This window comes from Phascolarctos cinereus, unplaced genomic scaffold (assembly GCF_003287225.1).
Source record: "Phascolarctos cinereus isolate Bilbo 61053 unplaced genomic scaffold, phaCin_HiC Scaffold_1;HRSCAF=81, whole genome shotgun sequence".
Taxonomy (NCBI): domain Eukaryota; kingdom Metazoa; phylum Chordata; class Mammalia; order Diprotodontia; family Phascolarctidae; genus Phascolarctos; species Phascolarctos cinereus.
In genome coordinates this window covers 242,244,858-242,316,946 of record NW_027555514.1, presented here as the reverse complement: position 1 = coordinate 242,316,946, position 72,089 = coordinate 242,244,858, and positions in this window count along the sequence as shown.

Below are 72,089 nucleotides of genomic sequence, written 5' to 3'. Positions count from 1 at the left end.
GACTACATGTTGACGTTGATGACCTTTTGGGTTGTTGAAAAACACATAGCATTTGCTATGACCAGTGAGTTATCTTGACAGAACTCTATTAGTCTCTTCCCTGCTTCATTTGTACTCCAAGACCAAACTTGCCTGTTATTCTTATTACCTTTTGATTCCCTACTTTAGCATTCTAGTCCCATGTGATCAATGTAACATCTTTTTGGGTTGTTATTTCTAGAAGATGTTGTAGGTCTTCATAGAACTAATAACTTTGGCCTCTTCAGCATCAGTAGGTGGAGCATACCCTTGTATTACCGTGAGTTGGAACAGTTCACCTTGGATTCAAATGGAATGTCATTTGATCGCTTTTGAGATTCTGCTTCACTGACCTTTTATTCCCTTGCCTATAAAAAAAAGAGAGTTGGATTAGACAGTCTTTGAGAGCCCTTTCAGCTCTAGAGCTATTACCCTGTGACCCCTCAGGTCTACTTCAATTCTTAATCTCTCATCTCATCCTATGAAACTGCTTTGTGCCTGATGGAATTGACTCTCCATTTCCTCCAAAGACCTGAAAGCACTTTATAAATTGTTCAATAGAATTTTAACTCCATCCTTTGATTCTGAAACAACCTCAAAACTTCATCTCAAATTTTCAGGGGGTGGTGTACAGAAGGGTAAGAAGAAAAGAGAAGTGGGAAGTAGGACAGTTCTTTGAAAACAGATGCAGACTGGGGCAAAGGCTTTCAGAGGATGCCAGCTGTTTGATTCTAGAGCATTTCCATGAATGTGAACCTGAAGGCTTAGGGAGTCTGGCCCCATGCACACGCAGCAGAACTAACCTGATCTCAAATCAAGACTGATGCAGAGAACTCCTAGGAGGTTGGGTACATTCTTAGGATTCATTCTTACACTCCTGTGTAATTACTATACCAGACTAAATTTCTGGCTCATCTGTGGGGGAAAGGGATTCTTCTAACTGGGAGAATATATGAAAGTTGACTCTAAAAAGATTTTTCTAAATAATTACAAACCATATTTTTTTAAAATTAATGATGTGGATTCAGTGTTTAATGGAGCAAAATATTCTAGACTATATGTACTCATGGGAGTCTATATGTCTTTTTCTTAGTGCTGAAAAAAGGCATTAATCATTGGAAGAAAGAATATTGGATTAGGAACAGGAAGACTTTGAAAGTTCCATATAAAATCCATATAAAAAAGTTCCATATAAAAATATATCCATGCTTAATTGTAACTTTCTTGGAGGAGGGAGGCAGGAAGGAGGGAGAAAAAAGAACAAAGTAAAAAGTGTGCAGCAAAGAACAAAAGAAAACTTACAAGGAGGCAAAGAAAAGATGGATGGCTCTGAACATGATGTATAGTATTTATTATATATGATGTATGAAAATTTATTACTGTATATTTTGAACCTTCTCTTACGTTCTGCTGTGCACGTGGCAATGCTTTTTTTCTTTTCTTATTTTGTATTTAAGTTTTAATATTTAAGTTTATAATGTTTCTTTTCCTTTTCTTATTGTGTATTTCAGTTGAAAATAAATTAATTAAAAAAAAAAGAAAGTTCCATAAGGAGCACCACACCTATGGCTTGGTTTCAAATCTGAGCAAATCTGACAGAGGACTCCTTTCATATGAAAATTTCATAACGCTATTCCGGCAGAGCCCTGGTGTAGACACATTATCTGTTTTGTCAGGGTTAGCACTTTGACCATGGGATGATCTTTCAGGAGTGTGCTTTGCCCTGTAGTCCATGGAAGATCTAAAAGTGTTGCATGCTGCACATGTTTTCAGACATTTTTGCTGTATTGACTAGTTTTGATGTTTTCCTTTAAATCTTATTTTTCTTTCTGTACTTGTCTTTTTTTTTTTTAAATACTATTTGTTACTTAAGATAGCTCTCTGGGAGGTTGGTGGTGAATGTTGGGGAAAACTATGGTAATCTGAAAAAAAATTCCTCAAAAGACTAAAATAGAAACTTATTTTAAAAATCCCAAACTATTTCTGAAATAGGACGTGCCTGCAACAGTATGGTCTGAATTCTGTTCACCTAGAAGTAGCTAGTAAGGGAATGGATAGAATTCTGGACTTGTTAAAATCCTGCCTCAGGTACTTACTATATGACCCTGGACAAGTCACTTAACCTTTTTAATCTTGAGTTTCCTAATCTGTAAAATGAGGATAATAATAGGACATGAGAAGCAAATGAGATACTTTATGAAGAGCTCTTTGCAAACTTTAAAACGTTATCTAAGTACTAGTTTGTATTTTATTAGAAGTAGATAGGGTGCATGGGGATATATCCCATGAGAGAAGTTCTTAACTTGAAGTCTATGAACTTTTTTTTACAAGAATATTTTGATAATTGTATTTCAATGTCATTCAATCAATTAATGAACATTTAGTGAGCATCTACTAAATGCCGGGGACTATGGTAACTCCATTGGCTTCCTATTGGCTCCAGGAACAAATACAAAATGCTCTGGTTGGCATTCAAAGCCCTTTATAACCTAGCCTCCTCCTACTTTCCTGTCTTCTTCCACCTTATTCACTGACACATACTCTTCAATTCAGTGGCACTTTTCTCCTGGCTGTTCCACAGACAAGATGCTCCATCTCTCTGCCATGGACATTTTCTCTGCTATCCCCCATGCCTGGAATACTCTCCCTCCTCAACAACATCTTCTAACCTCTCTAAGCTTCCAGTAAGTCCCAACTAAAATCCCACCTTCTATCAGAAGCCTTCCACAATCTCTCTTAATTCTAGTGCCTTCCCTCTGTTAATTATTTCCTATTTGTCTTATATATAGTTCATTTTCTACATATTTTTTATATGTTGTGTCCCCCATTCAACTGTGAGCTCCCTGAGGGGCAGGGGCTGTCTTTTGCCTCTTCTTGTATCTTCAGCACTTAGTGCAGGGCCTGACATACAACAGTAGCTTAATAAATGTTCATGATTGATTGATTAAGTGCTGGGGGTACAAAAAGAGGCAAAAGCCAGTCCCTTCCCTCAAGGAGCTCACAATCTAATGGGGGACAGAACAAGCAAACAACTATGTGCCAATAATCTTTATACAGGATAAATGGTTAAAGAATAAATGGGGGGGCAGCTAGGTGGTGTAGTGGATAGAACTCTGGACGTAGAGTCAGGAGGACCTGAGTTCAAATCTGGCCTCAGACACTTGACTCTTACCAGCTGTGTGACCCTGGGCAAGTCACTTAACTCTGATTGACTCACCAAAAAGCCAAAAAAAAAAGCCAATATAATTGTTTTCCTTTGGAAGCACATTTATATTAAAAACATTATTCTGAAAAAGGGTCCATAAAGTTTCACTAAAATGCCAATGGGTTCCAAGACACAAAAATAGTTGAGAACCCCTGGTTTAGAGGGATACTATCATGGTTTTGCCTTAGGTGGCTCAGAACATCACTTTGTGATGTGTAGATATAAATCGTATTGTGCTAAATCTTGTCATCTAAGTGTTGGAGTTAGTCTGTCCTTGAAACTAGCTTTCCTGTGTGGAAAAGGAAGGAGAAAGGAATGGAAAAAGAGAGGCACAAATATACTATCTTATGGAAATGCTCGTTTTATTCCATAAGTTAAAAAATAAAATAAAATTTTTAAAAAACCTTTAGTTTTAGATTTAGAGTTGGAAGAGACCTCATAGAGCAAATCGAGCCCCATTTTACAGATGAGAAAACTGAGGCATACAGGTTGAATGACTTGCTCAGGGTCACACAGCCAGTAAGTGTCTGAGGCCAGATTTGAACTTGGGTCCTCCTGACGCTAGGTCTAGCATTCTTTTCACTGTGCCTTTGAGCTGCCTAGACATTTGCCAGCTGTGCAATCCTTGGTAAGTCATTTAATATTTTTGGGCCTCAGTTTCCTCCCATGCAAAATGAGAATACAAATAACATCCACCTCCCAAGGTTGTTGCGAGGATCAAACGAGAAAATACAGGCGTGCCTTGAAGGTATTGCAGGTTTGGTTGCAGACCACTGCAATAAAGCAAGTGTTGCAAAGCAAATTGCATGAATTTTTGGTTTTCCAGTGCATATAAACATTCTGCTTATGCTACTCGATACTCTATGCACTATGCTCTAGTGTAATAAGTGTGCAATAGTATTATGTCTAAAAAAGGTACACACCTTAGCTAAAGTAAATATTGCTAAGAAATGCTGACCATCATCTGAGTCTTCACAGTGTCATAATCTTTTTGCTGGTGGAGGGTCTTGCCTCGATGTTGATGGCTGCTGACTTATCAGGGTCATTATTACAGCTGAAGGTTGGGATCGCTGTGGCAATTTCTTAAAATAAGACAAGGATGAAGTCTGCTGCATGGATTGACTCTCTTCTTTTCACTTGAACAACTTAGAGGCCATTGTGGGGTTATTAATTAGTCTATTTTAATATTGTTGAGAGTCATTGGAATAGGGAGGCTGGAGGACAGGGGGATGGGAAACCACCCACTGGCGAAAAAGCCAGAACTCATGTAACATTTGTTGATTAAGTTTGCCATCTTATATAGGCACGGTTCATAGCACCCCAAAACAATTACAATAGTGACATCAAAGATCACTGATCACAGATCACCATGACAGACATAATAATAATGAAAAAGTTTGAAATATTGCAAGAATTACCAAAACGTGATGCAGAGACACAATGTAAGTATGTGTTGTTAGAAAAATGGCAGATAGACTTGTTCCATGCAGAATTGCCATAGACCTTCAATTTGTCAAAAATGTAATCTCTTCCAAGTGCAATAAAGCAAGGTGCCATAAAACAAGGTTTGCCTGTACACGTAAAGTGCTTTGTAAACCTTAATGTGTTATATAAAGGTGAGCTGTATTAATAATAATTACTATTATTATTCAAAGATTGTCTAGTTCAGCAGGACCAGCTAGAGTTTGTGCTTAGCTAGCATAACCCTCAAGAACCCAGGGTCAATTACATGCCAAGATGATAAGTTTGAATAGGACTTTAGTGGAAGAATTACATCAAAGAAAGATTAAGTTACATTAAGTATGATTTCAGTGCTAAGTACATTTATTGTATTCTATTTCTCTGAGATTGGCAAAACAGATAATTTACTAAGATATCTCTTGTGGAGAGTAAGAATGGTATAGTGAACTAGTGCATGATATAAGTGACCTAGGTTTCTAGTCCTGAGTGATGTGAACTGCCTCATTCTAAGCAAATAATATAATATCTCTGGGTCTTTAGTTTCCTCATTTGTAAAAATGAAGGAGTCGTACCAATGGAGCTCTGGGGTCCCTTCTAGGTTAGTGGTTGTAGTTTGCTTTAAATTGTAACATTAACATCGTGTAATATGAACTATGTCCTCTGCTGCTATAACTTATTGGTAGACAAGGTGAAAATCATTGATGATTCCTCCCTTTGGTATGACTGATTTGTGAGAATTTAATCTTTATTCTTCCAAACAAATATGTTTGTTAAATGGGAAATTTATTATTCTTATTCTTTGGGACCTTATAAGTAGAACCAATCTCTTAGAGTATTAATTAGGAGGTCAAGATTTTTAATTGATTTTGTTGATGTGATATTATTGGTAGAATTCATTAGTGTTCATTAAGAGTCTGATCTTTCCTGTTTATTGACAACCACAGACTGTCCCTGTAAGCAGTTGCTCAAATAGTTGGAGTGAAACAATTTTATTATCCTGTGTCATTTAATGATTTACTAATAGACAAATATCACATATATGGGTACATATATACATAGCACATAGTACAAAAGATAGCCTCAGAGGCAGCTAGGTGGCACAGTGGATAAAGTACCGGCCCTGAAGTCAGGAGGACCTGAGTTCAAATCCAGCCTCAGACCAAACACTTGACACTTACTAGCTGTGTGACCTTGGGCAAGTCACTTAGCCCCAATTGCCTTAGGGGGAAAAAAAAAGAAAGATAGCCTTATAATGTCTTTTACTTTATTTTATGTGAGACCCCATTAATTTTTTATTATTCTTCTGAGGAATATATGGCCTGAGAGGTATAAAAATAAGAAGAAAAAAGTGATCTGTATATCTGTAAGTATATATATGTGACTATATATGTGTGTATAGCTTTCCTCCTATATACATATGTATGTGTATATATATGTATACACACATATATTTCACAAATATCCTCCTATTTTTTAGGAAATAAAAATTAGGATATTTTGCTATGAAAATAAGGGAAAAACTGTACATACATACACATATGCATATATTTATACACACATACATGTATGTACATGTGTGTAGGTATGTGCATATATATGCATATATATGCACACACACATATACATATATTCCTTGGACTATATTTTGTATCACCAAAGAACCAGAATTGAAACAATTCATTAATTAGAAATGCCTAAACAGATTGTGATACATGAATACAATGGATTATTATTGTATCTTAAGAAATAATGGATATGAAGAATTCAGAATAGTAGTGAAAGCCTCTCTTGAACTGATATATTGTGAATCACAATTTAGAAAGAGAATATTCAATGACTACTACTGCATTGTAAACAGAAAGAAAAAACTAAAACAAAACAATGATATTCAATTATAATGAGCCAGCTTGCACCTAGAGAAAACTTAGCTCCTTCCCTTGATTATTGAGGTTGGTAGCTATAAGTGTGGAGTATTACATATGTTGTCAGACATGATGGATGTGTTGGTTTGATTTGTGAAACTTTTTTCCCCTTTCTTTTTAAATCTTTGTTATGAGGGATGGCTTGCTGGTTTGGGGAGGTGGAAGGGACAAATATAGAAATGAATTTTATGTAAAAATAAAAGGCACCAATAAAAATACAATTATTTTTAAAAGAAAGACTTCAGAACTCTGAACAATGCAGTGATGGGGTGTGTGTGTGTGTGTGTGTGTGTGTGTGTGTGTGTGTGTGTGTGTATGTTCACCCACATAATAGGAGGTATAAGGCTGATGAGGAGAGCTATGTCCTGGCTAACCCCCATCCTCAAGTGAATGGTGCTAGTCTTCTTCCAGCCTCTCTCTTCAGGGTGACTGTTTCTCTGGGCGATCAGCTGATTGTTGGGGGTGGGGGATGGTTTCCCTTTCAAACCTCCTGGGGAAGAACATTTGGAAGAAGAGGAGGTTGTGGTGACTTCAGAAAAGCAAACTCCACTTGCTCACAAACCTTTCCCCCCTTAGAACTGCTGAAATCTGCTTCTTTTTCTGCTTTTAGTAAGGGATAAAGATATGAATCAACAATTTTTTTCTTCATCTTGAGTCTCCAGCTTGGAAGTCCCTAGCAATTAAAAAGACAAATACACACACATACGCACTTACACATGCATACACACAAACATATATATATATATATATATATATACACACACACACATATACATATATATGCATATATTTGGCACATAAATATCTATATCTTTTAGACACAAATCTACATAAATACACATACGTATACCAATTTCGTAGTTTAAAACATCTTGCTTCCCTCTCCTATGTACTTTATCACCTATGGACTCTCAGTTTCATTTTGAGTCATAAAACACATCGATTAGTTTTGCAACGGCTAATCACAGTTTTATCTGGATACCAGCTTAAAAGACTATCTGAATAGCAATTTAAACATACTTTAGTGAAGTTTTGGAGCAAACACACACTCTCCCGGAGTAGGAGAAGTGAGAGGGCAAATGAAACGACCATTTTTTGTATCTGCCCCCATTCTCCCAGTCAATTCATCAAAACCAGGATCTGTCCAGACATGCCTCTTGGACTAGGAATCTGGTGCTGGTGACATCATCCCTGCACTTCTGTTCCCCATTCAGGAGCAAGGATCTTCTGCAGCTTTTGCTCTCCCAGGATCCTGCTCTGTTGCTCTAGCAACGGCTTTCCTGGGTACTTTACTTCCCACTCTAAAAATGGTCATCAGTCCTCGGTGCAGATGGTGGAGATGTCACTCCTGCTCATCTTCTACCTGCTCTCACTCTCCAGTCTCTGGCACCGGGTCCAATATTCTCTGCTTTTGGGACAGCCCTGGATTTTCTTGAGACCCCAGCATACTGTATTTGTTTTTGCTTCACTCTTTCAGGTCTTACTCCTATTCTGAGTTTTTTTTTTCTACTTCTCTTAGGAGGAGAGACAGGTTACCTTTCATTCATAATGTTCATGTTGTGAAAAATGATTTCTCTTGGTAATCTGTGTCTTGGAGACTCAGAGCTCCCTGCTGCCAGCTTTCTGACCAAAGTGCTTCAAAAGGACATCTCTGATAATGAGATTGCATTGCATTTTATCTTGGTCAAACTCCAACTCAGTCCTGAATTGATTTTATCCTGCTCAGGTTTGGGTGGAGACAGACTCCCAAGACTGGGAGTGGTATTTCCTTTGATGGCTGGTGATATTGGCCCCTGTGATCTAAGTGATCTGAAGCATGTACTCAAGACCTCATTTTAATATAACCCACACCTCCTAGTATGTTGAGCAATCATGGGTGATTGGCACCCCTTGGGAACACCAACTCTTCGAAGGGCATATAATGCTATACCCCAAAATCCTTTTTGAGCTAGTTTTGGACTGAACTCCTATGCAATGCATGTTAAGCCAGCTGGAGAGAAATTAAACCGTGGACATATGTATCCTGATTTTGTTTGTCTCTTTCTTAGAGCAGACTTGGGGTTTGTGGGGTTTAGGGTTCACAATCTTCATTCACTTCTCATTTCAAGCTCCACCTTCTCCATAAAGCTTTCATTTATAACCCCAGCTGGAGGAGTTCTCTCTCTCATTCTCCAATTTTTCTTTTGCTTTCTTTTTTTTTTTTTTGGGTGAGGCAATTGGGGTTAAGTTACTTGCCCAGGGACACACAGCTGAGTGTGTATTTGAACTCAGGTCCTTCTGACTCCAAGGCTAGAGCTCTGTCTGCTGCGCCACCTAGCTACCCTTCCAAAATTTTTTCTAGAGAATTTGTCTGAGTCTCTCCTTTGCCAGAAATGCTTTAACGTGTTTTTTTTTTTTGCATTACTGACATTTTGTCTGTGGCTCTCTTAAGTTTAGATAAGCAACAAAACAGGAAATCAAGTTCTCATTTGTAGCATTTCCTGATTTCTGAGATGGTAAATGCACACACTGAAAATTTAACGATCTACTGACCCAGCGAGTTCAAACCAGCTAATGGACAGCACTGCTTCTATCACATCTCATCAAGCAGTACTTCCTTGTCTTCATATCGAGTACAAGCACCTTGCTGGCAGGAAATGGCTTATTTTTTATAGTTGCTTTTTTTTTTGTGAGGCAATTGGGGTTAAGTGACTTGCCCAGAGTCACACAGTTAGGGAGTGTTATGTGTCTGAGGTTGGATTTGAACCCAGGTCCTCCTGACTCCAAAGCCAGTGTACTCTATCCACTGAGCCACTTAGCTGCCCCTATTTTTTATGTTTGCGAAAATATCTTTTTTGGAATAAACATTTGAATATACTATGTTTTTTTTTGGTTGGTATTATAGCATTTATTAAAATAATACTATAGGTTAATAGAAACAACAAAGAACCAAAGAATTAAAATTTGCAAGCTATGTAAAATCTCAGCTAAAACCCAAACATGTCTAATGCATGCATTCAGTAGCTAGCTAAAAGCCCAAGAAACACAACACTCTCAATATAACAAAGTACTGCAAAACAATTGGCAATTTTCAGTTACCAGAATTGTGGGTTTTGCATTTTGTATCCTTTTCTCAATCAGGAAAAAAATGTTTTTTGAATGTTATATAACATGCATATAAAACAAGATACAAAAATACACTATAAACTTGTAACAATGGCTGTAAATACATTATCTTACATATTTCTCCTGGGCAATAGGTTGTTGTTTTTTTTTAAATTAACATTATTCTAAATTCCAGCATTTCTAGTTTATTTATTTTTTAAATTAATTAATTAATTTTGATTTATCAGCAATCACTTCCGTAAGCTTTTGAGTTTTAAATTTTCTCCCCCTCTCTCCCCACCTCCCTCCCCAAGATGGCACGAAATCTGATATAAGCTCTACATATACCTTCCTATTAAACATATTTTCACATTAGTCTTGTTGTAAAGGAGAATTAGAATCAATAGGAGGAACCACAAGAAAGAAGAAATAAAACCAAACAATAGAAAAAAAATAGCAAATCGTATGCTTTGGTCTGCATTCAAACTCCATAGTTCTTTCTTTGGATGTGGATAGTATTTTCCAACATGAGACTTTTGGAGATGTCTTACATCTTTGCATTGCTGACTGAGAAGAGCTAAGTCTATCAAAGTTAGTCATTGCACAATGTGGCTGTTACTGTGTACCACGATCTCCTGGTTCCATGCACTTCACTTAGCATCAGTCCATACAAGTCTTTGTAGGTTTTTTCTGAAATCTGCTTGCTCATCATTTCTAATAGCACAATAGTATTCCCTTGCATCCATATACTGCAACTTGTTCAGCCATTCCCCAATTGATGGACATCACCTCAATGTCCAATTCTTTGCCATCATAGAAAGAGCTGCTATAAATATTTTTGTACATGTGGGTCCTTTTCCCATTTGTATGATCTTTTTGGGATATAGCCCTAGAAGTGCTATTGCTGGGTCAAAGGATATGCACATTTTTAAAGGCCTTTGGGCATAGCTCCAAATTGCTCTCCAAAATGGTTGGATCATTTCACGACTCCACCCATTAGTGTTCCAATTTTCCCACATCTTCTCCAACATTTATCATTTTCCTGTTTTGTCATATTAGCCAGTCTGATAGGTGTGATGTGGTACCTCAGAGTGGTTTTGATTTGCATTTCTCTAAACTATAGTGATCTAGAAGCATTTTTTCATGCGACTATAGATAGCTTTAATTTCTTCATCTGAAAACTGCCTGTTCATATCCTTTGACCACGTATCAGTTGGGGAATGACTGGTATTCTTATAAATTTGACAGTTCTCTATATATTTTAGAAATGAGACCCTTATCAGATAGACTGGTTGTAAAAATTCCCAGTTTTCTGCTTTCCTCTTTATCTTGGTTGCATTGGCTTTGTGCAAAACCTTTTTAATTTAATGTAATCAAAATTATCCATTTTGCATTTCATAATGTTCTCTGTCTCTTGTTTGGTCATAAATTCTTCCTTTCCCCATAAATCTGACAGGTAAACTATTCCTTGTTCTCCCATTTTGCTTATAGTATCAGCCTTTATATCTAAATCATGTACCTATTTTGACTTTATTTTGGTATATGGTGTAAGATGTTGGTCTTTTCCAGTTTTCCCAGCAGTTTTTGTCAAATAGTGAGTTCTTATCCCAGAAGCTGGATTCTTTGGGTTTATCAAACAGAAGATTGCTATAGTCATTGACTACTATGTCTTGTGTACCTAACCTGTTTCACTGATCCACCACTCTATTTCTTAGCCAGTACCAAGTAGTTTTGATGATGGCTGCTTTACAATATAATTTAAGATCTGGTATGGCTAGGCCACCTTCCCTAGCATTTGTTTTCATTAGTTTCCTTGATATTCTGGACCTTTTCTTCTACTAGATGAATCTTGTTATTATTTTTTCTAGCTCCATAAAATAATGTTTTGGTTAGTTTGATTGGTATAGCACTGAAGAAGTAAATTAATTTAGGTAGAATTGTCATTTTTATTATATTAGCTAGGCCCACCCCAACTAATTATTTAGAACTGACTTTATTTGTGTGAACATTTCTAGTTTAGAAAGACAAATGACCAAACTACCAGTCTCCTAATGCCCTTGGTCCCATTTCTCTAATAGAAGAAATTTTGAAGTAACGTTTATAGGAATGTTGAACGAGGCAAATCCCATCCGACAATATGATAAAACACAGTTTGAGGTTAATATCATATTCTAATAGAACTATAGTCCCTCACTTTTTCTGGAGTCACCCCAGGGGAGTCATCCCCTTTAATCCACTCAATCCCTCTTTGACCACTCCCATTTAAGGTCTCTTCCCTCAGCTGATTTTAGGTGCCCTGAAGTAATCGATGGCACCAACCAACTCAGAATCCCTTAAGGAAATGGGGGAAAGGGTATTGTCCTTAGGTGTGTCATTACTCCAATCACTTTTGGTGGATCAATCAAAGGCACCTAGTGCTTGTCTTTGTCTAATCAATGCCTTCTTGTAGCTGAAGGAGATGAGCAACAGGGCATTGTTTTAGAATTTGATGTTAGAGAAAGACTGATGAGGATTTCTCTTTCAGATTAGTCTAAAAGGCTTCACATTAGGGCAAATATTTAACAACTGGGCTTGGTGGAGAGGGAGGGAAGAGGAGGGGTGGGATCTGCATCATTCACGTTTTTTCTTCATCACTTTCTTAAGTCTAGACAATCAATAAAACAATAAATCCAGCTGAGCTTTGTAGTGGTTGTTGATTTCTAAGATGTAAATGATCACATGAAATAATTGAAAAATGAGCAAGAGCTGGTTCGTTTTGGCTCCAGTACGCCCCCGGACTAGGATAATTTTAAAATGCTTTCTTAATATTTCTAAAGGGGTAGGGGTGCAGGGAGATTTGTCTACAACTTGCCTAGGGTCATACAGCAAGTATCAGAACCAGGAACTGAATTCAATAATACTTTATGCAGAAATACAGAAGGGTATATGCATAGTGAAAAGCAACAGTGAGTCTGGTGGACAGAGCTGGGCTTGGAATGAGGAAGATTTGGTCTATGTCCCAACTTTGACACATGCTGGCTGTGTGACTCTGGCTAGAGGTGTCAAATACAGGACCCTGGCCTCATTGTCATCTTCTCCTCCTGAGTGGGAGTGCAGTGGAATCGCATTCAAATGAAATTGGGAAATATTTAATAAAATAAATAAAAATACAATAGAATATAGATGTCAATAAGGTCAGTGTGCAGTCAGTATGCAGCCAGAAAAGATCTTTATATACAATTTAATAATCCCTCCCATTTTATTTGAGTTTGACTCCACTTTTCTAGGCAACTCCTTGAAACTACAATTTGCACAGAAGATGCCAACCTGCATTGGTGGAGGGTGTTTGTCATCGGGGCCAGTTCCCATCACTTTTTGCAAGTAATAGTGCACTGGTCAATTCTCATTGGCTAGCTTTGGGATCAAGCATGTTTGGTGAGCCTTCTTTTGAAAGTGTCTTATGACAAGGAAGGGGCCTGGCTCTCCATTTCGGAGAAAGAACAGATATTGTATGACTGTTTTCCTCTCTACTTAGTGGGTAGCCATAAAAAGCTTTTCAGTTGGTTTTTGAACCAGAACTGAGGTCCCAATAGCTTGACCACGTTCTCTTTTCTTACCAACTGTGTTTAAGTGAGGAGGCAATAGCTGCCTCTAGGTGATGAGGAGAGTGCCAACGTTCTATTCCCTCATCCTAGGTTGACTTGAGCACATGCCCATTCTGTTGCATCTGTCCCATTTATATCTATTCTTTCCCACCTTAGGTAAAGGAGTATTAGAAACTGAATAGACTAGCTTCTGACCTTACAAACTTTGAAAAGTCAGGAGAATACCTAGGGTCTAGGAACTGGAGTCTATGCCAGAGTTTATCAACAGCCAAACCAATTGGAGAGCAAAGCCCTAAGTTATCTGCCTGATTCAGCTCAGCTGTTGATCAACACCAGGTGGTTTCTTTAAGCAAGGGATCAACTTTTTCTATTGGCTTTACCATTATTTTTTAAATTAATTAATTTATTTTTAGTTTTCAACAATCACTTTTATAAGATTTTGAGTTTTAAATTTTCTTCCCCTCTTTCCTCTCCCCAAAATGGTGTGCAATTTGATATAGGCCATACATGTACAATCATGTTAAACATCTTTCCAGATTAGTCATCTTGTAAAGAAGAATTAGAACCAAAGGGAAAGTTATGCTGTTATTTGGAAGTGAACTTGGAGTGAGTGCTTTGTAGTAATCATTTTAATACTGAGTACTCTCTCCACCCAAGGACTGAAGCATTATAGGGACAGTATGCCCCCAGTTCTGTCCTTCCTATATCTTCCTAGTAAATATCCCTTTGATAGAAGGTTACTGATGTTAATGAATTAAATGATATTGGGGGCACTAATTGATGGTAATTGATAATATTGAAGAAATATTAACTGCCACTGGCAGAGAATGGGGTCAAGCCTTGTAGAGATTTCCTCAAATCCTTCAGTGGAAGTGCCCCCAAACCCTGATGGCTATACAGACTCTGAGGACTAGACTCATTGGTGTCAGGGGTGAGTTAAGATAAGGATCCCCAGAGTCTGTATAGACTAAATTTACCATATTTAAAAGGGTAACAGCATCAGAGGTCATTAGAAAAGAAATTTTGCATCAGAATGCTACCTAGGTCACAAAGTAGAACCTTAGAGAAATAGGGAAAGCTCCTCAAGGGAAAAGAAGAATTTCCTATACCATCAATCTCTATTCTCACAGATTCCCAGAATCTCAGAGGTGGAAGGTCTCATGGTGGCCTTCTGGTCTCATCTCTGTTTAAACTTCCTGTCACCTCTGCGATCAAATAGAAACTCCTCTATTTGGAATTCAGAGCCCTTCTCACCTCCTGTCTTCTACCTTAGACCTCCTCCATTTACTCTTCAATACAGTGATCCTGGCCTCCGTGCTATTCTATGAAAAGAGAGTTACTCCATCTCCTGAGTCTGGGCATTTTCTTTGGCTGGTCCTGGTGCCTGCGATGCTCTCCCTCCTCATATCTGCTTCCTGGCTTCCCTGGCTTCCTTAAAGTCCCAACCAAAATCCCATATTCTGCAGGAAGCCTCTCCCAGTTCTTCTTGACTTCTAGTGCCTTCCCTCTGTACATAAACAAGCTATATACAGGACTGATAAGAAATAATTATCTCCTATTTGTTTGCATGCTGTCCACTCAATGAGATCATGGTGAGCTCCTCAAGTGCAGGAATTATCTTTTGCCTTTCTTTTTATCTCCAGCACTTAGCATGGTGCCTGGCACGTAGTAGGTACTTAATTTCTCATAATGTGCCAGCATAACTTTCCTGTAATTTGGTGAGGTCTGTCTTTAAAACTCCATCTATCTTTCTATCTACATACACAGTATACATACATACATACATATACATACATACATACATACATACATACACACACCTATACATATATCTTTATACATGCATACACACACACACACACAAATAATCGACAATTGCTGCAAATAAAATATTCAATCCAAAATTTGTCAGTAGAAAACTGTTAATGTTTCTAACAAATCCAAGATGAGAGAAAGTGATATAGATTCTAATTTGCTGACAAATCAATAGTTTTTGGTGAAATGAAACAAAAAATCATTATGTTCATGCCAGATGTGAAGGACAAATCCACTGGGTTTTCAGGAGGTGTGAGACAGGAAAAAAAAATAGCAGTCAAGCTATACAGGGATAAAACTGAAATCAGCTTTTCTTTTGAAAATGCATGGTAATTCCCCAGACCTTTCAGAGATCATTACATTTCCATCAAGGACCTGTTTGGATTCTAGGCCCCTTCATCTGTTCCCCTTAGGGTTGGGTTTATTAATGCATGCAACAAATTGATAAGGAAATGGGCACTCCATTTAACGTATAGTCTTTTCCCTTCCTTTCCCAATTATTCAAAGAAGAACAAAGGCTCTACTTTGCCAATCCTACCCCTGCTTTCTAGTGTCATATTTCACAGAGCATTTTCAAAGGGAAGATTAGAGACCATTATTTTATCTCTAGATTGTGAGTCTTTGCCTCCTATGATTAAAGGCTGATCCTTAAGGGATTGTTTTTGCAGGGACAGGCAGGGAAATATACAGCTCAACTTGTTATTAAGTTGGTGGAGGAGTGGAGATAAGGTGTGCGACTTTCCTTGCACTTCCTGCTACTTCTGGGGCTATCTATACCTTTCCCCTACTTCCTGCTTTCTCTTTCAACACTGCGGAACCTGTTGCTTCCTAGGACCACCCTCTTCCTCTAATTCAGGACCACCTGTAGGAAGAGAGTGAAAGAAAAGGAAAGAAGTAGAAGAGGAGTGTGGGAAGAGAAAGCTTGGAAGGTTTCCTAATGCCACCTGTTAAGACCCCATTTCTATTTCTCAGCACTCTTTGTGGTGTGAGGGCAAAATCAGTTGTGTGATTGTTGGAGCAGCTTCCTTTTCTTTCTGCCCATACATGGCACTTACCCATGCTAGACCAGTTGCCGGTATCTTTTATGAGGGGGGGAAGAGTGGGAGAGAAGGGTAAATTTCTCCACTTCCCCCTAAATCCCTTGTAATCACCAGGTTCCTCATCCCCATTCTGTAACTGGTTCCATATGGTTGGCAGATTGGAACCAGTTACAGAATGTTTGTACATGCATTAAAGTCTCTCCAAAGAACTTCCTTTATATGCCATCATGACTCTCCCAGAAACAGGTTTGACTCTGCTGGAAGCAGGCTCCCCAGCTTCTTCCACGTGCAGAGAACTCAGAAGCACTCTGAACATTTGCTGATTCCCTTTTATATGTAGCTATAACATATATCTATACTATCTCTATCTCTATCTCTATCTCTATCTCTATCTCTATCTCTATCTCTATCTCTATCTCTATCTCTATCTCTATCTCTATCTCTATCTCTATATCTAGTTTGGTCCTATGTGTATATATATAAACACACATATATGTATATATACATATATATGTATATATACATGCATCTTTATACTCACGTGCATGCGCACATCTATACACATACGGTATACATGTGCACGTTATATATATAGGTCACATATCTACACATATAACATATGTTACTAAATGGTAAATGTACAATTAAGATCATCAGATTGTAAGCTCCTTCAGGGCATAGAATATATTTTATTTGATCTTTATGTCTTCAATGTTTTGTTATAATAAGCATTTAATACATGTTTGATGAATTGAGTAGTTCCTTCAGGATATACTCTATACTATGATTAATACTAAAGTTTAGGGTCTTCTGTGTAGCATGGATATGTGAAGATTGGCCTCCAGGGGGTCCAGTCCTTGAAGCATGTGCAGATATTCCCAGCCTGGTTTCAGTCCATGTGACCATGTGGAAGTTTGAGATGAGCCTACTTCTGGCCATGATGACTCAGGAGTTTGCATTGTGGGATGTCAAAGATTCTCTATTTGGTTGCTGAAACTTGAAGAGCTAATTCCTCGGTGTTTGCTGAGCTGAAACTGTGGGGCTCCACTCCTATTTTGATCTTTTTCCTTTGCACCTTCAAGGGAGGCAAGATTACTTTGGCATCAGCTATTCTGAGTCCAGCTGGCCAGTGGTGGCCTTGAGCACATGACCACTTCTGTTTCCTTTCTGTTTACTTCCCCAAGTACGTTACCCAACAGCAACCTTGAGTTGGATATCATTGATCATTACGCTAATCTTTATGGTATAGTTCTTGCTATGTAAATTGACCTCTTTGTTTTGCTCAGTTCAGTCTGCACCAGTTCATCTGAATCTTCCCAGGTTTCTCTGAAACTATCCTTTTAATAATTTCTTATGGTACAATAATATTCCATTATATTCATACATCACATTTTTTAAGCCATTCCTCAATGGATAAATACTTTCCTCTCTCCCCGCTCAGTTCTTTTCTTCAACATAAAGAACTGCTATAAATATTTTAATACATATGGGTCCTTTTCCACTTTCTTTGATCTAGTTGAGGTATGGGCCTACTAATGATATTGCTGGCTCAAACGGTAAGTTTAGCAACTTTTGAGAAATACAGCTAGGTCTCAATGTGAACAATGACTCTTGTGTAGCACTTGCATTATTGGAATTAGCATTATCTGATGGCTTAATTATATGTAAAATATGGTTATTGATTCCAACCTAATGGAAATATGCAATGAAAATTAAAATAATTAACCATTTGGGGACTCATTATTCTCCCTAACTGGGACTTAGTTATAGTTCCAAATAGATTTCCAGAATGGTTGAATCAATTCACAGATCCACCAATAGTATATCAATAAGCCTCACTTCTAGTAACTTCACTAATTTTGATTTTTGTCCGTCTGATAGGTATGAAGTTGAATCTCATGGTGATGTGCTTGGCCCAACACATAGTAAGCACTTAAAAAAGGCTTGTTGACTGGCACTGTTTCAATTTGCATTTCTCTAATTATGAATGATTGTAACCTTTTTTTCATATTGCTTTTGATTACTTGGGTTGGATTTCTTCCTTTGAGAACTCTGTTCATATCCTTGGGCCTTCATCTATTGGCTTGAGTTTACATTGTTGAAACTGAGGGTATAGAGTTATTGTTGTTTGTCCTCTGCTCCTTTTTTTTTTTTTTGCTTTTTGATGAGGCAGTTAGGGTTAAGTGACTTGCCCAAGGTCACACAGCTAGTAAGTGTCAAGTGTCTGAGATCGGATTTCAACTCAGGTCCTCCTGACTCCAAAGCTGGAACTTTATCCACTGTGCCACCTAGATGCCCCTTTTGTCCTCTGTTCTCGAAGAGGACTATGACATCAGGAAGATGATGCCATGACTTGCTAGCGAACTGGATTTAAGTGAGGGAAGGCTGTGCAAAGTCACCAGCCTCACTTTCCCCTCCAGAGCCATGTGGGTCCAGTTGCAAGATATAGATCAGGACAACTGGGGAAGGCCCCCATAGAGATGAGGACTTGAGGAACATAGATTTAAATTTAGTAGGGACCTCATAGGTTATCTATTCCTCATTTTTATAGGTGAGGAAACTGAGGCCTTGTTAATTTAAGCGACTTGCCCAATATCATATAGGTAATAATCACTAGTGGTACAACCATTGATCTTTCCATGATATCATGCATGTACAATGCATCTGGTTGCCTACATGTAACTCCAGATCTTTCAGCAACCGTGACTAGTTGTAGGACATCTAGGGGTATCTGTCAACTTCAGGAACATGTCATGCTACCATCAATTTCCCAGAACATCTCTGGTTGGCCACTGTTGCTCTTTCAGACATGTCTGGCTCTTCCAAAATTATTGGTTGACTTGCCACTATCTAAAGGCCTCTGTGCTATCCATGGTCAAGAGTTACAAAGGCAGGAGAAAGCACAATACCTTTTTTCAGGGTGAAAGCAGCTGGAGGAACTAAATTTAAAGAGATTTTTTTTGTATGGCTGGGTTCACTAAAGCAAGAATATTAGACACATTGTACGTGGGAATATGTTGTAGGTGTGCTAACCAATAAAGGTAACTTTATTCTTATGCAAATAGGGAAAGATATTGTAAGAAAGATTTTTTAGAGATCTATGCTAATGACCTTCAATTTAATATTCAATTCCTCCATTATAAATGCAAATTTTATAAATCATTATAAAATATCCTCATGAGAAATTTCCTGGGCTGAGAGTCAGGGGAATCTTTTTTTACTTCAATAGGATTTAAGTGAATATTTTATATTGGTGATAGATACATGGAAATGTAATAGGAAGATCCTAATGGCTCACTGAGGAGGCATCCAGTCTTTTTTTTTTTATGAACATTTGGTTCTCCATAACAAAAATACTTTGAATTTGTACGATGCCTTTCCTCTGAAGACAAGAGAGTTTCCTAGAAATAACTTCATTTGGTTGCTCAGAGGTTGTCTGATGTAGTGGTAGCAGTCAGGTCTTGAAATCACTATGACCAAGGTTCGAATCCTCCCTCTGACAATATGCAGGCTATGGGACCCTGGGCAAATCACTTAACCTTTAAGTGTCCTAACAACTCTAGGACTATAAGTTGCAGAGAAGATTCTGACCTGCATAGGGAGTGGGAGCCTATACTGATGAAATCATTGGTCCTGTTAACAAAACAAAAACTTATTGAATGAGAGAAGCCATTATTTTCATTTTGTAGCTGGGAAAGCTAAGATGTTATATGTTTAAATTCACAGTGAATCAATGGCCAAACAAGTTAGAGATGGAATTTCTTTTTTTCAATCCAGTTATCTGTCATTTTAATCAAACTTTTACACATGTTCTTCATTAACTACAAAGGAGTTTATCTTTTTCTACTGTTAAGTTCTCTTCTTTGGTTATTATCAAAGAATAAACTGCAAAAATATTTCTCAAATAAAAAAAGATTTGAATCACAGATAAGGTTATATAAGGGAAAGTTCAGGACACTGGCTTCATGTTCTCATTGGAACCATATTTCCCAGGGTTTTCTAGTCTCCAAGAACCCCCTAGCAGTCAGTCAATTCATCAAAAAGAATTTATTAAATGATTGCTATATGCTAAGTACTGTATTAAGTACTTTTTAAAGTCTGAGAATGGACAAAATAATAAATCAAACCCTGATTATAGCATTTGAGAGTTTCCAATGTGTAAAGGCTGACATTGAAAATTTAACAATTGGCTTTCCTGAGCAGGTAAGAGTTAGCTCTAGTATACCCTTGTACATATCCCACTGCCACTTTTTGGGGAAGACTCATGTCCCCTGCTCCCTATACTTCCAGAACTCAGGTATTCCTGACTCCAGGCCCAGTGTTCTATCCACTGAGTCACCTAGCTTTCCAAAATAGGTAGGTGATGATGCATTCTTGTTGTTCAATCATGACTGACTCTTTGTGACTGCATGGATCATACTGTCCATGGGATTTTCTTGGCGAAATGCTGGAGTGGTTTGTCATTTCCTTCTCCAGATCATTTTTATATATGAGGAAATTGAGGCAAACAGGGTTAACTGACTTGCCCAGGGTCACTAAGATAGTAAGTATCTAAGGCTAGATTTGAACTCAGGAAGATGAGTCTTCCTGACTCCAGTCTAACACTTTATCCACTGTACCACCTGGTTGTTCTTTAAACATTTATTATGTACCTACTAAAGTTCTGGGGATACAATTAATAAAAATAAAGATAGTCTTTACCCTCAAGACATTTACAGTCTAATCCAGGAGTGGGGAACTTTTGGCCTCAAAGACCACATGTGGCTCTCTAGGTCCTCAAGTGTGGCCCTTTGACTGAACCCAAACTTCACAGAACAAATATCCTTCATAAAAAGATTGGATTAGATTCTAATCAAATATAAAGACTTCCAATACTCTTTCTACTCATCTTTGCCCCTTAGCTTCCCTCACTTCCTTTAAGACCACCCAAATCTCATCTTCTCCAGGAGGCCATTTCTAGTCCTGCCAGCTGCGCATGCCTTCCCTCTGAGATTATTTTCCATTCACATGTTATAGATATTGGGAATCTCAGTGACTGGGACAGGTTTGTTTTCTCTGTTTATCTACTCCTTGAATGAATGATCTAGCTTTTTGGCATTAATGTTCTACATCTGGTTCTGGTTTTTTGCTTCCATAGTTACTCCATTATTTTTCATCCATTATAGATAAAAAGGATGGTTTGTTTTGTTTTTAGCAATCAAATATATTCTATGATTTTGTATTCTAGTTTCTATACTCACTATTATTATTTGTTGTCCCAAGTAGTTTGGTTGATTGAAGAAACTAAAGAATATTATTCTGGAGAAGAGAAAATGTGAGAAGGTTATGGTAGCTGCCTTCCGATATTTGAAGGGCTCTCAAGAGGAAGAACAGGTTTATTCTGCATAGTCCCAGGGGACTGAACTAGGAGGAAATGATAGAAAAGGGGCAAATTTTGGCTTGATGTACAGACAAATCTAAAACAATTAGAGTTATCCCAAAGTGTAATGGCTTGCCTTGGGCAAGCCTCATCGTTGGGGAAATCCAAGCAAAGGCTGAATAATCAGACACTTGTTGAGCATGTAGTAGTGGTGCTTATTTTTATTTATTTTTTGTGTGTTTGTTTTTGATAGGCAATCGGGGTTAAGTGACTTGACCAGGGTCACACAGCTGGTAAGTGTCAAATGTCTGAGTCTGGATTTGAACTCAGGTCCTCCTTCCTCCAGGGCCAGTGCTCTATCCTTGCACCACCTAGCTGCCCCTGGGGTTATTTTTGTAAGTATGACCTAGATTAGGTAACTGTTCTAACTTGAACGTTAGGTGATTCTGCACATGTGTGTGAGGCATGTTACAGGCTATATTTGAGTCATTACACTTTAGGAGAGGGGGAAATAATGTGTGGGGGCAAAGTTCAAGGCATGAGTCTTTACATTCAGCTCTAAAGGGCGTAGGAAATCCCAGACCAGTTTGCTAACACTCTGACCTTTTTGTTTTCAATCAGGTTTAGGAGGTATTTCAAAGGAATTATTACTATGTCAGATATTTAAATATATTTTGGGGGGCTCAGGATACTATGGAGTCATGGATGTCTTAATTTTAGCACAAGTTATACCCATACATCACAGTGACATGTATCCCTCTCCCCAACTCTTATCCCTTCCAGCTATGGCTGGGAAAGTTAAGTAAACCTTAAGTAAAACAAATGAACACAGCCACTGAATATGGGAGTACAGTTATCCCTTCCACATTGCAACTTTCCCTGTTTTCCCACCATGGTTTTGATATATCACCAGTTGGCATAAGAAATTAAATTTTTTTTTTGGGGGGGAGTTTTATGGAAGTTACAGACAAGACATGGAGGCAGCTGATGACACAGAGCCTATGACCAAATACTTAACCCAAATTTTACAATAAGGTGCTGTAAATACCCAATAAAAGAAAATGAAAAAATTCATACCTCTTTGCTACAAAGGGAAAGCCAAAAAATTTCACAAAGATTTTCCAGATTACAGGGGTTCTATGTCCTTAACCCTGTGATGTGGAAGGGATAATTGTAGAGCATTAGACACGCTGTTAGACTCCTTTTCATTGGAAAGGTAAAAGGCCATTTTTTCCTCTCTTCTCTAGGATACAAGTTAGAAATCATAATTATATAGAATATGGCCTAATTCTATTCATTCATGAATTTGTTCATTACAATTCATTCATTCATTGACTTGTTAGAACAGACCTGTGATGTCATTGTTTCAGTGTTATAAGTAACACCCAGTGAAAAAATTCACCTCTCTACCATTACAGCTACTCTGCAATTTGTGATGTTAGATGGGGCATTGATAAATTAAATGACTTGCCCAGGGTCACACAGATGGTAGGTATCAGAGGCAGGGCTTAACCCAGGTCTTTCTGACTCAAATTCTAGCTCATTATCTACCCTATCCTGTCAGCTTTATTCCCTTCAAATTAGGACATTTAATTCTATAGGTACTAGCTCAGGGGTGGAGAACCTGCAGCCTGGAGGCCACATGTGGCCTTCCAGGTCCTCAAGTGCAGCTGTTTGACTGAATCCAAACTTCACAGAACAAATCCCCTTGAGGGGGAAGTTTGGATTCAATCAAAGGGTTACACTTGAGGACTTAGAGGGCCACATGTGGCTTCAAGGCTGTAGGTTCCCCACTTCTAGCTGTATGATTTTGGGTAAGTCATTTAACCATGTTTGCCTCAGTTTCCTCATCTGTAAAATGAGCTGGAGAAGGAAATGGCAAGCCACTCTAGTATCTTTGCCAAGAAAACCCCAAATAGAGCCATAAAGAGTGAGACATGACTGAAATGACTGAACAATAGAATTCTAAAGGTTCGAATTTAGGCTTTCTATATGGTATTTACAGGGATGGTTCTAAATTAAGCTCTGCCAATAGACTTAAATAAGGAGCAAACTTTTGTTGAAGGAGCTAGAAAGGATGGCGGGAAGGTGCAAAGTGAAAAAGTGGTCTAAACAATTGGAGGCTGAGGAGGATTAGAAGTGAGTAGTGGGGGCAACTAGGTGGCATAGTGGATAGAGCACCAGCCCTGGAGTCAGGAGAACCTGAGTTCAAATCCGGCCTCAGACACACATAAAACTTACTAGTTGTGTGACTGCGAGCAAGTCACTTAGCCCCAATTGCCTCCCACACACACACAAAAGAAATAAGTATGATTGGCATGGGTACTTCCTTAAATAGAAATTCCAGGAAGGAACTCATCAATTGAAGGAGGAAGTTGATGGAGTGAACACACTGCCTGTCTGAGAAAGCCACTGAGGCATAGGTGCAAAAGTAGTATGAGAGGTTGAGGTTTGAAGTGAGCTTCAGCTAACCATCCCAGACATTTCATATTACTTTCCCTTACACGCTCTACATTGCAGTCAGAATGGCTCTACCTTTTGTCCCTCATGCACAGGATTCCATCTTTCTTTACCATGCTTTTGTGCTGAGTTGTCCTCATGTTTGGAATACCCTCCCTCTTCATCTCCACCTTTTAGAAGCCATAGAAGCCTTCAGTTCAATCAATTCTCTTACACGAAACCTTTCCTGATGCCCTCCATTAATAGAGTCTTTCCCAAAATGAATGTAAGTTCCTAAAAGGCAGAGATGATTTCATTGTGTTCATTGAATATTCAGTGCCTGGCACCATTCTGGCACCAAGTGGGTGCTTAATAAATGCTTATAGGTTGATTAGACTATGAGATAATATTTATAAAAACTTATGCAGCTCCTGGAGCATAGTAGGCACTTAATAAATGCTTGTTCCTTTCCTTTCTCTTCCTTTTGCTATGGAATCATTGCTGGTCAGTGTTAAGAAGAGCCATCCTTTTTTAAAACCTGTGTCCATCCAGTCCTTCATGCTGGTAAGTAGCATGTGGATTTTGATTCCATGAGGACAGTTTTTGAACAGTAGCTGGACTGTGATGAAAGGCTTCTTGTTTATCCTTAATGGAAAAACAGGAAAGATTATTGTGTAAGGAATGTTTATAAGAGGTACCAGCAGGCATCCTCTTATATACACTTATATTTCCTGAAAACATTCTTTTAAAGATCCAGCTGGGCCATTTGGGATATTTCTTCTTCATAGACACTTGGTCAATAAGTCAATTAAAGGTTAGACTTTTGGATTCGATTCAATTCAACAAACATGTAATAAGTACCTAGATCAAATGAGAAAAATCTACATACAGCACTTTGCCAAGTTTAAAGTGCTGTGGAAGTGTCTATTTGTTATTATTACTGTTGTTCTCTGTCTTTTTGGGGGGGTGGGGGAGGAAAGGGTTCAGCCAGAAAGGTCCAAGGACAAGTTATTATCCTGCTATTCCTCTATGTATAATGTTTTGCAGACTATTTGGTGAAATATTTCCTTTTTGTAACTAAATAAGAGGATTGGGATTGTGATCTAATCTTTCATAGACTCCTGAAAGGGTGGGGTTCACTCCATTCTAAACACAAAAAAGGCATAGAAAGTAGATTTTTCAACTAAATCAAATACATGAACAAAGTGAAGATGAGTCCTGGACATCTCTAGGCAATCAATCCAAAGTGTGAACTGGGTGTGAACGTAGCCACTAGTTTATCCCACACAGGAAATACATTTAATTTGGTAGAAAGAAGCAGACACATCTCTAGGGCTATGTATTGTTCACTAAGGCAAGCTGCTTCTGAAAGCGACATTCTAGCAACTGCTTTGGGAGATTGAAGTACCTTGAGGAAGTAGACCATTGCTGCATTAGAGGGCCACAAGGTAGGAAGATGAGACCAGAGGGAATCCCCCCTCACACACATACATTGACCAGGTATGACCTTGTGAATTTTGAAAGGTCAAAAGAACTGGAATTGCTATGAGCCTCTGTACTGGTGCCCACTGGAGCCAGGTATCTATGTCCCATACAGCAGCAGTGCTGATGGTGTCTTCTGATTTGATAACTGGGAGACTCACTGAAGAGGAGCTATATGCACCAAGAAAAGGCAGCTTCCAGATACTACAAAAGGATGCTACTGACCCTCAGAGCCCAGAAAAGAGTTACACCTAAGGGCGACTTCCATCTGGATTGCACAAAGGAAGAAAAGGGCTTCTAATAATCAGTTTTCTAATTTTCAGCCCATTTCTCCCCAGGACCTTGTGTGTACAAAGGGAGAAATCATTTCTGATTGGGGAGGGGGTTGATGTTACTTAGTAAATATCCCCTTTTAGTTTGATTGGCCAAATGGGGAGCCTGGAGAATGGCAATTCATTAGTGACAGTTCTAGAGATTCCCATAAACCCTCAGGGTTTTCCCCTAGAACCTGTAGGGGAGAAATTGTCAGCTACTCTCTAGGGCCTTAACTTGACAGTGCAAGTGAGAGATAGGAAGTATTTGGGGGGGGGGAGTTTTATTATATCCTTCCAAGAACATCTTTGTGACAACCCCAAAAGCTGACAAGATGATAGGGTGACATGTACCCTTATCCTCTTCCTCTGTGGTTTTCATTTTTTCTACTGTCTCCATATTTTGAAAGCTTTTCATATCATGTAGTTTGAAGATGGAGTGTTCAGGATGGGGACATGTATTAAAATACTGTTAATTTTTTTTTTGTTTGTTTTAGGCAACGGGGTTAAGTGACTTGTCCAGGGTCACACAGCTAGTAAGTGTTATGTGTCTGAGGCCGAATTTGAACTCAGGTCCTCCTGAATCCAGGGTTGGTGCTCTATCCACTGCGCCACCTAGCTGCCCCCGAAATACTGTTAAATTTTTAATGGGTCAATATTATGTCTAGGATTCCGGGTGTTTGTGGGTAACAATTCTCTCTGTCTTGATGCTTTGGTTTGAGTAGAGTTTAATTAGTTAATTCTCAAGGCTATTTTGAGATTAGCACTTGTCATCCAGAAATTTGTTGTCTTTGTTAATTGGTGGATAGTGATTTTGGTGCATAATTTTCATCACCTGATCATAGCTTCCTAGCTATTTGGTATACTGATGTATATAAAAACTTCTCCTCCTCTTCTTCCTCTTCTTTCTTCTTCTTTTCCAAAAACAAAATAAAAAAAAAAGAGAACTATTCCGTACCCTCAAAGACGTTATACCCTGCCATCAAAATACGTGTACATAGATAAATATATCTAAGAAGATTTGAAAAGGGAGACAGTATTGACCATGAAGAAAAACTTCATAAAGAAATGACACCTACTCTGAAACTTGAGGGAATGTTAAGATTCTGAGAAGGGCACATGTTAAGGAGGGATTACAGTCTAGGTGACTTGGGTAAATGCATGGAGGCAAAACATGCAAAAACCTTGTGCAGGTCCATCCAATTTGGCTGGAACACAGAGTTTTTGAAATGGAGTAGCATGAACTAAAAATGAAAATATAGGTGGCAGCCAGTTTGTGGAGGTCTTTAAATGCCAGACCTAGGACATTATACTTTATCTTATAGGCAATGGAGAACCTCCAAAAGCTTTTGATTGGGGAAATGACATATGCCTCAGAAAAACGATTTTGACTGTTTTATAAAAAATGACCTGGGAGCATGGAGACAAATTAGGGGATTATTTATACGAATCTGGGCCAGTGGCAATGAAAGCCTGAGTTGAGGTAGTGGCTATTTGAATGTAGAGAAGGGAAGGGATTGGATAGATGTTTCAATGAGACATGTTACACTAAGATTGAAGTTGCGCACAAACAGGGAAGTCTGGTTTGAGAAGTGATTTTATTGAGAAATTAAACATCTCACTGAGGCAGGCCACCTCTTACTACAGAACCTTGGCTTTGTCTGAAGAGAGGGATGCCATTGCAATATTGGCAATAGGAAAAGGGTGCCTCTCATCACCAGGTATTTGATTAAAATCTTGCACCTTCTGGCTGAAAGCAGCTGTAAACTCTTGCTAACAAGTTTTGGAATTGGAAGAGCTGAGCTGATAGACACTCGATTAGGATTAGGAACAGGGCCAGAGCCATAGAGCGGCACAGGTGGCTACTCAGGACAGCATAATTGAAGCCAACCACAGCAGTGTTGCAGTGGAGGGGGCTTCCCCAGCTGCTCCAGTTTAGGATTTTGAGCACTCACAGCAGAGTGCAAGGGGCCAGCCGTGAATGAGAATGGAAAGGCAAGATGGGTCTAGGCTTTACTGTTTGACTAAAGACCTTGCCACTTACTAGGATTAGATTCTTGGATGAAGACATAAATGGGCACCCTGATTCGTATATGTATTTGTTTGTGTGTGTGCTTTGCATGTAAGATATACATGTCTACATGAATTGTCTAAATGTAGCTCTTGACAGGCATTTAACAGAAACCTGCGGAATCTTGCCCATTTCTCTCCAAGGGAGACTACGATTCCTAACTTGAGGGGAACAGGAAAAGAGCAGTGGTTGTGTGCCTGCTCCATCCCTAGCCTAATTGCAAGGTTATTGGGCCACAATTATATTTACTTCCCTCCCTCAGATATTGCTGGTCTAGGGGTATGATATAGGCAGCTAGGTGGCATAGGGGATAGAGTGCTGGGCCTGGAGACAGGAATTCATCTTCCTGAGTTCAAATCTGGCCTCTGACACTTATTAGCTGTGTGATCCTGAGTCAGTCACTCAACCATGTTTGCCTCAGTTTCTTCATCTGTAAAACGAGCTGGAGAAGGAAATGGCAAACCATTCCAATACTTTTACCAAGAAAACTCCAGATGAGGTCATGAAGGGTCAGACTCAGCTGAAAATTACTGTAACAGGGTATGATAAGTTCAGAACAAAAAACAGCTTTCCTGATTTCTAGCCCTTAGCTTATAGTTGCCAGTCTGACTCCTTCCCATCCAACACTTATTTGGAAGAGGGTTAAACATAGTGGTGTGAGGGGTAGGAGTATGGAAGAAATAACTGTGAGTGATGGGATTATTGTGTTTTTTTTTGTTTGTATATATATTCATTGCTACACAAAAGACCATCACAAATAGTGAAGAGTGAGCCAACTAAATTTTCCCACTAAATACAAAAAGAAATTTGAGGAGTTACGCATTAAAATGCAAAGCTTAAAACTGCTCTAAGACTTTGGGGATATCCAGTATACTAGAAAATACACAGAATAAATGGACTCTCCTGCTGGGAGAGATATATCTCAGTGTATACCAAGAAGGAAGGAGGCCCTGATTTTACCCCAAGGGAAAATCTCCAAAGTCTTTAAGGAGGAGCAGGCTGGAAATCTGGGGCATGTTGAGGCTCCCTCTGTATGTTTGCACCTTCTAAAGTATCTCTACTCTCTGGAGGTGGTATTGGGAGGACATCTGGAAACATTCATGACTCTCAGAGAAGGATAAATGTTTTTCTCCTCCAACCTCTCTCACCAACTCTGCCCTCACACAGCCATATAACACTCCATCAGCATTCTTTCTACCAAATGAACAGTGTCCTTTTGATTATACAACATGAAAAATGCCTCAAGCTTGGTAGGAAATCTGGGGTGTGTGTGTGTGTGTGTGTGTGTGTGTGTGTGTGTGTGTGTGCGCGTGTGTGTGTGTTTTGAGGATGGGGTGGATAGGGAAACCTGACAACCAGATCAGTGAAGAGAGAATGAGAATTAGCATGCATGAAGATTTCTGATCTTTTACACATAGGTGATTTAGAAGCCCATGTCACTGATTCTCTTGTTCCTCATTGGTTTGTCCCAGTGGGGACAAACTTAACAACTTTGGTAATAAAATAGTATAAATTATAAGTTATAGGGTCTTGTGGCACTCTGAACTGAAAGTTATGCGCTCGATCAATCAATCAGTCATCAACAAAAAAGCATTTCTTCACTGTTTCCCACCTCACACACTCTGCTAAGCACTGAGGTTACAAAGACAAAAATGAACCTATCACAGCTCTCAGGAACCTTGTATTCTCTAAGGAGAAACAATGTGTACAGGTTGTAAAAACAAGTCCAAACAAGGCATTTTCTTTTTTTTGGGTGGGAGGTGGGGGAGAAGTAACTAGTAGCTGGAGAAAACAAGAAAAGATTCACGTGGGACATTATGTACAAGCTGAGCTTTAATGGAAGCTAGGAATTCTGAGGTAGATGTGACGAAGGAATATGTTACAAGTATGGCAGTCAATGTATGTAAAGGCATGGGTCCAGGAGGTGGAATGTATTTGTACTAATAGAAATATATTACGTGACATTCAATATTATATAACATAATATAGACATATGATATAGCATAATATATGTGTGTATATATGTATCACATATGTATATAATTGGAAATAACTACTAAATAATATCCATAGAAGCATAGAAACTCAGGGTTTTGAAGGAACTACAAATATATATTTATATCAAACTGTTTTGTAATAGAAATATATCATATATCATAACATACATTTGTACACAATTTCAGTGTCCTAAAAGTCTTGATATAGTTTAAACAATTAAAATTTTGAAAATCTTGGAGTAGTTTTAAGCTATCAAAACTTTGCTAACTTCAAACTGTTCCAAGACTTTTGGGATACCCTGTATTTCTACACGACATCATATATTCTGTCTTATATCACATGTGCAAATGAAATATATGATACATTATAATTTCATATAGTCATTCCATAAAATTATGTAATAGGTAATGTTATATTATATATAATCATATAATATAATAGATAATAATGTATTATATCATATATAATATACATTACATATTACATTGCTATACAAATACCCACATATAGAATATGTATATAATCAGAAATAATGGATATATGTATGGTATCAACAGAAGTAATTTGCATCTATGTGTTTGTCACTAAGTTACTTTAGCACTGTGAATCCAGAGGAACGGGGTAGTATATTTACACTTAACTTCAGGGAAGAGTGATAAATATGAGCCTGAAGGAGATACTGCCCTCTCTCCTTGCCATAGTCTGCTTTGCCGGTGGCAGGGTGAGCAGCAATCTCAATGGGGACCTGACTGTTCGTAGAAAAAGCTTATCTCCTTTGGTTACTTTCCAAGATTGGAAAGCCACTGTTATAGGTGAACTTGACCTCTTGTTTCATGCTTCTAGCAGTCATGGAGCTTTGTAATTATGGGCATGTCTTGGTACTGCAGGGAAAGCTGCCCTTTCTACTACCAACCCTGACAATCATTACTGAAGATGGTTAGTGTGTCAACTTTCAAATAAGCTTTTTTTCTTTAAAGTGGAAATCACAATGCAAAATCCATTTGTTGCTTCCTTTTAAGTTAACTGGTCAAATTCAATCAAGGGTTAAGGCTGAGGTTTGGGGGATTAACAGAGGATTTAATTTATCCATATCATCCCTTCCTTCTTTGCCCATGAATAACTGTGCTTGAAGTAAAGAATACCAGATTTTGAGTCAGCAGATGTGGGTGTGAATCGTAGTTCTTTTGCCAACTCTGTGACCCTAAGCAAGTCACTGATATTAGCTGAGTCTCAGTTTCCTCATCTGTAGAATGAAAGTGTAGGATTGGGTGACCTCCAAGGTCTTTTTCACTTCTAAAACTATGATTTTATGGTCTTAAATAAAGTCAGACAAATGCTAGTTACAAAAAGTAGTAAACTCTGATAGTTTAGAAATAGGAATTGAATATTCTAGTTAATAAATGTTTTTGAAGAATTCTAGTTAATAATGTAGCATACATACATCATTGGTTTTCAAGTGATATAATATAACCAACTTCATTTAACTCTAAAGTGATTTAAAGCCCCCCCCCCACACACACAACATTTCAGCTTTTTACAAATGATTCAGAAGTACCAATTTTTATCATGGCATGCTTATTGGTTTTGGAGGCTGAGGCAGCTTGGGTGTATAGTGGATAGAGTGATGGGCCTGGAGTCAGGAATGCCTGAGTTCAAATCCAGCCTCATACCCTTATTAGCTGTATGACCTGGGGAAAGTCTCTTAACCTGGTTTGCTTCAGTGTCTTCATCTGTAAAATAAGCTGAAGAAGGAAACCATAAACCACTCTAGTATCTTTGCCAAGAAAACCCCAAATGGGGTCATAAAGAGTAAGATGAGATTGAAAAATAACTAAATGACAACTTGGAATCTGAAGACCTGAGTTTTAAATAGTTCTGGCTCTATTGGTCGCTAGCTGTATGATCTTGGGCAAGACATTTCTCTTCTCTGGCTTCTATTAAAAGAAAGAGCTGGACCCTCCATGTTCCCATTTAGCCTGAACATTCTGTGACTCTATGCTTTAGAGATGTGTTGGAATGATAGTTATTAGTATTTTGGTAGAGAACTATGCCAGACAAGTCAACTTCTTCCATATGGTTAAGAGTTGTGTGACAAGTCATCTAACTTCTCTGTATCTCAGTTTCTTCATCTGTAAAATGGGAATAATGCCTATAATACCAAATCACAGGATTGTCATGAAGATCTAATGAGATAATATTGGTAAAGAATTTTGCAAACCTTAAAGTGCTGGATATATGGCAGATATTGTTATTATTATTATTGTTAATGTCCTCTACTTATAGCATGGTGGATCGAGAGATCTGGCCTTGGAGTTAAGTAAAGCCTAGATACAAATCCTACCACAATACTGACTGTGTGACCATGGGCAAGACACTCAACCTCTCAATGCTCTAGGCAATGCTAAGCAGCAAAGAGTGATAACCTGCATTGGTAGAAGGAGCCTCCTCACTGGAGAATTCCCAGTGCAATCATGGTTCTAGTCTATCCTATCCTCTTCTCCTCAATTGGTACGATGCTGCCCTGGACAAATCTCCATCTTGAGCCGCTCTTCTCCTGATTGGCATCTCCCTTTCTGGTACCATCTTCTTAAGAAGGGCCCAACCCATATTTTGCCTCACTAATAACTAGACTCTTTCTTGTTTGATACATGATCTCCTTTCCTCCACCCTCCCTCCCTTTTCAGTTCCCCTTTATGGACTGTCTGCCTGCATTAGCATTTAAGCTTCTTGAGGGAATGGCTATCCTGTTTGTTTGTTCTTAGCATCGTGCCTGGCATATAGTAAGCACTTGAATTATCCACCTATCTTTATTGTTGTTATTTTTATCACTGCTACTACAAAAACGTCTCCCTGCTACCTGCTTTCAAAGGTGTTTAGTTTATATCTATCACCTTCCTAAATAAAGGGCAAACATTAAGCTGGTCACAGGCATGGCTAGCACAGCATGCTGTGATAAGTTTGCAAGGGGAAGAAATGTGTTTAACTTCAGACCTTAATCAGCTACATTTTGTGTTTGCTTTGGAGCACAGTGTAAAATTGTTCTATCTTTCTGGCCATCTAAGCGTTTTCCCCCTTGCCATCTGGCTTCCTGGGGAGACAGTTAATTACCAAGCTCTCATGTTTGGTTATAGAAAACTTTGGGTTTTGGGGGAAGGGTGCCAACTCCTGTATATTCTGGCCCAATAGCCTGGAAATGATCTGGGAGAAAGTGTTGGGTTCTGGCATCCACATAATACTCAATAACATGATTTACATCATTCAGCCAATACAGAAAATCCTCTGTTTCTACACATTACGTTTTGAAAATTCTTATATTGCACCATTAATTTTATTCATTATAATCTTTTTTCTCTTTTTATTTTTTGGCATCATCCTGTATTTGAGCAAGGCATACTTGCCTTCTATTTCCAGAGATGGTTTGGACAACTTCTTAGAAACCCTGCCCACACATTTGATATCTGCCCATTATTTCCTGGTCAGTGAGGCTGACCTCAGCAACAGGTGGAGGGTATCAGGGTTTGGAATGTGATGTCTGATCTGGGCAAAACACCAGGATAAAACCAACTGAAGAGCCTAGAAGCCTCCATACAGAGCAAAGCCTGAATACAGTCCTAAGGCTTGGCTGCTCAAAAATGGCACTTTGGCAGTGCACTGATGTAAGAAATCTGAGCAATTAAAAGTTTCCTTTCAGGTTTGATACTGTAGTAGGGCACTGCCTAAGTCCTACCATCCAGAGTCCAAGAAGGCCCACCACCCAGAGAGGGGACTGAGTGTCCAAGAAGGCCCACCACCCGGAGAGGGGACTGAGCGTCCAAGAAGTCCCACCAACCAGAGAGGGGACTAAGTGTCCAAGAAAGTGGTTGCCCACAACTAAGAATTTAACTAGAAATAGAAGATAAAACAAAAGAGCACATGAATCATTGTTCTTCTTAACATTGATAGTACCCACTATTATCTTTTACCTATATGTTTCATGAGACACCTTCAACCCAACAGGCACCATTTTCTAGATTCTATCCTACTCTCTCTAACTGTTAGCAACCTCCCTCCCAAATTACCTGGTGTTTAAGTAATTTGTATTTTTGGTATGTATGTTATGTATGTATGTTAATTTGTATGGGGGCAGCTAGAGGGTGAAGTGAATAGAGTGCTGCCCTGGAGTCAGGAAAACCTGACTTCAAATCCAGCCTCAGATACTTACTGGCTGTAGGTTAAATCACTTAATTCTGTTTGCCTTACTTTGCTCATCTGTAAAATAGGACGGCAAAAGAAATGGAGAAATATTCCAGTATCTTTGCCAGGAAAACCCCCCAAAAGGGTTACAAAGAGTTGGATATGACTGAAAAACACCTGAACAAAATATACATTTCTGCTCTATATACTCATATATTTACTCACTTTCTTTAGCTCATTGCAAGTGTGGATTGTTTCATTTCTTGTACTTATATCCCCTGAATCCAGGACGGTGCTTAGAACATAATGAGCATTCAATAAATATGAGTTGATGGATTGATATATGCATTGGCAGATGAGTTTTGTAGTTTGTCCACCCAATTGTCCAGACAATAGCCAATCATTATCTACTTGGCTTTTCTTATACATGGAAAGAAGAAACTCTTTTAGAGTGATTGGAATGGCTATGGCTATTGGCTATGGCTATGGCTATATACACACACACATACACATATACATGTATGCACATATATATGGATGGATCTATATATCTATAGATAAATATAGATAGATCTATATCTATCAGGCCATAGACAAGTATATGTGCGTATGTGCATGCACATACACACATATACATACACACATATACATATATACATATATGAACATAGATAGACAGCTATAAATACATAGATAAATAGAGATAGATCAGACATATGATTTCATGGGTATGGGGGAACTCACAGCGAGAAAACTCCCTTCACCACAAGGTTTTTTGGCAACTGTTCTGCAGCTTATAGTCTTATTGCAGCAGAGCTTAAGGGAATTGCTTAGGGTTGCCGAACCAGTATGTGGTCAGAGGCAGGACAGATGAGGAACTGAAGTAAAGAGTGGTAAGTAACTTACCCAGGGTCACTGGATTTGAACTCATGAAATTGAGTCTTCCTGATTCCAAGTCAAGTGCTCTATCCACTGTGCCAACTAGCTGCCCTGGGAACCTTTGAAGGCATGCTGTTTTGCCTCCAGGCCCACTGTTCTTGCTGGGAAACAAATGGTGGAAGGATTCCATGAAGAGCCCAATTTTCTATGACCCTTTATCAAAAATGAAAGTCATCAAAAACAAAATGAAGAAAGGCATACTAAGGAAATAGGGAGCCCCACACTGCAGGCCAGGACTGGAGAGCAAGGGTCCTGGATTTGGTGCTGTATGTTCAATGTTATTCTTGAGTCCCATGAAAAAATTAAGCATCTTGAATGAGACAGCTGCTTGTACAGAGGCGTTTTTTTTTTTTAAATGAGCTAACAAGTTAGTCCGGAACAAAGAATATTTGTAGGAAGTAAATCCTTGCCAGATTTTATGTAAGGGTTTTGTTCAACTCCTGTCGGAGCCCATTGAGTTTTTAATACTCTATGCAAAGTTCTTTCTGATTTCAGTCAGGGCTGAAGCCCACAATTGGTTTTTGTGGAGGTGCTGCCCCTTTCAAATGTCACGAAGTCATTGAACACAAAAGGAATGCTATGTGGGTTGTTTCCATTTCCTGCTCATCATCACTTTTCTAAGAGGACAGAGTTTGGAGCAACAATAGTATGTCAGTGAAGGATATTTATGCTTTTGGCTCGAAGTCTAAGCTGAAATGAGGGTAAAGAATTGATGTTTTATGACATGAAAATTTAAAGTCACCAACTGGTGGTTCTAAAGGGATTCAGAGAAAGTGCCAAAGGTGAGCTGATCTGTATCCTGGGAGATTCAGGGATGGCTCTGAGCTACACTGCTCATAATATACTAGCACCACATTTATAAGAGAGGCTGAGGTATTGTGGAAAGAGCACTGGGTTGGGAGACAGTGGAATTGATGCAAATTCCATTTCTGATGTTTACTACTTGGGTGATCTTGGAAAACTTCCCTGGGACTCAGTTTTCTTTTCTGTAAAATGAGGTTATTAGACCAGATATTGAACATCTCATCCCTAGATGTATGAATCTATCTTCCCATGATGCTGGCTACTTTAGAAACTTTCTAATTTCTTATTGGATAGACTTGAATGTTCCAAATAGAATATTCCTACCACACTCTGTGTTACCTATGTCCTAGAGGAACTTTCTTCAACCAAATGACTCTGGCTCTGGGCTAAAGTGGATGGGCTTTCGTCTTTGGGGAGCCTAAAAGATGTGATTCAGGTTTTTCTTGTATTCTTTGGATCATTATACCTTTAACCTGAAGTTCTGGGAAAAATTTCTTCAACACATCTTAGATGTGGCTTGTGTGAAGGGTCTACCTTACAAGTAATTAATAGGGACTTTTCTACAAGGTTATTCAGTCATAGCAGATGTAAGATATAGGATAGGTGTTTTATTTCCTCCCTGGCTTTATGTATGCTAAATCATTTGATACAACAGCCCTGTGGATAAATGCCATTATTATCTCTATTTTATAGATGAGAAGAGGGGTTAATTGGCTTTCTCAGTGTTATAGAAGCTAATAAGTGACTGAGGAAGGATCAAAGTCAGTTATCCATGATATCTGGATATTAAGAGAGGGTTCAGTCTTCCAGAAGAAGAGCTTGCTGAGGAGAGCTCAGGGCTACCCATTGGCCCATTTTGTATCCACAATGACAGTCTGCACTGTCACAAGGGTATAAATCCCTGATTCAGCAGGAAAATTATCCTGTCACCAGCTGGGACCAGCTGACTCTTACAGAGCAGTTTCCCTAGGAAGTGGGGCTTTGGGAAGTGAAATAGACTAATATGCTCTCAAGAAAGACATGCTAATTAATTAATCTGGAAGTTGTGGTTAACAGAGGTCTTTCTTTTCTCCATCCACCCATTAACACTGCATATATTTTGTATGTGCATAGTTGTTTAAATATTGTTTTCTCCATTAGAATGTAAGATCCTTGAAGGCAGGGACTATGTTGTTACCTTTCTTTTAATTGCCAGTGCTTAACACAGTGCCCAGCACAATGGTAAAGACTTAATAAATGCTTGCAGACTTATTTACATCACTATTGACTTGATTTCTGTACAGTATTCTAAACAAATCCCCCACGTAAGGGCTATGCATTACTCTTCATGTAGTTTACCTATGTTATCATCCTTTTCCCAAACCAGGTGAGTCTTTCATTGACTTAGACTATAAAACCCTCTCCATTTCCAAAAGATTTGAGGTGGCTTACAAAATGAGACCTTGTATAGAATTGGACAATGAAGGATAAAGACAGAAAAGAGAACATCTAAAAAGAGGCGAGGGAACAGATGTTACTGGGCACCTGGGATGAGCTAATTACCACAGTTGGGCAATGGATTTGGCTGTGAGTTTCCTGGCAGCTAAAGCTCAAAGGGAAACACATTGGTCTGCATAGTTTTCATGGTCTGACAAAAGAAACCAGACAAACTCAGCTGCAGAAACGACCTTTTTCCCCCCCTGAAATTAAACTCAAGGAAGAATTGTGTGCTTCCTAATATAAAAATATTGGGGAGCATAGTGGACTGTAGTTTTGAAAAAGACCTAGAAACCCTATTTTGAATTGATAGCAGTTTTTTTAATCCAACTTTTATAAACACTGAGGGCATAACAGTAAATCACAACTTTGATATTAACTAGGGGTCAAGGTAGAGGTTGGAATAGTGAGCTGAAGAGAATAAGGTGAAATGTAATATTTCCAAATATGATGTCCTGCACTTAAATTCAAGAAATAAACATCATGGGTATAAGAAAACAAATGGTGGCAGCATAGTTAGACAGTAGCTTGTCTGGAAAAAGATCTGATCTTGCCAGTGGATTGTTGTTGTGCTGTTTGTCCTTTGTTCTCAAAGAGGACCAAGAACATCACAGGTGATGTCTCCACTTGTGAATAAATTGGATTTAAGTGAGGCAGATCTGTGCAAAGTCATCAGCCTTACTCTTTCTTCCAGAGTCATCGGAGTCCAATGGCAAGGCAAAAGTCAAGATGAGTGGTGACGGTCCAGCCAGTGAATTATAAGCTTAATATAAATCACAGAATCACAGAACTTGAGAGTTGGAAAGGACCTCAGCAGCTGTCTAGTTCAACATGGAAGAAATCCTCATTATAATATACTTCACAAGTGGTCATCCAGCCTCTTCTTGAAGGAGGGAAAGCCTACTATCTCCATAGACAGCTCATTCTAATTTTGGGGGGTTCTAATGTCAGGGAAATTTTTCTGATATCAAATTCAAATTGACCTCATTGAATCTTCCAGTCATTGTTTCTGGTTCTGATGAGGTCTAGAGGTTTATGGGTGCTAGGACACTGAGATCACAACACGCAAGTCCTGCCCAAAAGAATTTGACCCAAGCCTTCTTTCAGCCAAAGACAAAGTTTATTAAGGATCCACCATATTGGCCAGACTCTTAAGGAATCTGAACATTTGTGAGCTATTGCCTAGGTTCTTAAGGAATCTGAGAGTGGCTGGATTGTAAGCCAGTTGCTTTATGTATATATACAATTTTGCTGCATTTTGAAAGAATTCCTGGTAGCCAGTAGTTTCCAGAATTCACATTTCCAACTTTTTGAAAATCAGGACATTTTCTTGTTTCTAGTCTTTTGGAACTACTGCAGGCCATTAGCCCAGACCCCTTCATCCAGATGGAAAATAGGGCATGCATATGGAGAAGACACTGCTAGAGTGACTGATTCTGACATATCCATGATTGTGACATATCCATGATTCTGGACCCTGATTCCAAAGGAATTCTACTAACCTCATATATTTAAGCTTATATGACCTATTTGTGATTGGAATATTCAAAGAGAGCTGAAGTTTGCTCACCCTAGACTATAGCTTCCCATTTCCTTCGTCTTACTCAATATCTGTCCACACTGTCCCTAAAACTGATTTAGACTTTATCTCCTTGTATCTCAGTCATCAATAAGTGTTACTATGTGCCAGGTCCTGTGCTAGAGACTGGAGATTTGAGACAAAAATAGAATTGTCCCTGTCCTCACATTTTATCAGAGTTTATGTGCAATTGTGAAATTTATACAAAGTAAATGCAAGGTATTTTTTTTTGGGGGGGGAGGGAAGACATTAGCAACTGGCAGGGAAGACATGGAAGCAGAGGTGGCATTTGAACTAAGCTGTGAAGAAAGCACAGATTGGAAGAGAGAAAGGTAAAGAGGGGGAGCATTCCAGGAATGGGGAGATGACAGATGGGATGTTGTAAAAGAGGAGCATCAAGATCAGTGTGACTGGGCCATAGAATGTGTAAAAAGGAAGCAATGTGCAATGAATCGAAAACACAGGGCGGAGCCAGAGTGTTAAGTACTCCAGATGCCAAACAGATGGATTTATATTTGATCCTAGAGGTAATGGGGAGCTATGGGAGCTTATTGAATTTTACCTGAGAGCTGGGATGTTTATGGTCAGACGTTGACTTCCTATAGGTCAGTATTACAAGGGGAAAGCCACAGCTAGAGAGAAATGAATGCCAGGGGTTTTCTGCCTGGCAGAGATCGGAATTGGGAGGTTGGACCTAGGATTGAGTAGAACATACAGTTTATATAATATCTGATTACTAACTCTGCTTTTACTATGCATTTATAATCAGCTGTTTAAATTATGACTAGAGTGAAGATGGATAAATGAGTCAACAGGAAGGAAAAGAAAAGAAAGAGTGAGGCAAATCATATAGGTAGGTGTTGATTCAGATATTGAATGAATTACATTTCTTTACTAGATGGGAGAAGATTTTGGTGGAAGGGTTATGTAATAATAGTAGCAGGCAAGGTATTGAGTTGATTGACAGACCCTCTCCATAGTCCTGAATGCTGATTATCAGCATTATATATACACAAATATATCCTTTTAACATCTTTAGTATTTTTCAACACACTTCAGCTAAATTTGGACTACTTTAGAAATGAAAGATACATATTTTTTTTAATAGATAAGACTATGTAAAGGTAACAAAATCACCTCTTAATTGTTGGGATGGGATGGGAAAGAACCATGGCCTGAAAGGCAAAGGAAAAAATTCATTCTGGGCTTTTCCACAGATTAACTGGATATACTTCAAAAAGTGGTCCCAGTTTTTATATTTTACTCTAAATAGAATAAAAGCTTCTTGGGGGCAAGGGATATTTGGTTTTTATCTTGCTATCCCCAGGACCTAGCACAATGCCTTGTATGTAATATGTGTTTAATAAATAGTAATCAGATGAATGTTTATTTAGTTCCCCTTCTTCTGAGAGATATTGAAAGAATGAAAGACAGTGAGGCTTGATATGAGGAAAAATATCCTAATAATTATCACTATCCAAAAATTGAATGTGATGCCTTAGTAGGTCATAGTTTCCCTTGCACTAGATACCTTCAATCAAAGGCTGTATAACAGTTTTCTGGGGACGTTGCAGACGGGATTTGTGATTAGGTCTATGTCCATTGCACTAGATAGCCTCTGTACTCCAATCTAAGTTGGAAATTTTGTGAAATAATAAATCAGTATCAGGACAGTGCCATGAGATTATGACTTTTTGTAATAATCTTAGTATTATGAAATGGGGTGGAAGAGGCAGCCAAAATATTATGAGCAATTGAAAGACAGATGCTATCAATTGGTGCTTGTATGATGACTAGTCATGTTCTGAGGCTTATGGTGGCTGTTGACATATCCTGAATGGCACATTTATTTTCCATGGAATCAATGTGTACAATCTTTTTGGTCTGGCTGAATGAATGAAGGCATTAGAGTTTAATGGAATTTTCCCCAGTTCATATTAGCTGCTACTGAGTTTCTGTCAAGAGAAATGAATGTATTACTTTAACATTTATGTTTTCTTCTCATGTGCAACAAATTAGGCAGGAATCAGGAAATATAGGGTCTAATGCCAACTCTGCTAAGTATGTGACCTTGGGCAACTCATAAATTCTTTGGACCCCAATTTCCTTAGCTGGATGGGGTAAATAAAGATGTCAAATTCAAAACTCTATGATGCTAAATTAAGCAGAGTTGGAGAAATGGATGGGTAGAGCAGAAACAACTAGGAGGATAGGGAATTGAGCAAGTAGTGTATGACAAAAGAAAAAAGGAATAATGCAATTGAAACATTAATTTTTCTTCTTCAAACATATTTCCAGTTAGTATTTATAGGATCATAGGATTTAGAGTCAGAGAGGATCTTAAAGTTCATCTAATTCAACATTCTCATCTTCACATATCCCCCTACCTAGTGGCTAAGTGGAAAGGATACTGGGACTAAAGTCAGGAAGACCTGAGTTCAAATTCAGCCTCAGACACTTACTAGCTACGTGACCCTGGGCAAGTCATGTAACCTTTATTTGCCTCAGTTTCTTAATTTGTGAAATGAAGATAATGATAGCACCTACCTTTCAGGGTTCTTGTGGGGACCAAATGAGAAAACCTTGGTAAAGTGCTTAGTACAGTGCCTGGCACATTTGCAGGCACTATACAAATGCTTCCTCCTTCCTTCCTTTCCTGATAAAAAATGATGGACTCAGAGTGCAGATTCATTATTTCCATGAATACCCCATTCTGATGCATTATTGCAGAGTAGAAGTAATCTAGGGTTCTTGAAGTATGTGCCAATGAGGCTCAAGCTCTTGTAGGTTCTACCAAGCTGGAATAAAGGCCCTGAAAGTTCAATCCATTCATTTATTTATTCATTCACTTATAATGGACTATATATCCATTCTCCAAGGGCCAGGTTAGCAAAATCCAAAGAGGCTCATGATTGAAGATTTGATCATTAGTTGATGAATATTTATAAGCACAGTAATTCCTGATACTGTCTCATAAGGTATTGGAAGAGTTGTATTTTATATAATAATAATAGCTTACATTTACACAGCACTTACTATGTGCCAGGAACTGTATTAAACACTCCACAATTATTTTCTCATTTGATCCACACAACAACCCTGGGAGGTAGGTGTTATTGTCATCGCCATTTTACAGATGAGGAAATGGAGGCAAATAAAAGTTAAGTAGCTTGTCCAGGGTCATATAGCTCATAAATGTCTGAGGCAATATTTGAGCTCAGGTCTCTTCTACTCTAAACCTGATATTCTTTCCACTCTTCCATCCCCATATATATATTGCTGCACCATAGATGTGTGGAGGGAGTACTGATATTAATGAAATGATAAATTTTTGGAAGTATTGAAATATCTCCTGGCAACTGCTTTATTTCTTCATAAGGCACTAACATGGCATTCACTGAGCTGCCTTTTTCAAGGCCCTGAAGAATTAACTCTGAAAGTACCATATTTGATTCTATAACATATTTGATTCCCATTATTATAAGTACAGATTTTTCTTATTAAAATAACTTCATTTATATATTGATGAGAGGCAGATGTGAAGTAAATGGAGTTGGCCTCAGAGCCTGAAAGACCTGAGTTTATATCCTACCTCTAATATACACTAGCTGTGTCACACTGGGCAAATTACTTAATCTCTCTGTGTCTCGGACAACTTTCTAAAACTCTAAATAAGAGAGAAGATGCCACATTGTGATGGTAGAGGGAGTTTTCTCATCTCTTCAAGTGGGTTCCAAGTACCAATTAAATCATAGATCTGGTACCTATTGTCTCTCCCTACATTTCTCCTCTTTTCTTCCTCCCTCTCTGCCTCTCTTTCTTTTTCTCTTCCCCTTCCTCTTTTGCTTTCCCTTTCTTCTTTTCTCCTCTTTCTTTCTCCCCCTTCCCACTCTCTATTCCATTCTCTCTCCTGCATCCCTCCTCTTTCTCTCCCCTATTTTTTGCTCTCCTTTCTCTTCTTCTATCCATCCTTCTTTCTTTCCCCTCTCCTCCATCTCTTCCCCTTTCTCTTCTTATCTTTTTCATCCTTCCCTCTTCTATTATCCATATTTCTCTCTCTCTCTCTCTCTCTTCTCTCTCTCTCTCTCTCTCTCTCTCTCTCTCTCTCTTGTTCTCTCTTTCTTTCTCTCCTCTACCTCTCCTTCGCTGCATCTCTGATTTCATTGGTGTAGGAAAACTCCTAGTATGTCCATCAATTGATGTTGTAAATCAATCAACTCCCTGTAACTTAGAGACTTACAAAATATCTTGGGGAACTGAGGTTAAACAACTTGTCCATGGTCAATCAATCGATAAGTATGTATTTATCACCTACTGTGTTCCAAGCACTGTGCTAAGCACTTAGCATGTAACACAGTCTCTTCTTTTAAGAAGCTCATGGTGGAATAGAGGAGACAGCATACAAACATATATCATATGTCATATAATATATAAAATTGATATAATGTAAATGGAAGATAATCTAAGAGAGAAAGAATTAGTTGGAGATGGGCAGGGCAGGTAAGGGAGAAGGTGAGATTTGAACTGTATCTTGAAAGCAGCCAGAGAAGCTAGGAGTTAGAGGTAAGGAAAACATTTCAAACCTGTGAAGATAACCAGTGAAAAGTCAAGGAGCTTAAAGCAATATTGCTGTTATGTATAGAATGTTCTCTTGTTCCTGCTTATTTTGCTTTTCATTATTTAGTGCAAGTCTATCCATGTTTTTCTAAGATCATCGAGCTCATCATTTCTTATAGCAGAATAATATTCCATCATGAACATATACTATAATTTGTTTAGCTATTCCACAATTGATGGACATCTCCACAATTTCCAGTTCTTTGTCACCACAAAGAAAGCTGCTATAAATATTATACAGTAACAGCAATATTGTTTTAAGAAAATCTTTGGCAACTAAGACATTCTGACTATCAAAAATACTCAGATTAACTGAAAAGGTGCTAAGAAGGAAGATGTCATTTGCATCCAGAGAAAGAACTAACATCATATGATGCACGCATGTATGCACCACACATGCATATATGGATGAATATATGCATACATGCATGCACACATGTTTATATGTACATATACAGATACACACATGAGCACATGTATATGTGTATGGGTGTATACACATATATGTATGTATATTATGTAGATATGTACATATATATGTAGCTTTATGTCTAATGGCAGCCATATCTGGGGTGGGAGGTAAAAAAGGAAAGTTACATGATAACTTTGTTATATAGTTAAAAGGAATAGAAAGTTGTATACAATAGATTTTTAGTTTGATGTGCAATCATCTTTTAAAATTATTCTACGTAATGGAAATGCTTGTTTTATTTCTTATGTTCAGAATGAAAAAAAAGAAAAAGAAAAGTCAATGAGTCCAGAGATGGAGTGTTATGAGTGAGGAACAGGCGGGGGTTGAAGTATAAAAAGAATGGAAAATAAGAAGGGGCCAGGTTGTGAAGGGCTTCAAATGTCAAACAGCAGCTTTTACATTTGATCCGTATTTAAATTTATATTTGATCACACAACCACATTGTGACCATGTATATATAACAGCAACAAAACTTGAACCTAAATTTTCCTGACTTCAAGGCAAGGATTCTATCCACTTCTCCATGTTGCCGTTCACATTTCAATACTGGAAAACACTTATTATTTTTTGAGGGGGAAATGAAGTTTGTGAGTGCAGGAAAAAACATTCATTCTATAATACTTTTGACGTGTCAGGGATTGAAGGCAATGTATAAAGGTGGAAAGAACACTGAACTTGGAGTCCTAAATCCCAGTTTTCAACTTAATATGTATGTGACCTTTAGAAAGTCACAGCTTCCTTGGGTCTCAGTTTTATCATCCGTGGAATGAATTGTAGTGGACTCAAAGACTTATAAGATTCTTTTCAGATCTATATCAACAACTTATGAAGGGGCTCAGTATGGTATTAACATATAAACATCTGCAGCCTCTAGTCATGGATATGTATTTTGCAATCTTTTAAATCACAATTCTTTTTGTGTTAGTTCATATTTCTGAAGTCTCTTGTTATTTTTGTCTCTTATTTCCTGGTCATATGAATTTCAGACAGTGATCCCTTTCTGAGAATAATGACCTCATTCTCCTCCCCTTCTCCATGTGGAAAAATTACTTAGTTATTTAAGTGAATGAGCATAAGACTGAAAGCTAAGGCATTCATCTGAGCAGGGCGAACCATTTAACAAGGGCTGGTAGGCAGTTTACTGTCGCCAACATTTCAGATGTGATTTCTTTCTCTACTCAGTTTGAGTTTATTATAAGGAACATAAGATAAATATTGCTCCAAAAAGTCCCCTCCCCTCTACAAACCCCTAAAGCATAGAATAATAAACTTCATTATGCAGTACAAGTGTGTAAATATTTAGTTGATCTCAAGGTTATGGGATAGGCTTTTCACTATCAGTGGGTATTTCAGCTGGGATCTGAGGAATTTCAAGAGGCATCTTATTCTGGAGAACTTATGTATTCTTGGTTCCAAATATGGCCATTATGGGGCTCTTTCACTAGGAGAAATGTGACTGGTCTCTTTTGCCTCCTCATTGATAATACTACCTGCCTTAGAGAACTGTAGGAGGAAAGATTGTTAGGTGTTAGAAACATTAGTACTATACACAGGAAGAGTTATATGAGACTTGGTTACTGTCTGAGTATATACATGTGTTCCCGGAAGATCTATAAGGAGCCCTTTTGGTACTACTATGGATGCTTGAGAGGTTATAATGGATGGAATGCTGGGTCTGGCCTCTGATACCAGCAATGCCTCTACAGTGAATGAAACCTAGTGCTCTCCTTCTCTCTCTGGTGATTGGACTAGATTCTTTCCTTTTACTTTAAATCTGTCTTTCCTCACTCATGTTCCCTGGGTATTTTAAGTTAGTCTTTATTCATTTCCTAGCAGGAGTTGATATGCATCTATAATAAAGACCTATAGATTTTAGTATCATTGATTGATCAGTCTCTTTTTTGAAAGACAACAAATCCTAAGGCAATTGAAATAGCTCGGGACACTACTTACCAAAGTATGAGCCCTCTGTTGCTTGCTCTGATTGAGTATTATAGAAGTTTTAAAATAAATTTTTGATATGTTTTACTTTTACATCACCTGTATTCCCCCTTGTAATTTTCTCCTCCCCTTCCCAGAGAACCATCATGCATAATGAACAAAATAAGAAGAAGGAGGTTTTAAAAATCAGCAATATGGATTAATGAATTGAAGAAAAAAATCTGACAATGTAGAATATGATAAAAATTTCAAAGTAGAAGGTACCTTAAAGATGACCTAGTTCAATAATGCCTCCAATTCATGGCCGAGGATTGTGTGATTAAATTGGGGGCAATAAGACAAGTAATGACTTGAGCTTGACAAACTGAATCTATGCTACACAGGTGAGTAATGAGAGATGAATATTGGGACTCTACTGTGTGTATTCTTCCTTCTTTCTTATCATAGGATCGTATATTTAAAGCTAAAAAGGATCATAAAATTGTCATTCAATCAATCCCCCTCATTTTATAGATGAGAAACTGAAGCCCATAAAACTTGTCTTGTCTAAAGTCACATATATAATATGTGACAGAGACACAATTTGAATCCAGGTCCTTTGATTTCATAGCCTGCGTTCTTTCTGAAGTATGTTGGTGAATTTCTTAAATTTTATATGCAAAGGATAGGGGGTAGGGAAACCTTAGAGCTACTCTTGGACAAGAGCTGGTTTGTGCTGGTCAGGAACCAGCTTTCATCCCTGGAGATCTTTCTCAATCTGACTGCGTCAGAAGAGTTTCCATTTTCTTCATACTGTCTAAATATAGTCAGAGACCAATAAGGCTCCTCCCAAAGGATCTTTGTTTATCCCAGAAACATAGTGCTGAGACTGAGCTTCCAAGACTCAGGCCTTTATGCATAGGTTCTATGGGAGACACATGAACTCACACAGTTGGACAGCGGAGGGAAAGAAATTCCCCAGTTTACATGGTCTTGTAAGTGCTCAAACAATTCCAGACAAGAGTAGTTGCCTCAATATATCCTGCCTTGCTGAAATAGAGACAAGCAGTCAGAATAGATGAATAATGCCAGGACTTGTCTGTTGCCAGGCTGTGTCTAAGATTTTTAAAAGTTTTATTGGTCTGTATGTGTGTATATTTTGGGGGAGAAGAGTATCAACTTATAGTAACCTGTCTCAGCTGCATTCCTATAGCTGCTGCTTACCTCATCTTGGGGTTACTTGTTGACTTTTCTAGTCTGCCATTCTAGTCTGTTTGTACATCATTCTGCAGGATAACCTAGCATGAGGAGGTATGATTCTCACCAACCACACTTGTCCTTATCCTTTGTCAAATGCCCATGGATCTACTCAGGAGCCTTACAGTTTTGAAGTTAGCATCTCAATTTAGACATATGATTAGATAAAAAAATCATGATAGAGAAGGAGGGCAGTTAATGCTAAAAAATGAGGAGGTTGAATTAAATATCCTTTGATATTTTCAGCTCTTTAACTAGATCTATAATCCTATCATATTAAATTTAATTTTTTTTATTTTTTGTCATTTAAAAAATGTTGCCTCCTTCTTTAAAAATAATATTTTATTTCTCTCAATTACATGTTAAAATAATTTTAAACATTTTTAAAATTTTGAGTTCCAAATTCTGTCCCTCTCCTCCTCCCCTCTTGCTAAGACAGTAAGCAATCTGATTGCCTCCTTTTAAATGTAATTTCCTAACATACATCCCTTCTCTTCAATTGAACCTTCTCTTGAAACAAAGAAAAACAGTTAATCAAAACTGACCAACAAAGCAAATGTATCTGATAATATACACATAATTTCACACCCCTAGTCTCTTTCCTCTCTATTGAGAAATAAAGATTTATTAAACAAAACATGAGTTTAAGAAAACTTTTTTTTTTTGCTTATGGAAGGGTCAGCAACTCTGATGTAGAGATGTTCTCCTTGATGTAAATAACTTAGCCTCCTACCTGCTTTTTCTACAATGAGTTTCAGATACAATCCAGGAGCACCATGTTCTGTATAAGAGAAAGTGGTGACAACTTACTGGTCCATTGGCTTTTGACCAAATAAACAGTGTATTACACTGACATCTTTCACTCCACACCATATATATTTACATCTTCAATTATAAGAAGTGGAATGGAGAATGATTTGTGGAGATTAATTTAGCCTTAAGAGAATCCTGAGCAAACTTCAGGAACGACTTCTCAGGGTAGCCTTACCCACCAGCCTTGTAGCTGCTTCAGCACTCCATCAAATGATGAACACTTGGCTTATGGTATTCCCAGACTTATTAATGATTTCTTTCTTTTTGGGGTTTCATTTTTGCAGCAGAAATCAATGACAATAGGTTTCTGCTGTCAACACAGCTCTAAGAAATACATGTGTTCCAGAAGATAACTGTGGCAGTGGGTAAGGTTGGAAGAAATCTAATCCTCTGAAATTGTCATGTTTATTTCACAAAGAGCTCTGGTATCTTTTATGCTGTCCATTAGCCATGGATGAATGAAAAGAGAAAAACATAAAAACCTCTAGGTTCTAGGCCCAGGTATGTTGTTTACTCTGAGATTTTGGGCCAGTTGATTTACCTTTTGAGGTGATGCAGTACATAGAGGCTGGACTTCTATAGGGAAGACATGGGTTCAAATCTGGCCTCAGACACTTATTATCTGTGTGACTTTGAATAAGTCACTCAACCTCTGTTTACTTCAGTTTCTTCAACTACAAAAGAGAGATAATAATAATACCTTCCTCATGAAACCTAGTGATATAGGTTATCTCATTTGAAGTAATGAAATAATATTTGTAAAACACTTAACACAGTGCCAGGTGTTATATAATAGTAATAACACATAATATATAATGTGTCATATAATAATAATAATACACAACATCTATTGTATAAATATGTGATGTTATGTGTGTTATTATATTATACCAATATTATTATACCTTATATTGCAATTATATTGTTAAATATTACACAGACCATAACATACAATAACAATAATATATGACTACTTTTCTCTTTTCCTCTCTGGGGCTCAGTTTCTTTATCAGTAAAATGAAGAGGCTGAATCAGAATCAATTCAATAGTAATTCACTGAAATTATATGATTTCTAGGACCACCAGGCCTAAAATTCTACAGTTCCGTGAAATAGGAAGAATATGATTGCCTATGATTCTCTCCTTTCTACTTCTCCCCCTTCGCATTTTCTGGGAATAGAGATTCAAGCTAATCAGTGACCTAATGTGAACTTGGCTCAATGTTTTATCTCACTTCCTGCTTGATAACAGCTCACATCACCAAATTCCAGCATCGGAAACATTGGCACAACTGGACTTTAAAAAATCTACAGAGTGAATTGGCACACCAGCTGGATCACATTTCTCCCCTTGAGAGATAAAATACTAGCCTTCCAATACCAGCAGAGTAGAGAGTCAGTGTGGCCAAAAAGATAAAATGCTTGAGGGGAAAAAATAATATCCTCTGGTTTGATTGTACCATTGTCCAGATGTTACTTGTAAGGGCACATTGACCTAAAATGTCTGCCTGTTTTCATTTCCCTATCAGGTTTAGATACTGGTTTTGCACTCTTTCTAGGCTTGCACTTTGAACATTTAGGAGCTCTTCTGTGTTTTCTAGATGATTTGATGATAACCTTGACCTCAAATGCGGTGAGAAAGAGATAGTGTATCAATGTGGGACTTGATTTGCATGAAAGCCTTCTAACTAGGCTAAAAATGACTGCTCACCCTGTCAAGAGAGTAGGAATCTGTCCTTAAAGAGACTATTGGTCGGTGTGGGTCTGGTCATTTTTCCATTAATATGACATTTCATAATTTAAAGGAATTCAATTTCTATTTTAATTTTTTAAAAAAATTAATAGTTAAAATAATAAAAAAAATAACAAAGACTACTGTTTCATATAGATAGGAAAATAGAATTTTTTTGGTCAAAATACAACACCAAATGCTTCTGGTGCTATGTAGACTTTAGAAATTCTGGTAGTTATGATCAATCTTTTTATCAACAGACATTTATTAAATTACTGCTGTGTCAGGCACTGTGCTGAGGATATAAATTCAAGAATGAAACCATTCCTAACCTATGTTCTATTGAAATTACTAGCAAAAAGTGCATATATCCTATTTTTACTGTATTTAGCATTCATTAAATGTCCACTGTATATAATAATAGATAATTTTATATAAGACTTTAAGACTGACAAAAATATGTGGCATATTGATTATTATCCTCATTTTGAAGATACTTACACAACTCCTATTCTGATATCTTATCATAGGGGAGAGTGTGTAGGAGATATTTCAGATACAGGAAACTGAGAAAAGACTTGAAGGCTGGAAATTGTGGGGCATTATAGAGGGGACAGAGTAATCTACAAGATTTTAGAACTGGATTTCAGCTCCATTGAGAACATATAGCATCATAAGTTTATTGCTATATATGAAGAAATTGAGCCTCAGATAAATTTAAATGATTTGCTCAAGTAGTCCTGTTTTTCTGTACAATGCCATACTGGAACATAGAATGCATGGAATGGAATAGCATAAGATAAGGCTGGATATGTAGTGTCACTGAATGGTGAGAAGTTTTGGGCATCAAGGCTCTGCATTCAGAACTTTATTCCAATGTTTTAAACAGAGGAACGACATGACTACATGTATACTACATGTATACATATGTAAGTGGCTTGAGGAAAAGGACGATTTCATTTTTTTCTTTGTATCTCCAGCACCTAGGACAGTTCCTGGCACATAGTAACTGCCCAACGAATAATCATGGAACTGAGTGTTTTTGAAGGATGATCACCCTGGCAATAGAATGAATTGAAATGGGGAAAGAGTAGCAACAGGAAGACCTGCTAGGAGGCTAGATGGTAATGATGGTCTGTACTTGCATGGACAACAATGGAAAAAGAAAGATGAGAACCCATGGGGATTATATTGTAGAGTTGCAATGGACAGTGGTTCATGACTGATTGTATGTGATCATGGAGGGAGGAAAAAGAGTTGAAGATAACATCAGTGCTTCAAGATGGAAAATGGGTTGGATGGCTAGTATCACTTCACGGATTCAGAAGAAGGAGCAGATATCAAGAGAAAGAGATTGAATTTGGTTTCCTTAACCAGGAAGGAATATGTGTGGAGTGGAGAGAGAAATCAGGAATCGAAATAGACATATAAGTGTCACACATATATGTATACACACACACACACACACACACACACATATATATATACATATATATGTGTGTATTATATATAGAAATACTATTATACATACATATGTATATATGAGCTGTGTGTATATACACATATATTTATATATGTATGCATGTGTATATCTTACACACATATATATGTATGCATGTATATATCCTACACATACATATAAATCTATGTGTGTATGCATATGTATTATACATACATATATTATAACAGACTTTGCATGGTCGAATCAAGACAAGTGTATGAGATTTCTAGGGGAGGGAATGTAGACAGAGGAGAAAAAAGGACTGAGGACTGAACCTTTGCATCTTTTTCAGGCTTGGAAGAGGACAAGAAACTGATGAAGGGGATAGAGAAGAAATAGTTTGCCATACATGTCATATGTTTAATGAATGAATAAAAAGGCATTTCTTAAGTACTACATATTAAGCACTAGTATATGTATAAATACAAGCACATAAAAGTCCCTGCCCTCAAGGAGCTTACATTCTAATGTGGGAAGAGGATATTTATAGCCTTGGAAAGTGGTGGAGAGGAGATGAGTATATGGTTTGGAGATGGTCATGAAGTGGTGTGGTGGCCTGATTTCAGGTATGACAAGATACAAGTTCACCTACTAGAGTCCAGAATACCAAGGGTAAGAGGCCAATTTCTGTTGCGATGAGAAGGGCCTTGACACCGTGGAGGTGTCATGCTTTGGAGAAGTCCAAGAAATTTGTCTCCTTTTAGGGTGCTTTCCCCTTTCCCATCAGCAATTTTGTGTGGACTCCCCAGAACACCTTGGCCCATGCTGATTACCCCCTTCCCTCTTCCTCTTGTGTACTATTTTCCCTCATTAGATTGCAAGCTCCTTGAGGGCAGAAACTTTCTTTTTCTTATTTGTATTCCCAGCACTCAGCACAGGGCCTAGCATATAGTAGATGCTTAATAAATGTTAATTTAAGAGTTCCCTTTAGGTATTGACGTCTTTTGTAATTTGTCATCCTCATCTTCATCCTCTTCCTCATTATCATTTATTATTACTATTATTCCCAATGAAATTTAATAAAGGTAGTAAATTGCCTTAGGAGAGAAAACACTATATTTGAGGTGTGAACATGTTTTCCATATGTATCCAAATGGTTTTTGTCCAGACTTGAGATTTCATCATGGTGTGAAATTCCAGGTGTAGAAATTTTCTTCAAAGACAGATTGGTGACCCATCTGTAGCTTATGAAGTCTTGTAGAGTTGCCCAGGACATTGAAAGGTTTAGTGACTTGCCCATGTGTGTTAGAGGCAGGATTTGAACTCAACTCTTCCTAGTGCCATGGTTGGTTCTTTATCTCATGATGCCATGCTGCTCATCTGGTATGGTGTCCAAATGATACAAATGTTTACAGGTGGTGATAACAGATGGAAACATGATGGAAACAAGATGGAAATAATGTCGTGTTTGCTTGCTAGATAAAAAAAGTATTAAGACACATATTTTGCCTTTCTGGCTCAATAACTAACTAGTTTATCTCTGAGTATTAAGTATTGGCATTTATGCTAATAGCCCTGTAGTACAGGATACAAGTGTGACAATGAAACCCTTTCATTTCAACTGATTGCTATAGAAAAAAAAAGCCCCTATTATCCTGTGTGATGGATTTTCTATAAGGTGTTTAAATATAGGATACAAACATCAAAACACACGAAATCCTTTCCTGGGATGCTAATGTTTCTTGAACCAGTTTAAATATTACTAAGGGCAGCTAGATGGTTCTGTAGACAGAGCGAGGAAGACGTGAATTCAAATCTGGTCTCAGAAACTTGCTAGCTATATGACCATGGGCAAATCATTTAATTCTGTTTGCCTCAGTTTCCTCATCTGTAAAGTGAGCTGGAGAAGGAAATGGCAAACCACTCTAGCATCTTTTCCAGGAAAACCCCAAATGGGATCATGAAGAGTCTGACACAACTGAAAACAACTCAACAACAACAATAACAACAACAAAACATCCTGAACAAATATTTAAGTTCACCTTGACAATTTCAGTGCTTCAAAGATCCCCGTTTGTTTTAGTGTTTGTTTCTTGCACTGACAACCTTCTATAGCAGGTGGCCTCTAAGTTTTTAATTTTAATTTTGTTCAATTAGCAAGTGCTTATTTTCTTTTCTTCTTACTTTCTTCCATTGAAAAAGAAAAATAAAGCCTTGTAACCAAGTAAAACAAATTCCTACACTAGCCTTGTCCAGAAATGTGTGTCTTATTTTGCATCTTGAGTCCATCACCTTTCAGTCAGGAGATAAGTACCATGCTCAATCATTGTTTGGAATTACAGGTAGTTACTGCATTGATTGGAGAAGAGATAGTTTTTAAGGCTTGTAGTGGTTTTAAGGAAATTAATTATCCTGGAGACAACCTGTTGATGATCCATTCCAAATGTTGCTGGACTGCTCCTTAGATAGCATATATACTGGTCACTACCAGGCCTTTACTCAGTCAGTCAATCGATAATTACTAAGCATCTATTATGTGACAGGCATCATGATAAGTCTTTTAAAACCATCCATGGCCTTTGAGCCATCTCCATGCCATAGTGTGGCAGCTGAAGGAGACTTTAGTGGAGGAGTAAACTTATTGTTTTGCTTTTAATAACTTCAAATTTGGATATAGCCAAGTAATAGAATACAATAATTTCCTCCATGATTCATACTTATTTTGCTAAGGTATGGTCTACTATGGTGCATATGGTTGACAGTCTCTAAAGAAATGAGTGTGGTATAGTGCTTAGTGAATAGTAGGCACTTAATAAATGTCTATTGATTAATTGAAATGAACATGAGTGTGGTGAAATGTAGAAGTATGCATGGTGGGAGTGTGAGCATTCCATAAGCAAACAAAGAATTAATGAAAGGAGGACCAGAGTAAAATTTATTGTCAAAGTATAGAAAGAAAGAAAGAAAGAAAGAAAGAAAGAAAGAAAGAAAGAAAGAAAGAAAGGAAGGAAGGAAGGAAGGAAGGAAGGAAGGAAGGAAGAAAGAAAGGAAGGAAGGAAGGAAGGAAGGAAGAAAGAAAGAAGGAAAGAGAAGAAAGAAAGAAAGAAAGGGAGGAAGAAAGAAAGGAAGGAAGAAAGGAAGGAAGAAAGAAAGGAAGGGAGAAAGAAAAAGGGACAGGATGGAAGGAACAGCAAAGAAAGAAAATCAGCTAATAAAGGGGTGAGAGAAAGGATTAATTGATGGACTACCTACGGGTCCCCCAACACCATCTCAGTGTTAAGAGAAATGGAGTAGGTCACAAGCATATTCAGAGGAGAGTTTGTGGGAGGTCTGGCACAGTTTCAGGTTGGAACAATAGGAATGGGTTGCAGGCTGTATCACTAGAGAGAGTGCCCACACCAATAAGACAATCACTTGAGTATCTGAGTATGGCTTTATTCCTTAGTCTGTAAAATGGTGATAATATCTGGATCTACCTAACAATCACAAGTTTTTTTGTGGGTATCAAATGAGATGAACATATATAGTGCTTTGCAAGCCTTAAAGTATTATGTAAGTGCTAGCTTTTAGTATTATAAATATTATAATAATTATTGTCATACTCTATTGATTGAAATTCTTTATGGTTAATGAATATACTTTATGTACTTTTCAAAGACTTGTTGACATAATATTAACTGGGAAGGGAGGTGTGAACATCCCTTGTATCATTGTGCTGTTTTTTCAGGGAATTGATCACTACTTAAAGAAGAAGTAGGAGCTGTTCAGTACTATAGGTGTTGCAGCCCTAAACATGAATGGAAAGTAGAAACTATTTATCTGAAAGTAAGATGTGAAGTGTTTTCAAATCAATTGGGAAGGGGGAAACAGTAATACGAATAAGAAGAGCTCATGCCACCCACTACAGTAAGGTGTCTAATCATACACACACACACACACACACACACACACAAAATCAGACACTTTGCCATTTAATAACCTGTAGCTGTTATAAGTATTTGTTTATAATCTGAATGCTCCAAATCTATGCATGTGTAACTTTGACATTTGAAGTTTACCTAGCTGTTGAAATCCCTAGTGCCTAGGATTAGTGTTTGACAGGCACTGGGTACTTAATTATTAATGATTTGATTGAGTGGTAGCAAAGCTACTCTCCTTTACTATATAGACATATAAAATGTCCCTATATCATGTATAGGAAATACACAGTTTGGCTAAATTCAATGAAATGTTTAATATTCATCAATCAGAGTAATTTCACAATTGTACTGGTCTCCATATACTTATTCAAAAGCATTTGATTTATTTGATTAATTCATTTGAAACAATATGCATTTCTTTTTTAAAACCCAACATATAAAATGTTAAAATTCACCTTTGGAACAAAAAAGAAAATATACAGACAATTTATCACTTTGCCAGGCTCGACAAGCATCACCTATAGGCAAATTTAGTATTTTTGAACTGTTGCTAGACTTTAGAGGTCTATTATGATGCATGTACATTAAGGACTTGTAAACGGTATACATATGTCTAGACATAAATAGATTGAGTGAACCCAACAAGTTTGTGCTTTAATGATTTTTGACATTTGCTTAATGATAGCTAACATCTCTGTAGCACTCAAAGGTTTTCAAAGAGCTTTACATGTTATTTCATTTGAGCCCGACAATAACCTTGCGAGTTGTGCTATTATTATGCCCATTTCACAGATGAAGAAATCTAAAATAATAGAGGTTAAGTGACTTGCCCAGGGTCATGCAGCTAGTAAATTACCAAGCAAGACTTAAACTCAGGCCTTCCTGAGTCTGAATCCAATTCCAATGTTCGAAGAACTGCACCACTGAGCTGCTTCAAAAAAGAAAATCTGAACATTAGAGAGGGCTTCCGTAATAGTCAGTGACATATTTAGTAGCACTAAGAAAAGTGGTTACATGTCCATTATAATTCCATCAGGCAGATATTCTATTGTACTTACTTTGTGCAGAGATTTGCACTAGACATAAGACATTACAAAAATACCAATATAATTACACATCTATCAGACTTAAATTAGAGCTAGATAGGAGTTAGGGTTGAGAAGAGCTTGCTTGGTACCTGAAAGCAAATTTGTGCTTGAATAATAAAGGAAGAACTATGCAAAAAGTAAGGGGTAGCAAATGCAATGCACTTCTGTAAGATTATTGGAGGAAGTGATGCTCAGTGGGCCATATAGCTTGGTTGACAGAAAACTGATGAAACATCCATTTTACTGCCAGGTACCAAGTGTAATGGACTGCATAATGGTTAGGGTTGTTCACCTGTTTCTATTCGCTCTTCACTGTATGACTGACTCATTGCCTGGTTGAGTTTTCTGGTATGAATGTTCCTTCTGCACTCTGGGAGTTAGTATCAAAGGATATGTAATTCTGTTTATCTTTTTGTTAGCTCCAGACCCTTAGGCAGAGACAAGACTTCTGGAAAAAAATGCTTTAGGATCTATTTTTATGTCTTCTCTGGGGATACTTCCTCTCAGTTTCTTCTACCTAACTGTATTCCCAATAAGCATAGTCTAGTAATAAATACTGGTAGTTAACACTTTTTATTAACTTAAACATTTAAAACAAAGGTAAGCAGATTTTTCCCTATATAGAAGAAAAGACTTCAGGCTTTTATGAAGGAATTCAAGGAGAGAAAAAGCACAGGATTACTGTCTTGGGGTCCATAGTGAAGAGGGAGAAATGTGGTTTTAATAATATGGGTTTCTGTCCCAATAAACCCAATTAGCTCAAGTAGCCTACCTCATTTCTTTGAGGAAGCTGATTTTCAATCAATCAAGAAGTATTTATTGAGCATTGTACTAGGCCTTGGTAATACAAGCATAAAAATGAAATAATCTCCATTTTCAAGAAATTATTCTAATGGAAGTAGATTTAAAATTATATACAGCCTACAAATATATACAACATAAAAATAAATACAAATGTATATAAAAATATAAATATATATATAAAATATATACACATATAAACATATACAACATACACATAAAATAAAGAATAATAGTATAATAGTAACAATAGCTAACATTTATATGGTACCTACTATGTGTTAGGCACTGTGGTGAATGCTTTAAATGTATTATGTCATTTGATCCTCCCAACAACCCTGCCAGATAGGTGCTATTATTATGCCTACTTTTACAGTTGAGGAAACTGAGGCAAAAAGAGGTTAAGTGACACATCTAGTCAGTGTTTGAGGCTGGATTTGAATTCTGGTCTTCCTGATTCCATCCATTATGTGTGTATGTGTATGTGTATGAATGAATGAATGAAAAAAATATGGCCTAGCTAAATCCAATGAAGTTATAAAAAGGGTTCAAAATAGTTCCCATTTATATAGCACCTACTATGTGCCAAGTACTTTGTTAAGCGTTTTTTACAAATGTTATCTCATTCGATCCACATGACAGCCCTGGGAAGCAGGTGCTATTATTATGTCTATCTTACAGTTAAAGAAACAGGCAAAACCAAATTAAGTGACCTGCCCCAAATCACACAGCCAGTAAGTGTCTGAGGCTGAATTTGATCTCAGGATGACAGGACCAGCCCTCTATTTATTCATTGTATCACTTAACTGTCCCAATTAGAGAGGCAGTATGGCATAGGAGATAGAGGACCAGCCTCCAAAAATAGGAAGAATTGGGTTCAGGTCTTGTCTCTGACTGCGGCAAGCCTGGCCTTGTATAAGATGACCTTGAGAAAGATTCTTAACCTCTTAGGGCTCGAGACAACTCTCTCTGGCTCCTAGAAGTTGATCTGTATCAATAGATAGAATTTCCTTATCTGGGAGTTCCCTATACCAATAAATTTATAGTTTCAGTCCCTATTCTTATAGAAAAAGCTATGGCTCCAAAAGCATATTTCTTCTTTTAGGTTTAGAGGTAAAAATTATTGAGTCTAACCTCGTAATACAGAAGAAGAAACTGAAGCCCCAAAAGGTTAAGTGATCTGCTCAGTGTCACGCGGATGTTAAGTATTGAAGCTTGGATTCAAACCCAGATCCTCTTACTCCGAATCTATGTTGCTTCCATTGCACACACACCTCCCCCCACTCATTTAAGAAGCATCATTTGAAGATTGCTTGACTAATAGGAACTCTGGGGTATTAGGTATCTTTCCCGTGTGAAGCAACTAACCATTAGTAAGTGACTATATTCAGACAGAACCAGGACCCTTTCACAATTTCCAAATATACTTTTGTATGCTGTACAATGTTTATTCAGCTATCTGGCCAAATGGATCTGACATGCACAGCAGGTTCTTAAAGTCAGCAGTTAAGCACTGATGCAGAAAATCAAACAAATTGTAGCAGACTGAATTATTCATTTAATTTGTGTGCTGAGGGAAATAATGCAGATCTCTGGAAGATTCATCCCAACTTTGGTCCAATGACATGAATTGGTGCAATTGAATGAAAATAAACCAAAGAACTAATTTTTCTAAAATATGCCCTCCCCTTTCTTCTTAAGTAAATATTTGCCTCATTCTAGTTTGGATTGGAAGACAGTGAAGAAGGATGTTTCTTCTTCTTTTTTTCCCAACCGAATAAGGACAGAAAACAATGAGGATGATTGCTAAGTTAAGTAGATAAGGTGTCCTTGGAGGTAAAACTGGGGCTGTAGATTACAAGCTACCATCCGCTCAATCGAAGCTGAGAAGGACAAACAATTGGCCAGAGATGCCAGGCTAGAAACAGGAAAAGTCAAGGATTTGGCCTGGAATGGCAAAACAAAGAATATTTTGATAGCAGAAAGTAAAATTAATGTGTTCTAGTGGGCATAAATACGAGAGAGAAAGACACAGACAGACACAAATATGGACACTCTGAGACAGAGGAGAGAAAGGAAGGAGAGGGAAGGAGAAGAGGAGAGAAAAAGGGAGAGACAGAAAGAGAGCAAGATGGAATCAGGGAAGAAGACAGAGAGAAAGAGAGGTTGAGGGTGAGAAAAGGGAGAGGGAGGGAGAAAGAGAGATGGAGAGAGAGAGAGAGGAAGAGAAGAGAAGAGAGAAGAGAAGAGGAAAGAAGAGAAGAGAGAAGAGGCAGCAAGGGAAATATAAAGAAGGAAAGACATAGGAAAAGAAAGGTAGTGCTGAGGTATAAGTGTTTGTGTGTCATTTGTAAATTAAAACAAGCCATTTGGCTGGTTTCCCAGATAGTTTGAGTATCTTAATGAAAGCTATACCTTGATTACTAGAAAGTGATTTGTTCTGTTTTCTTTATAAACAGAACCATGCTTTAAACATAATTGTAAATGAAAAGATTTAAATAATGGCCAAAAACCACTTCTCCAACTCTGACTCCTCTTGCCCCTGTCCCCATAATCCAATCTGGTGGGAATGTGGCAGGTTCAAAGTTGAGTCCATTTCAGGCCTACTCACACGCTGACTGCCCTGTCTCAATATCCCCCAGACATTTGTATCATCTTTCACTCTTCTTGGCTTTGTCCTCACCAATCATTCGGACCTCAATCATCAACCATGATTAGTGTGTCATCACTCTAGTTTTAATCTTCAAGGGCCAGAAATGGAAGAGAATTGGCAAGAGAGCTGAAGCAGCAAACACTTTTTTTGCGATTTCTTCTGGCAATCACTAAAGCTATTATTTCTTCCCTTCCATTTCAGTCTTGTCTAATAATGGGACCATGGGCCTGTGAAAAGCACATAATGTGCAGTTGCCTTGGTCTTGAAGTCAAAAGATCTACAGTCTGTTCTATACCAAATCAGTGGCTTTCAGGTTGACCTCATGCAAGTAACGTGACTTCTTGATTATACAGAATTGTCCTTGGTGATGCTTAGACGGAAGCCCAAATTATAAAGCCAGAGACTAGTAGGTCTTTTTTTTTTTTCTCAGAGAGAAGTTTGGAAGAGAGGGGCTTACTAAAATGACTCAAAAAATTTCCCAAAGGCAATCAAGCATTTAAAAACCTTATTATGAGAAGTGATCCATAGACTTCAACAACCTGCCAAAGGGGCCTATGACACAGAAAAAGATCAAATACCCTAAGCTAGAGATACAGAATAAGACATGCATTTTCAGATTTATTAATGTGTGGATTTATTTTACTTGACTACACTTTTTTTGTTATAAAGTAAGGTTTTTATTTTTATTGAGGGGAGAGTAAAAGGGTATATAAGGTAGAGATGATGCAAATTTTATTTTAAAAGATGCAAAGACATAAAAGAGCATTCATGAAACATTAAGATATTTTGTAAAAATACATAGAAGAGAGAAGAGAATTTAGGAGATGGACAAGCAGGGTAGCATCAGTCATTCATGCTGGAAAAAGACCAATGACACCACTATGATGGGGTCAAGGTACAGTGTGTCCGACTGTGGCTGATCAGACCAATATAAGCTTCGAAGGCTCTATCAGAGGTTGGGCACAAATACTCCATATAAACATTTTGAGTGGAGATATCGCTAAATTTTCACATCTCACTTTTCTTTTGAGCTACTACAATTCTGCTTCACTTGTAGAGTACAGTGACTTCTTTGATGCAGGCATTCCATGCTGAATGGTCCTGTGCCCATACTTCCCATGTCTCACAATCAATTTCAGAGCTCTTCAGAGAGACATTGAGAGTATCCTTGTATTACTTCTTCTGACCCCATGTGAACACTTGCCTTGTGTGAGTTCTCTGTAAAATAGTCTTTTAGGTAAAGTTACAGTTAGCATTTGAACAACATGGGCAGTCCACTGGAGGTGCACTCTCTGTAGTAGAGTTTGAATGTTTGGTGATTCAGTTAGAGAAAGGACCTCAATTTCCAATATGTTATCTTGTCAGGTGATCTTTAGAATCTTCCTAAGATAATCCAAATGGAAGCAATTCAATTTACATGTCTAGATCTATTTACACACATTTATTTAACGTATACTTTAAAATAAACTGTTAAATTTCTGACAACAAGATTTTAATCAATTTTATAAATTTTATAAATTAAATGAAAACATAAAAAAATTATAAGAAACTAAAAATTAAAGATTACCCTTCCCCCAGGAGTCAGTTATATTAGTGAATCAGTAGATAGAGGATTATAGGTGCAATCTAGATTGGAAATGATGGGATCAAGGGATAGTTCTGAGGCTTTTTTTTTTGAGGGGGGTACTTTATTTTCCTCATGCCTATTATAAAGTAAATATTTAATAAATATTTATTGATTGACTTTATGACTGACTAACACATATTTCTTGTAGCTCAGGAAAGCACACGAACATTCACTTTTAAGTCTTGCAAAGACAGTATCTTTCTTCCCTGAGTTTATACCTGTTGACTCAGAAAATCCTCACCATTACTGTTTCCTGCTCAAAGCCAAGGATGGTTTTTTCCTCCATGATAATGTTCTAAATGTAGAGAATGTGGGAACCACTGCAAGAGAATTTCCATAGTAACATGCTTCGTGGCTCTACCTTTCCCTGTCCCTTCTGTCCCAACACCAGATGATGTGTTCTGGAAAATACATCAGTGGAATGCCCTGTACATAGATCCATTCTGTTTGTTTGGGGCAAGTATCCCACCTTCTCCACACACAAGGCCTTGGAGTTATGACAGCTGGTTTTCTGGACTGATTTCACTCTGTGTATTCCTAGAGGAAAACTGAAAGTATTAATTACATTGATGATTTCCATCTCAGCCTCCTCATTAGGTATACAAACAAATAAGCCATATGGCACCATTCCCCATATTCTAATTCTCTTTTTTCTTCCTATTTTATGGCAACTCAGTTTCAGTGAGTAGCTTCCCAAAAAATGCTCCAGCAATTTCATCATATGAAAGATCTTGGATAATAGATTTCTGCAATCACAGATTCTCAGTATTGGAAGGAATATCAGAGACAATCTCATCTAACTTACGCCTACACAATAACATCCTCTGCATCAAACCTGGCACAAGTAGTCATCCACATCCAGTCTTTGCTGAAAGACCTCTAGGAAGGGGAAACTCACTACCTCTGAAGGCAGTCCATTGATTTTTGAATAGTTGCTTTCCTTGCATCAAACATAAATCTTCCCTTTTGCAATTTACCCTAAGTTATCCTCTCTCCCACTACCATCCCCAAAGATCAATTCTTGATGAAGCTATACTGCCTTTTTAAAAATCACAGTTTTTTTTCCCTCTCTAAATGTTCACTAACAATCCTTTAAAGTATACATTTTAGAATTTTTCCAAGAATCAAAGTCAATCTCATTGATTTATGGTTTGTCGGCCCTATCTTCTTTCCTCTTTTGAAAACTGAGTCAATTTCCTCTTTTTAGTCCCTCACTGCATCTTTTGCTTTCAGTGTATGATATTTCAAAGATTACTCAATTTTTCAGCAACTATTTCTCGAGTTCTTTGAATATTGTAGCTATAGTTCTTCTGGGTCTGGTCATTTGAACTCATCAAAGACAACTAGAAATTCTCTTAATAACCCCTACTCATCTTATGCTTTAATTCCTTATTAGCCCTTTAAATTCTGTCCTTCCTAGTCCAAAGATTGTTCTCTTTGGGGGAGAAAACATAAGGAAAGTAGAAGCTGAATGTCAGTCTTTTCTCCATAATCAGCCCATTCACAGCAAGCAGCAGACCAATATTTAACTGTTTTCTTTTCCCTAATGTATATGGGAATATATAGGTTATATATAGCAGAATATAGCTTACATCTAGGTACTTACAGAAGACAGGTACTTAAGGTAATAAAGCATGTTGAGTATAAAACAGTATTTATCTCATCATGCGAAAAAATGTGTGAAGAGCCCAGTATCCATAAATAAGCTACTCTATCTCTAGGGAGCGTCATTTTCACACAGAGATCTGTAGAGACTTATGGTATGGGCATGGACTCTTCCAGAAGGGATATGCAGTAGGAATGACTAAGTCGGGAACCCATGGCATTCCAATGAGCCTCTTGGCCATCCAAGAACCCACTTAGGAATCTTGTGATACTATGCTAAAGGTCTTTACTACCCATAGAGGGCAGAGAAACTTTGGGTTTTTAAAGAGGTAATCTGTTTCCCATCGAACTGCTCTTTCCATGTAACTAACAACAATAGCACAGGGAAAAGTTTAGGGCATTTTCTCTCATATTATGATTTATGGTTAGAACTTTCAGGAGTCAGAAGTCATGTGCATGGTAATAGCTTTATTTATATACTATTTAGAGGTTTGTAAAGTGCTTTGAATATTATCTCATTTGATCCTCACAACTCTCTGAGATGAGGAAACTGAGGCTGAAATAGAATACATGACTTGTATATGATTACATAGCTATAAAGTGTCTAAGGGAGCATTTGAACTCAGGTCATCCTAACTTCAAGGTCAGTACTTTATCTGGTATACCACCAGTTCTTTTCCCTAAGAAGCTGGTATCAACTAGAAACTCCCTTGGAATTCTTGAACTTGTGTCTTTCCATGGGCAATTCCATGCTTGGTTTTGTCCAGGAATACCTTTTCTTTCTCTAGAATATAGGGGTTGAGGAATTCTCACTACTTGGTCACATGGTTTACTTTTTCAGAACTGCTATCACTTGGGCTGAGAGGTTGCACAACTACTTGTCTCATTCAGAGTACAAAGGCTGGGGAGGGAGGGACAGCAGAACCTCAAAGGTCAGGAGGCCACAGAGAGAGTACATGCAACTTCCATACACTTTTGCCCAAGGTAGTTACTAGTGACTCCCAGGAGGGAGACAATCTAGAATGCAGGCTGGCCCTTAGCTTTATTGCTTTTACAATTTCTCCTCTGAAAGGCAGAGGTGAGGGAATGACCAATTATTCTACATGGAGTTGAGAACGGGTCAGATGGGTATGTCCAGCTCCTATATAGGACCTGGAAATAGGACCTATGATCAAGATCCCAAACAAAGTCTTAATGAAATATCACGACATTGATCAAGGTACTTTCTTCATCAACCTTCTACAATCATCTCCCCCTCCCCCCCAGTCAAAATTTTGCAGTCCCTGCAAATCCAGTCATGATGCCTTCAAATAATTTGAACTGTATCCCCACTCCAATTCTGCACAACTTTCTTGGGACCTGGCAAGGCTCCACAGTTTAGGCAAATCATTCAATTCAACAGTATCTCTCTTTGCTCAGTACCTTGCCTAGTGCCTCACCTTTTTCCAACAGAGTCCACTGCAGCACCTACAGCACACAATTCTTAGATTCTCCCCAAATACACAATCTTTTTTCTAAGGTTCCAAATATTCCATAGCTGAGAAGGACTTGGGGGTCACAACCACCTCTGACACATATACCTATAATGTTTATTGGGACTTATACCTTCCTTGATGCTTCAAGGTTCTGACCTCTCTTATCCCAGTCCTCCTATCCCAAATGAGTAGGAAAAAGAAAAAAAAAAAATAAAACAACTAACTTAAAGATTATATAAAAGAAAATAACTAATAAATTTGAAGAAAAAACCCACCTTCCCCACCAAATGGTAAGCACCAGGATATCAAATGGCATCCCCTTTCTATGAGACCAAAGTCCATGAGGATACTGGATAGGCCCCTAAAATGTAATGATGTAATAAAATTTTGAAGGATTTCTGTTGGCTAATCTCTTGCAAAGACAGTAGTCTAGATTCTCCTACCATTATCTACTGTCCTCCCAAATTAAACAATCTCTGAATCAAGTAGTTCAAGTTCTTTTCTCTGTCTGTCTCTCTGGTGGTTTATCTTATGGGCTTTCACACACTGGGTCTAATCAAGACTCCTGAATTATTATGAAATTTAATGTTATATAGCTATGAATACATATTGTGAAATATTGCTACATGTTATGAAAATTTCACAGTCTGTAAGGAGGGTAATGGTCTTGTATTTACAATGGAAATAAATCAACAAACATGTAACAAGCCCCTACTATGTGTGAGGCACTGTTAGATACTACATAGCTACATGTTATGAAAATTGTATAACCTAGAAAGAGGGTAATGGTATTGCATTTGCAGCTGAAATAAATCAACAAACATTTAATAAGCACCCACTTTATGCCAGGCACTATGCTAGGCACTACTTAGCTACATGTTTCAAAAATTGTGCAACTGGGCTGGCTAGGTGGTGCAATGGATAGAGCACCAGCTCTATCCATTCAGGAGGACCTGAGTTCAAATCTGATCTCAGACACAGAACACTTACTAGCTGTGTGACCTTGGGCAAGTCACTTAACCCCATTGCCTACCTCCCCCCCCAAAAAATTGTGCAACTTATAAAGGGATTAGTAGTCTTGCATTTTCAACTGAAATGAATTAACAAATAATTTAATAAGCACCTACTATGTGCCAGGCACTATGTTAGGCACTACATAGCCTCATGTTATGAAAACTGCACAACCTATGAAGAGGGTAGTAGTCTTGTATTTACAACTGAAATAAATTAATAAACATATAATAAGCACCTACTATGTGTCAGACACTGCCAGGCATTGGTAGGAAAAAAACCCCTTAAGGTTATCTAATCTAATCCCCTGGCTTTAGTGATAAGGAAAATGAGGCCCAGAGCAATTGTTTCATAACCTGGGGGTGGGGATCCACTATACACAATACTATGTTCAAAATTAATCATTGTTCATTCAACAAAAATGATAGAGCATAGCATTGCCTAGAGGAAAGTCTACCAATTTTGAAGTTGAAAGTTCTGATTTGAGTCCAGTTCTGGTATTTAACAGTTATGTGACTTAGCCTCAATGTTCTAATCTACAAAATGGAGATGATGAAACTTGTATTGTCTGACTGGAATGTCATGAAGAAATTGCTTTGTAGAGAAAAAAAATGCTCTATAAATGCAATTTTTATTATGCACGAAACTCTGCGAAGTGCTTCTGAATCAGTTTGGAAATATGCTACTCTAAAAGAGTTATAGAATTATCTCAAATCCTTAGAGGTGATAACAATCTCTATGGCTTTTGTACTTTACAACTCTGGCATCCGCATGAGGCTAGACTTCAGTCATGGTGTGCAGATTATTTATTATGCAGAGTGATTTTCAAACTATCCTTGGTGACTTGTTCTGGTAGCTGATAACCCCGGCAACCAACTAATTGTTTCTGTGTGTGACCTAAGCACCCCTTGCAGAATTGCGAGCTGCCTTTCCTCATGTTCTCTTCTTAGGAGCTCAATTACAGATACCCTGGTGAAAACTAATTTCCTACGAAATGAAGACCCAGCATAGAATAGTTGCTTGTTCATGAAGGAGTTCTACAATTAAGCTCAAATTGTATAATCAAAACTGAGCAGAGGGAGGCTGAGGTTGGTTTGAAATATCAAGAGAGACGAGAGGGAACACTGAAAATCAGAAACATCAGGCCACCACATTTCCCCTGGCCCGAGCACATCAAATTTCTTGAGTTAGCAATGAGCTCAGGAAACCCACAGAGCTCCATAATTATAACATTGTGACTGTATGTGAGAAAGTCAGAGGAGTGCCATTTTTTGGCTATTCATCAATCATTTGGAACCCATGAGACAAAGTTATTTTTAGATTCCCTTTTAGATGGTTGTTCTGTTATAACTTTAAGTCAATGCTTATCCTGGCCCTCATCGATAACCAGTTAAGCCCTCTTTTGTGCTGAGGTTATTTTAAGTTATCTCAAGCGAGTAGACAAAATGTTTTCTAGGAAGCAGAGTGGCACCAGTGACAAGGACACAGGATTTGGAGTGAAAGGGTCTGGGTTCAAATCCAGGCTCTACCCTTACTACTCTTGTGATCTTAAGTAAGTTATTTAACCTCAGTTTCCTCTCCTTTTACAGGATATGGGGATAATAACAGCACTTCTCAAAGTTGTCATGAGGATTGAATGAGATAATCTTTGTAAGGCAATTAGCAAACAGTGCCTGGCACATAGTAGGGGCTTATTAAATACTTGTTTCTTTCTCTTTCAGACAAAGGTGGTAAGTAGCAGAGACAGGATTTAATCTCAGCCTCTCTGACTAAAAATCCAGAGTGCTTTCTTCTTTAACAAGATGCCTCTCCTATGGTATGCCTAAAGTTTCACTGTCTTTCTAATATCACTGGAGGTCAGTGGTCTCAGTTTTTAGCCTTAAACTGTACAACAGCCTTTTTGGAATTAGTGGAAAGTATGACTTTTTTTTTTTTTATCAGATGGTAGGGCAGGGGAGATGTCTTTTTTTCATTAATGGACATAAGAGGGAGTCTGCATAGTATAAAGGATCTGAAGCTAGCCTTGGAGTCAAGAAGACCTAGGTTCAAGTCTTGTTTCTGACACCTACCATATGGGTGATCATGTATGAAATTGAGCCACTTTTCTGTGCATCAGGAAATGCCTTAAGACTTTAAGTAGCTAAGGAAGTGCTAATCTGTGTCAGTGGAGGGAGTTTCCATACCAGGAGTTCACAGCTCTAAGGATTCACTCCACAGACATCAAGTGTGTTAAAAATATGTGCTACAAATAAATATACCGTCTGGACATTTTTATATCATACTCTCTATTTCTGTGAGGAATTTTCAAAGATCCTTCTTAGACTACTCCCAGTGTTTGGACTGGAGTTGACAAATTCCATCACCCTATTAACTCTTAGATATGAGTTCTGGCCCTGACTATAACTCTTCGAAGAGATTGAGTCTTAAACCTGCAAACCTACCTTTGAAGCTCTTTCTGTTAGGAGAGGGGGCACAGAGGAATGTGTCAAAAAAGCTACAGAAGTTCTGTAGGCTAATCAAAAATCAATGACATCCAGCCATCACCATCCTTTTCTTTTTCCCATTTAAGACTTATAAGGCTTCCAGGCTCAAGAGCTTACTGTATCAATTTGTTTTCCAAGAGCCCCATTAATCTACAGTGTGGATCCTTTTATTAAGGGGATTTGTTCTGTTAAATTTGGATTCAGTCAAAGGGTCACACTTGAGGACCTAGAGGGCCATGTGTAGCCTTGAGGCTGCAGGTTCCACACCCTGATTACACTCTTGGTTCATCTTTTATTTCAAAAACGTGACCTCATCATAGTGGTATAAAACCAGAGAAAGGTTTCCTTTTCCCTACTCATGACTCTCACCCACTTTCAAGAGAATTGGGAGGCAAGATAGGAATTGATGCTTGTTCATAAGTCTTTGGGTGTGAGTCACTACAGTTTGTGGATTTGTTCAGATAAGTCGCTGAATAATTGCCTATAGCCATTTCAAGATATTGTCAAAATATGCACCTTCATAAATAACAAAAATTTAATGTACATAAGTCAGTCATTTGTAGATTATTAAAATGAAATGTTTCTCTTCTGGATTCTCTCTTTTTTGTTGTTTGCTACCCTGATGGAATTCCACAGAGGACTTGTCAAGGGGAATTCCAACCTATTCATTCAGCAATAATTGTAAGGTCACATATTTTTGCTCAGAGTCTGAACTCCCATGCTTCCAGTGGTCAGCCAGGCTCCTCTGGTTTTTCTCTCAAGTGATAAGGAAACTGAAGTAGTTAATCTAGGCCTTAGAGAACTTGCCAGATTCCCACAGTGAGTCATATCAAGATTCTCACCTTGAAATCATTTCCTGGAACCAAGCTTCTAAAGATAATAATCTTCAGATAGGACTTCTACTTATTTTCTCAGAGACAAGAGTGATGCTGATTGTTCTAAAGGATAGGTTTTCCCATTTTTCAAAGTCTCCACCAATCATTTGAAGGTCGAGGAGCTCAAATGTTGATGTCTTCCATGTGGTTTTATTAGAGGCAGTATACTGTAGTGGAAGAACAACAGAATTGGAGTGAGGGGAAACATAGGTTCCAAATTCTTCTTTGGTTCTTTCTCGCTGTGTGACCACAGGCAGGTCCCTTAGTTTCCTCATCTGTTAAATAAAGATAGTACCAGCAGTAACTTCCTCACATAGCTGTTGTAAGGTTGTGAAATGGAGAATGGGAGTAAGCATTTATATAGCCCCTACTATGGTCCAGGTACTGTGCACTTTTACAAATATTATCTTATTTGATCAAGGTAATGTGTGTAAAATTTTTTTAATAGACTTTGGTGAACTACATAAATAGCAGCTAGTATTACTAAATTTCCAAGTATTTTTCAAGATTTTAAATCCAGTGCCACCTAAGAGGTACTTTTTTTTTTTGTAGGCAATTGGGGTTAAGTGACTTGCCCAGGGTCACATAGCTAGTGAAGTGTCAAGTATTTGGTCTGAAGCCAGATTTGAACTCAGGTCCTTCTGACTTCAGGGCTGGTTCTCTACCCACTGTGCCACCTAGCTGCCCCCTAAGAGGTACTCTGGAATCAGGAAGGCCTGGGTTCTAGTTCTACCTTTGATATACACTGGCTATTTGATCTTGGACAATTTACTTAATCTCTCCATTCCCAACGCAGTCTCTAAGACTCAAAGTTGCAGAGCAGGGGCTAATCTTTATTGGTAGAGAGAGTTTACTTAATCATGCCAATGAAACTACAGGTCTGGTTAAAAAAAATCAATGCTACCAAAGAAAGCATCAGGTTAAGCCTGAAACTTTTGTCACAAATCCTAAAGAAGTCCTAGCACAAAATATTCACTCCTTTAACACTTGTGATGGCTTCAATGTCCATTTCTTGCAGGTTTAGTCTGTTGGGGATGAAATAGGAAAACAGAAGCTGAGCATTTCTTTTGAGTCTTAATGGTAATTAAGAAATTAAGCTATTGAAGTCCTCTTCAAGTGAGTTTTAAGTCCCAGAGAAGCTTGGGGAGTCTAAGAGGATCACTTATTCTCAGAACTTGAGTTATTTTCATGCCTCCTTTGTATGTTTTTTTTTCTTCAGATTTGCCTTTGGAAAACAAACAAACAAAAAGCATCCCTTATTTCTGGGACAGTAGGGCAACCAGGGGGCCCAGGCAGCTACTTGTTTAATGTATGTCATTAGAGGTGCCTTTCCCAGAGGATATTTCAAATTCTCTATTAGTTTAGGAGAAAGGTGATTCTGTAGGTTAGCCTGCCAGGCTATATAGCACAGACCTTAAATTAGATCAGGATGAATGGTATTCTTCTCCAGGGCACAGATATCCAGGGGAGCATGTTTCCTCTCCACAGCAGTCCTGAGATCTCTATCCTCATGCATTATGCTTCTTAGAACTTTGCTGGTTTGGGTTAAATAACTTAACCCTGATCCCTTCTCCAACCCCAGAAATCACCCCTAAGTTCCTGTTGCAATGTAGTGTGTATTCTAATATGACTGTGCCCAGAGCCGGGTGATCCTCTGGGCTCTCCTCCATCCACATGCACCCAACCACTTTTTCACTAGGTGAAAGAATTCTTAGTTTCTTCTTAAGTAAGGAAACAAATTACATCATGAATAATTCTTTCATAATTAATCACTCAACAGACTAAATTGTCCATTAGTCCCCCCCAAAGCTTAAAAGTTCCTCTCAAATGTTATTTTTTTATAATTTAATTTTATTTTTTTCAATCAACAAAAATGAATTTTGTCTCCTCCCCCTGACTTCTCCTTCCATCCCTCATTGGAGAAGAAAAAGAAAGCCTTTATAACAAATATGCATTGTCAAGCAAAACAAATGTCCACATTAGCCATATCTGAAAAATATGTCCCTCACTTTGTACCTTGAGCCCACGTGGCTTTCTATTGGGAGGTAGATAACATGTTTCATCATGGATCTTCTGGGATTGTGATTGGTTGTTGTATTGCACAGAATTATCAGATCTTTCTAAGTCATTTGTCTTCAAAATGTCATTATTATTGTATAAATTATTCTGCTAGTTCTCACTTTACTCTGCATCAATTCATACAAGTCTTCCCAAGTCTGCTCTGAAAGCCAACCCTTTCATCAATATTCCATAATTTGTTTAACTATTGCCCAGTTAATGGACATTCTTTTAGTTTCCAATTCTTTGCCATCACAAAAGAGCTACTGTAAATATTTTTGTACCTGAGTCCCACAAGCAAACAAACAAACAAACCAAAAAAGCATGTGAATCTTTTTTCTTTGATCTGTTATTTGGTGTATAGGAAGTAGTGTGCTAGTAAATATTTAGCAACTGGCTTTCCAAAAACCACAGCACATTTTAAAGTTTAACTTGTGTTATTCATATTTTCTCCATTGCTTTCTTAAGTTTAGACAATTAACAGAACAATAAACCAAGCCCTAACTTGTGATATTTACCCATTTCCAAAATATAAATGCTCACACAGAAAATCTAACAATTATCTCTTACAATTATCTCTTACCTGCCAATACAAGCTAACTCCCTCATACCCCTAGGCCAAGTAATGGTATCACTGGATCAGAAGATATGCATGGCTTAATAATTTTTGGGCTATAGTTTCTAATTGCTCTCAGAATGGCCAGTTCACAGTTGTACAAGCTGTGTATTAGTGTACCTCTTTTCCCACAGCTCCTCCAACATTTGTCATTTTTCTTTCTTGTCAATTTTGCCAGTCTACTGGGTTTGAGGTCGAACCTCAAAGTTACTTTAATTTGCATTTCTCTATTAGTGATTTGAAGCATTTAAAAACAATATAACTATAGATAATTTGGATTTTCCCCTTAGAAAACTGTCTGTTCACATTCTTGGACCATTTATCAGTTAGAGACTGGCTTTTATTTCCCAAATGTTTTTTGAGACTTATCTACTATTGGAGCTGATAGCTACTCACTAGAGTCCCATGCTCCCCCAGGGAATCTGTACATAACTCTCTGGTATAAGTGTTGACTCAGTACCGTGATCTCCATGGTTTCCAGGGAGTTAATGACTTTATATCATTTTGTCTCTCTCACCACAGGATGCTGCCACTCACTGTCTAAAGACATACAGATTTGCAGAGCTACTCAATCAAAATTAGTTTTGAGCCTCCACCTACAGGTTAACCCTGACTCATTTAGAGAGTGCTGCATAACAATGAAGGCAAATCACGTGATCACTGAATAATGGGTTTGGTTTTTTTTGGAAGCAAAAACCCAGGACTTTTAGAAGTTTATGCTTCTGAATCTTCTCTTGGGTCAACAAAGGAGTTCTAATCAGTCAGTCAAGAAGCATTTATTTAGTGCTTACTGTATTCCAGGCATGGTGTTAAGTGTTGGGGATACAAAGAAAGGCTGAAACACTACTCCTGACCTCAAGGAGTTC